General features: G+C 45.4%; 4 protein-coding genes across 6 annotated transcripts; 1 reads left to right on the top strand and 3 right to left on the bottom strand.

The window, feature by feature from the left end:
• Nucleotides 1-5,997: 5,997 nt before the first annotated feature.
• Nucleotides 5,998-13,700, bottom strand: LOC309336769 (uncharacterized protein). The gene is made up of 4 exons (XM_081853068.1): nt 13,553-13,700; nt 11,110-12,054; nt 9,208-9,337; nt 5,998-6,938 (listed from the first exon to the last, which is right to left on the bottom strand). Exons 2-4 carry the CDS (start codon nt 11,881-11,883, stop codon nt 6,055-6,057), a joined length of 1,788 nt encoding a protein of 595 aa, XP_081709194.1. The 5' UTR covers nt 11,884-12,054; nt 13,553-13,700; the 3' UTR covers nt 5,998-6,054.
• Nucleotides 13,701-14,660: 960 nt separating this feature from the next.
• LOC309336538 (E3 SUMO-protein ligase ZBED1-like) lies at nt 14,661-28,608 on the top strand. 3 transcript variants are annotated; one of them, XM_081852460.1, is made up of 6 exons: nt 14,661-14,877; nt 15,190-15,273; nt 18,130-18,222; nt 19,738-19,972; nt 24,860-25,318; nt 26,600-28,608. In XM_081852460.1, the coding sequence occupies exons 1-6, from the start codon at nt 14,799-14,801 to the stop codon at nt 28,503-28,505; spliced, it is 2,856 nt and encodes a 951-aa protein (XP_081708586.1). In that variant the 5' UTR covers nt 14,661-14,798; the 3' UTR covers nt 28,506-28,608. The 3 variants fall into 3 exon arrangements, with proteins under 3 accessions (XP_081708586.1, XP_081708588.1, XP_081708587.1); XM_081852462.1 differs by lacking the exon at nt 14,661-14,877 and adding an exon at nt 15,652-15,778 and having other exon boundaries at nt 15,129-15,273; nt 18,133-18,222; nt 26,600-28,607; XM_081852461.1 differs by lacking the exon at nt 14,661-14,877 and adding an exon at nt 15,652-15,778 and having other exon boundaries at nt 26,600-28,607.
• A 99-nt stretch (nt 28,609-28,707) lies between these two features.
• LOC309336834 (uncharacterized protein) lies at nt 28,708-36,652 on the bottom strand. The gene is made up of 5 exons (XM_081853230.1): nt 35,613-36,652; nt 34,662-34,788; nt 33,293-33,387; nt 31,325-31,442; nt 28,708-30,904 (listed from the first exon to the last, which is right to left on the bottom strand). The coding sequence occupies exons 1-5, from the start codon at nt 36,027-36,029 to the stop codon at nt 30,033-30,035; spliced, it is 1,629 nt and encodes a 542-aa protein (XP_081709356.1). The 5' UTR covers nt 36,030-36,652; the 3' UTR covers nt 28,708-30,032.
• A 5,238-nt stretch (nt 36,653-41,890) lies between these two features.
• LOC309336903 (zinc finger protein with KRAB and SCAN domains 8-like) lies at nt 41,891-52,081 on the bottom strand. Its single transcript, XM_081853397.1, has 6 exons — nt 51,980-52,081; nt 49,166-49,663; nt 48,149-48,269; nt 46,026-46,108; nt 43,996-44,122; nt 41,891-42,651 (listed from the first exon to the last, which is right to left on the bottom strand). The coding sequence occupies exons 2-6, from the start codon at nt 49,580-49,582 to the stop codon at nt 41,912-41,914; spliced, it is 1,488 nt and encodes a 495-aa protein (XP_081709523.1). The 5' UTR covers nt 49,583-49,663; nt 51,980-52,081; the 3' UTR covers nt 41,891-41,911.
• Nucleotides 52,082-57,508: the final 5,427 nt, after the last annotated feature.

Raw genomic sequence — 57,508 nt, 5'->3', positions numbered from 1 at the left:
CAAGACTGACCTCGATGGACCGGGCAGAAGGCCCCATCTGCATGGTGGCAGCCCAGTTATGGAGCTCCTTCCCTAGATATGAATGCCTGGTGAGACTTGGCTATTATTATTAATCGATATTACTACACAGTGTAAAGTCTTCCTATATTCCTAATAAAGTGTGGTGCCTTCCAATGGCTGAAAATAAAAACACTGGAGGGCTTTAACTGGGGATTAGATACAATTCCTGGAGGATAAGACTCGGGTGGTGCTGTGGGTTAAACCACAGGGTCTAAGGCTTGCTGATCAGAAGGTTGGTGGTTTGAATCCCCGCGACGGGGTGAGCTCCCATTTCTCGGTCCCTGCTCCTGCCAACCTAGCAGTTCAAAAGCACGTCAAAGTGCAAGTAGATAAATAGGTACTGCCCCGGCAGGAAAGTAAACGGCGTTTCCATGCGCTGCTCTGGTTCGCCAGAAGCAGCTTAGTCATGCTGGCCACATGACCCGGAAGCTGTACGCCAGCTCCCTCAGCCAATAAAGCGAGATGAGCACCACAACCCCAGAGTCGTCCACGACTGGACCTAATGGTCAGGGGTCCCTTTACCTTTACCTTAAGACTTTGGATGCTTATATGCTCTGCCTCTGTGGTTGGAAGCGGTAATCCTCCTGAATAGCTGTTGCTGGAGACTCCAGGAGGGGCTCTTATTTCCAGGTCCTGCTTAGGGGTTTCCCACACACATAATGTTTAAAAAATGTTTTTGGTTTCACCTGCAGGTAAAAGGAGAGAGATCAAGATGGAGATTTCCCACCAAGGGAAGCTGTGCCTGAGGGAATATCCCTAAGGAACATTCCTTTGTTAGCTGAGATTGCAGAGCAAAAGCGTGAGTCCAAAGGACACCAGGGAGAAAATGAACGCAGCCATCACCCAGAAGTCCAGTTCCCTTTAGTGAAAGCCCAGTGCACTTTGGAGCAGAAAAGCCCAAAGGAGGAACGGCCAGCACAGTTTGCGTCTGGGGAGGCTGAATGCCGAAGAACATCCTCCATGTGTGGGGAGAGCTTCCAGCGAGGATCCGCCCTGACTGAACAGCAGAAGATGCACATGGGAGAGGAAGCGTACGAATGGTGATTTGGGGTTATGTGGAAACCTATACAACCCAGGGAGGGGGTCAGATTCTTCCACCACCTCTTCACCTCCAAACTATTTGTACTGAGACAAAAAACAATGCATGAGCCTTGCAGTGTGCTGTTGATTCTGTAAAATGGTTCGCTTTATTTTTTATATATTTATTGGTTGGTTTTTTTTCAGTAAAAAGACAACAAAAAAGAACAAAAAACAATACATAGCACTGTAAACACCCTTATATACATATTTTCCAAAATGAAAACTAATAAGAAAAAAAAATAAAAGTTATAAGAAAACAGATAGAAGGAAAAGAAGAAAAAAGAAAATATTACCAAATTCTTGCTTCAAACACTACAGTATATTATCTTAGTTAAAATATTATAAGAGACTTCCATCGCATATACCGCACGCCTCTTAGTTATCTTGCTCGCATTTACATCTGTTCTTCAGTCATTTCCCTTCCTTAAATTCTTTCATAATCGATCAAATCTTTATGTTCTCTGTATTCTTCACAAGGTTAGTCTAGACACGACCAAACTTTCGTATTTGAGCCCTGCTTGTATAATCCCTTAAACATTTCCATTGTTTCTGAATTTTGATTTTTGCCTTATTAAATCCGTCAATTTTGCTAACTCCAGGTACTCACAAAGTTTACTTATCCATTCCCCCTTTGTCGGGATATAATTTCCTTTCCTTTCCTTGGCTACCAACATTCTTGCTGCCGTTGTTGCGGACAGAAATATGTTAATTTTGTCATTGGGAATGTCCTTATTCAAAACTCCTAATAGATATGCTTCTGCCCTTTTGGTATACGATACTTTTATCCATTTTTTAAATCTCTTCGTGAATCAAACCCCAATTTTTTAAAATCTCTGGACATGCCCACCATGGTTCACTTTCATTGCAACGCTACGGCTGTTTGCTCGGAACTGTGAGGACTAGACAATGACAAACCTAGACAGCATCTTAAAAAGCAGAGACATCACCTTGCCAACAAAGGTCCGTATAGTTAAAGCCATGGTTTTCCCAGCAGTGATGTATGGAAGTGAGAGCTGGACCATCAAGAAGGCTGATCGCCGAAGAATTGATGCTTTTGAATTATGGTGCTGGAGGAGACTCTTGAGAGTCCCATGGACTGCAAGAAGATCAAACCTCTCAATTCTGAAGGAGATCAGCCCTCTTCGTGACCCCATGGACCACAGCACGCCAGGCTCTCCTGTCTTCCACTGCCTCCCGCAGTTTGGTCAGACTCATGTTTGTAGCTTCGAGAACACTGTCCAACCATCTGGTCCTCTGTCGTCCCCTTCTTGTGCCCTCCATCTTTCCCAGCATCAGGGTCTTTTCCTCAAAAGAATTGATGTTTTTGAGTTATGGTGCTGGAGGAGACTCTTGAGTGTCCCATGGACTGCAAGAAGATCAAACCTCTCAATTCTGAAGGAAATCAGCCCTGAGTGCTCACTGGAAGGACAGATCCTGAAGCTGAGGCTCCAATACTTTGGCCACCTCATGAGAAGAGAAGACTCCCTGGGAAAGACCCTGATGTTGGGAAAGATGGAGGGCGCAAGGAGAAGGGGACGACAGAGGACGAGATGGTGGGACAGTGTTCTCGAAGCTACAAACATGAGTCTGACCAAACTGCGAGAGGCAGTGCAAGACAGGAGGGCCTGGCGTGCTCTGGTCCAGGGGGTCACGAAGAGTCGGACACGACTAAACGACTAAACAAAAAAAATGAGGACTAGAATCTTGCTTTATTTTTAGAGGAAGAGGCAGTAGCTTAGTGGGAGAACACATTTTGCATGTGGAATATCCTAGGTTCAAATCCTGTTGTCTCGCAGGTGGGCTGGGAAAGACACCCTCTCTGAGGTCCTAGAAAGCTGTTGCCTTGGGCTAAACAAACATTGGTTCCAGACTTGCCCTCCAAAACAGGAGAAAACAAGTTTGTTCCATCCTTCACATGACCACGATGGGCAGCTTGCAGAATAACTAAAAACGTAATAAAAACATCAAGCCTTAAGAACCTCCCTATACAGACCTGCGGGGACGCGGGTGGCGCTATGGGTAAAACCTCAGCGCCTAGGACTTGCTGATCGTAAGGTTGGCGGTTCGAATCCCCGCGGCGGGGTGCGCTCCCGCTGCTCGGTCCCAGCGCCTGCCAATCTAGCAGTTCGAAAGCACCCCTGGGTGCAAGTAGATAAATAGGGATCGCTTACTAGTGGGAAGGTAAATAGCGTTTCCGTGTGCTGCGCTGGCTCGCCAGATGCAGCTTATCACGCTGGCCACGTGACCCGGAAGTGTCTCCGGACAGCGCTGGCTCCTGGTCTATAGAGTGAGACGAGAACACAACCCTAGAGTCTGGCAAGACTGGCCCGTACGGGCAGGGGTACCTTTACCTTCATACAGACCTGCCTTCAGGTGTCTTCTAAAAGTTGTGTAATTCTTTTATCTCCTTGACATCTGAAGGAAGGGCGTTCCACAGGGAGGGCGCCACTGCCGAGAAGGCCCTCCGCTTGGTTTTTGCAATTTATTTTTCGAAATTTGAAATTGGCTACCTTGCCTCTTCTCGGTCTCCTCTTTTCAAGGCTAAACCTACCCAGCTCCTTTGACTGTTCCTCATAAGGTTTAGATTCCAGACCTTTAATCATCTTGGTTGTCATCCTTCGGGGGTTAAGATAAAATTAGGATAGAGGATCTTGTGGATTTCCACACACACACACTACTTTTTCTTCTCTTCTTTTTCTACTTCTTTATTTCCTTCTTTTCCTTATTCTTGCTTCTTCCCTAGTTCTTTTCATTAGTTTGGCCTCCATTGTGTTTTACGCTGAAAACCCTTTATAGAAAACGATATGAAAAAACGAAGACACGGGAAAAATTTTTTTTACAAATAAAGCTGTATTCGATGTATGAAAGGATATATGGTTTTTGACATGGCTGAGAATCACATAGCCAGGGATGGAGAACTTTAAAGTGTTAAGATCAGAAGTTAGGAAGTTTCAGGAAACACCTGCCAAAGTCGGAGCGTCTCCCCCATGCGGAGAGGTTTCAACATTTGGGGATTTTTTTTTATTTAGAGGGAAATATGAGAAAGAGGCAACGAGGCAGAATTTTATGAAATTATGCGCGGTCCATCTTATGGGCTGCTTGTCACATTTATTTTATTTTGAGGAGGGGAAACTAATGCGTGGCAAGGAGAAAGAAACGCAAGCCGTGGGGAACACTGATAACGTGCTTCTCGCGCTCCCATAACGCCAGTCATCCAATAGAGCCCAACGTTGGACCAAAGAAAAGTATTTCACAGTTAAAATGTGGAACTCACTGCCACAGGAAGCACCGACAACCACTGATTCAAAAAAAGACAAATTTCTTCTTGGATTAACAGGTTTGGAATTGCCCAAGAAAGATGTTAAACTATTTTTGTATGCCACAACTGCGGCTCGTATTTTGTTAGCTAAAAAGTGGAAAACTCAAGAATTACCAACAGTAGAAGAATGGCAGATGAAGATGATGGATTTTTTGAAGCTAGCCGATCTATCCAGAAGAGTCCGTGACCAGAAGGAGGAGGAACACCACGAAGAATGGAAGAAATTTAATGATTATTTAGCTAAATTTGTTAAGCTAAACTAACTGGAAATAGCTTCCAGATACTTAATGGGCTCAGGATTGTATTTATGTTAACTGATAAAATAATGTTTAATACAAGAAGGAGAAGATTTAAAGATGTTAATGTTAATTTAAAGGATATTAAAATTGGGATTTGGAAAACCGTTATAAGGATATGAAATGAAATTCAACTAAGGGGAAACGAGGAAGTCGTTTTATAAAGTTAATAACTATTATTTTCAATAAGGTTATGATTTATGTTTGTTATGTTTTGTTTGTTTTGTGTTTTTATTTGTCAGTAATATTGTAAAAACCAATAAAAAATTGGGGGGGAATAAAAAAAGACAAATTCGTGGAGGAGAGGGCTATCGAGTGATGTTGATGATAATTTTTTTTATTTGTACCCCACCCATCTGTCTGAAGGCAGCAATTACCGTATTTTCTGCTCCATAAGACACACCTAGTTTTTAGAGGAGGAAAACAAGGGGGGGAGGGAATTCTGAACGAAACAGTGCATGTATGATTTCTGTGGTTCATGCTGTGGCCACAGACATGTGATTTGACAGTGAGTTTGGAGTAGCCTAATGCCAGAATCCTGAGGATCCATGTGGATCCATGCTTTGTAACCACGTTTTTGCGCCATTGCGGCCCCAGGCAACAGTGGGTGCGTGATTTTTTTGGTGCAGGCTGTAGCCATGGACATGCTATGTGATCTGATGGTGAATCTGGGGTGACCCAATGTAAAAATCCTGAGGATCCATGGGCTTTTACCTCCCCCTTGACAGGCAGCCTCCGCTAGCATCCCTTTTCTCTCCTCCGATCCCACCAATCAGCTGTTTCCTTTAAATACTCCCTTCCTTCTTGTTTGCCTTAGTGTCGTTTCCTTAGCTGGAGCAGTTTTTTGCTCCTCCTCTTCTTCTAATTTCTCTCCTCATTTCTTTAGTCTTCCTGTCTCCTCTCCTTGCAAGTTTGCTGTCTTTACCTCCCCCTCCCAGGCAGCCTCCTTTATTGCTAGCGTCCCTTATCCCCCTCCCCAATCGCTTGCTGATCAGTGGCTTTGTTTCAACACCCACTTCCCTCTTTCAAAACAAACAAACAAACAAACAAACAAACAAACAAACAAACAAAGCACAATCTGCTTTTCTCCCCTGGGCAATTCGGCTCCAGGGACCACATATTCGCTCCATAAAACGCACAGACATTTCCCCTTACTTTTTAGGAGGAAAAAAGTGTGTCTTATGGAGTGAAAAATACGGTGTCTCCAATGCCTTCGAAACATGATTTGCGGACAGCAAAAAGCAAAGAACAAACACTGTTTATGTACATTAACTTAGGAGAGGGAAAACCCCCACGAAATTAGACTGCCGAAGGTTCAAGATGGATTCTCTGATGTCTGATAAGATGCTTGCTCCGGTAGAAGCTCTCTTCGCACTTGGAGCATTTGAAGGGTTTCTTCCCAATGTGGCTTCTCTGATGTCTAAAGAGGGTGGACTTGTCGCAAAAGCGTTTGCCGCACTGGGAGCATTCAAAGGGCTTCTCCCCAGTGTGGTTTCTCTGGTGTGTGGTAAGGTGCTGGCTCTGGTTGAAGCTCTTCCCGCACTCGGAGCACGTGAACGGTTTCTCTCCCGTGTGGTTCCGCTGGTGGGTGATCAGATGCTGCCTCTGGCTGAAGCTCTTCCCGCACTCGGAACAGGCGTACGGCTTCTCTCCCGTGTGGGTCCTCCGGTGCCTGATCAGGCCGGATTTGTGGCAGAAGTTTTTCCCACAGTCCGAGCATTTATAGGGCTTCTCCCCCGTGTGGATTCTCTTGTGTGAAATAAGGTTTGTGCTCCGGTTGAACCTCTTCCCGCAGTTCAGGCAAACGTAGGGCTTCTCTCCCGTGTGGGTTCGCTGGTGGCTGTTGAGGTCCGAGCGCCTGCGGAATATCTTCCCGCAGACCGAGCAATCGTGCGGTTTCTCCCCCGTGTGGATTCCATGGAGATTCGATTCGTCTCGGAAAAGCTTCTCGCTCACCGCACTTCTGACACGCTTCTTCCTTTTGAGGGCGCACTGCTGGGCTGACATTTCGCAGACGTCGCCGTCGTCCAGGCAAGGGAGAAATTTGTCTCTCCACATCTCATGGCTCCGAAGCTTCTCTGACTTTCCTTGACTCCCATCTTTTTCCTCCAGCTCCTGACCCATCACTCTTCCTTGTGGGACCCAGAATAGTTCTCCCCCAGTAGGACACTGGTCCCTGTCACCTGCTGAAATAACGAAAGGAGATTGTTAGGAATGAACTGGAGCAACTAACCCTGGCTCCCAGTAGGTTTCTGAGCAGAATTCAAAGTGTTGGTGCTGACCTTTAAAGCCCTAAATGGCCTCAGCCCAGTATACCTGAAGGAGCGTCTCCACCCCCATTGTTCTGCCCGGACACTGAGGTCCAGCTCTGAGGGCCTTCTGGCGGTTCCCTCACTGCGAGAAGTGAGGTTACAGGGGACCTGGCAGAGGGCCTTCTCGGTGGTGGCACCCAACCTGTGGAATGCCCTCCCACCAGATGTCAAAGAGAACAACAACTACCAGACTTTTAGAAGACATCTGAAGGCAGCCCTGTTTAGGGAAGCTTTTAATGTTTAACAGACCACTGTATTTTAATATTGTGTTGGAAGCCACCCAGAGGGGCTGGGGAAACCCAGCCAGATGGGCGGGGTATAAATAATAAATTGTTGTTGTTGTTGTTATATCAACCTGCTTCATTGGAGATTTTTTGAAGGCCATCTGTCATGGATGCTTTAGCTGAGATTCCTGCATTGTGGGGGTTTGGGCCAGATGACCCTCAAAATCCCTTCCAATGCTACAATTGTATGATCCCATGAGTTAGGGATGCAACAAGCTAAACTGTAGAAACAACCTTTCATTTGCAAATCATGTTCTTTCACCCAGACTCGGGGTGGTGGTGGTTAGAGCAGGTGTGAAACAGGATGGTGTTTGCATCAGAATGCCCCACTTAAAATGAAGGAAGGAGGGAAAACACTTTGTTTTAGTGGCACCTTCCATCTGATGTTATGCCTTCCATCTGATGTTATCGTGACATCAGGTGATTGACAGGGGCTGTCCCTGCCCACCTGTTAAATTTTATCTTCAAAGCCAATCAGCTTTGTGGAGCCAAAAAGCTATCTCCAACCCAGTGATTCTATAAACTTTTAGCAATTGATTCTGCTTTGGTCCAAGAGACATGGCAGCTTTTCTACTACTTTATTTTGGAAAGTCGTAAATTTCAGCTGAGCGTTCGCCATCTTATTGAAAAGCCTGCGACACCTGCAGAGTTCAATCTATACAGTTTGCTCAACTCCTGAAACGTTTCTGGGAAATAAGTCTTTTTTCTGTTTAACTCTCAAAGTGCCAGAGTTTTCTATTTTTTTTTTAAAAAATGCCAGGAATGAGGACATGTCTCAGCACTTACACGAAGAAAAATGCTTTCCTCGGTTCAGGACAGAAGGGAAGGAGAGTGTCTAATCCTGACCACCAATGAAGTAATAATAGTAGTAGTACAATGGTACCTCGGGTTACATACGTCTCAGGTTACAGACGCTTCAGGTTACAGACTCCGCTAACCCAGAAATAGTACCTCAGGTTAAGAACTTTGCTTCAGGATGAGAACAGAAATCGTGTGGCGGCGGAGCAGCAACAGCAGGAGGCCCCATTAGCTAAAGTGGTACCTCAGGTTAAGAACTGTTTCAGGTTAAGAACGGACCTCCAGAACGAGTTAAGTTCTTAACCCGAGGTACCACTGTAGTAGTAATAGTAAATTTTCATTACTTATACCCCGCCCATCTGGCTGGGATTACCCAGCCACTCTGGGCGGCTCCCAACAGAATATTAAAGGTAAAGGTAAAGGTACCCCTGCCCGTACGGGCCAGTCTTGACAGACTCTGGGGTTGTGCGCCCATCTCAAGAGGCCAGGGGCCAGCGCTGTCCGGAGACACTTCCGGGTCACGTGGCCAGCATGACATCGCTGCTCTGGTGAGCCAGAGCCGCACACGGAAACGCCGTTTACCTTCCCGCTGGTAAGCGGTCCCTATTTATCTACTTGCACCCGGAGGTGCTTTCGAACTGCTAGGTTGGCAGGCGCTGGGACTGAGCAGCGGGAGCGCACCCCGCCGCAGGGATTCGAACCGCCGACCTTTCGATCGGCAAGTCCTAGGTGCTGAGGCTTTAACCCACAGCGCCACCTGCGTCCCAACAGAATATTAAAAACACGATAAAACATCAAACATTAAAAACTTCCCTAAAGCCAGTTTTCGGGGGCATTTCAATGTAGGAATGGCTAAGTCAATGCAAACAGGAACTGAACAGGAAGAGGAAACAAGTCTGTTGTGGATTGTGGATTTTTGAGGGGTTTCTCTACTGAGACCTTTCATGGGCGTCACAGAAGGTGCCGAGTGCCCCATGTTGGTGATTCATGCATCAGGGCATTATACCTACTTGAAACGACACAGTAATTCACAGGGGGAGGGGGGGTTGAGCCCTTACCCAGCAGCACGCTGGAGACCCCCTCATTTTCCCGCTTGAACTGCCCGCCGAGCTGCCTCTGGGTGGTTTCCGGCGATGCCTCCACATTTCCAGCAATGGTCACAGCAGCCTCTTGGAACGCCCCTGGCACCTGAAATACGCGTCAACGTTTTAGTCAAGACACAAAGCGGTCCAAGCAATATTTCAGTGAGGAATGGGATCAGACCAGAGATAAGGTCTAAGTCTGATGGATGGGTGGAACCATCGCAGCAATGTCCAGTGTTCCATTTCTAGCCGTGTAAAAATATGAGAACTGTCTGCACTCTCAGCATCCGGAACAAACTACAATTCCCAGAATTCTTTGCATGGGGGGGGAATCAAGGCTGTTTACGTGCTTTAGCTGTCGTGTGGATGTCCGCTGGGGCAGCAGAGGACAAGGAAAAGAAGAGAATTACTGTATAGAACAAGTACAAATACCTGCTGGATAATAACAGCAGCGAGAACATTGATGGCTCAAAAATGGAAACAAGAAGAAGTACCGACTTTGGAAGAATGGAGAACAAAATTAACAGACTATGCAGAACTGGATAAACTAACTGGAAAAATTAGATTCCAAAGGGACCACAAGTTTTTAGAGGACTGGGGAAAATTTAGAGAATATTTGAAAACTGTATGTGAGGAATACACAACGCTAGTGTGTTTTAAAGAAGCTTTGTGAAAAAATAAGGAATATTGCAAGAATGTAAATGAGGACAGAAATATTGTATTTAAAGGCAATACCAAAATTAAGGAATGTGAAGATAGAATTAAGGAATGTGAAGATAGAAATTTAACTACGAATGATTGTCAGAGAAGTTGAGGGAGGTCCAATAAGTTAAAATATGTGATGTGGAAATTTGTATGATTGGAGATTTTATGGAAAATTAATATATATATATATTTTTTAAAAAAAATACCTGCTGGATATGTAAAGAAAAAGCAGGTACCTTTTACCATATGTGGTGGACGTGGTGTAACTTTCTGGGAGGTGATATATAATGAAATGAAAGAAATGTTTAAAATAACGTTTGTCAAAAAACCAGAAGCTTTTTTTTATTAGGAATTATAGGTACTGAGATACCAAAGGACCAGAAAAAGACTTTTTATGTACGCGACAACTGCCGCACAGATGTTATTAGCCCAGCGATGGAAGGATGAAACAATCCTGACCAGGGAAGAATGCAAACCAGGTTGATGGATTATGCTGAAATGGCAAAATTAACGGGGAAGCTCAGGAACCAAGAGGACAAGAACTTTAACTAAGAATGGGAAAATTTATATCTTACTTAGGAGACCATTGTAAGCAGATGAAAACATCAGCAGGATTTTAACCACACTTGTAAAGTAATACAAACTATGGACAATTTAGATGGATAAAAAATGTGGATAACAGACTGATATGCAATTGTAAATATTGATATTAGGACCCCATGGAGGGGATGGGGGGGGGAGTCCTGAGATTCAGAGTAATCTCTTTACATGGCTTTTTTATAATTGACTTTGTTTTAAGTTTTTAATTTCTAAAATCAAACAATTATTATAAAAAAAACAAAAAGGAAAAGAGGAGAATTAGGATAGCTATCTTCTAATAAAGGTTGTCACAAGGAATATAGAGCGAGCTTGTGTTCTCCTGCTCTGGAAGGTAGGACTCGAACACATGGCTTCAAGTTACAAGAAAGGAGATTTCAGCTAAACATCCGGAAGAACTGATGGACAATGAAAGGCATGGCCTGAGAAGGCTCCTGAGGGCCAGAGAGAGGCCTGCATTTGGCCCCTGTGCCTGAGGCTCCCCACCCTTGGTCTCCACCCTTTTTAAGGTGTGACACTCAAGACATTTGCGCCACAACCGCCTCAGCGGAAAATCCCAGGATGAGACACTCTCACCTGTCCTCCCGCTTTCTCCGCCTCCTGGTGCCTCAGGAGGAATTCCTCTGCCAGGGCCACCGCCTGGACGCAGCTCTCCGAGCCTCGCTCCTTCACCCAGCTCCCCATTTCCGAGGGCAGGACAGCCAGGAACTGCTCTAGGATCACCAGGTCCAGGATCTGCTCCTTCGTGCTCCTCTCTGGCTTCAGCCACTGCGCACACAGTTCCCGGAGCCGCCCGTAGACCGCCCGAGGACTCCGGGCATCCCAGTAGCAGAGCTGCCTGAAAAGCCGACGCTGGGCCTCTGCGCTGGCGGACTCCTCCATCTTTATCGCTTGTCCGACATCGCCAGTGGCGCCCGCCCTCCCATCAGCCTGCTGGGCTGCTCTGTTAAAAGGAAGGACCCCATCCTGGCTCTGTTCTTGAGTCCCCTGGCTGACGGACAGGACGTTCTTGCCTTCACCCCACGGCACGGCTTCTGGCAGCTGTGGGTCGCCCTCGCCAGAGTGAGGGGTCTGCACCGCCTTCAGGAATTCCTGCCACTGGGCTTCCCAGCGGAGCGACGACAGACCCTCACCTGGTTCCTGCTTAACGCGCTGCAGCTCTTCCCAGCGTTTGGGGACCCCGCTGGCGGCTGACTGGGAGTCTGGAGAGCTGTCTCCTGCCTCTGTTGCCTCTTTGAGGCCTTGAAGCACCTCTGGCTCCATCTTCATCTCTGGGTCCTTGCTTTCATCCGGCTCGGCCTGCAGCTGGAGGGTCAGGGCAGGGGACCTATCTGCTTGCTCCACCGCCATCCCGCCTCCCAGGCTTAGCCCGAGGCCTCTTGCCCCTGTCCCGCAACGCCGCTGGGAACCAGAGCTGCTGTGTCGACGCAAAAGGGGGTTCAGAAGGGGTCCTTCAGAGATGCCTCATTCCCGGCTCGCAGAAAGGTCATTCAGAAGCAGGTGGATGACAAACCACTTACCCTGAAGAGAAAGAGAGAAACTGCCGTGAGACAACAAAAGAGGTTTAAATACACTCTCAAGGCAATTTTTTAAAAAACTAACATAGTGGTACCTCTGGTTACGTACTTAATTCGTTCCGGAGGTCCGTTCTTAACCTGAAACTGCTCTTAACCTGAAGAACTTTAGCTAATGGGGTCTGCCGCTGCCAGCATGTGATTTCTGTTCTCATCCTGAAGCAAAGTTCTTAACCCAAGGTACTATTTCTGGGTTAGCGGAGTCTGTAACCTGAAGTGTCTGTAACCTGAAGCGTATGTAACCCTGTACAACCTCTATATCTGGAATCCGTTCTGGAAGTACATTTGACTTCCAAAAAGTTTGGAAACCAAGGCACGGCTTCCAATTGGCTGCAGGAAGCTCCTGCAGCCAATCGGAAGCCACAGAACCCACACTGAATGCTTGGGTTCCAAAGAACGTTCGCAAACCGGAACACTCACTTCTGAGTTTGCGGCGTTCGGGAGCCAAAGGCGTCCGACGTCCGAGGTGCGACTGTATAAGCACTGATAACTGGGAAACACTGGCCTGTGAGCACTCCAATTGGAGAACAGCCTTTACCAAAGGTGTGGATCCAGAATGGCCTCCACAGCCACTTACGGACTCACTGTTAAAACTGGGTTCGTGAAAGATAATCTTACTCGGCTATGAGGGATCGCCTCAGAAGAAGACAACAAATGGCCTTGAGTAAGGATGTGCAGATGCTTGCACAGAACTGAGTGATTCTGAGGAATGACTTTCTCTTTGGGGTACACAGAATTAAAGGCTGGCAACATTTCACTGGAGAGCCAGGGTGGCGTAATGGTTAGAATGCTGGACTAGGAACTGGGAGAGCAGGGTTTGAATCCCCGCTCAGTCATGAAGCTCGCTGGGTGATCTTGGGCCAGTCACTGTCTCCGTTCTCCACCAGCAATCTGTATCCTCTCCATCAGCAGGTTGGTTGCAGGTTTGATCCCTGTAAGGGACAATGGCATATTCTTGCATTCCAAGTGTCCCTATTTTCCAGGGACACCCCTGATTTAGAGAAGCCGTTGCAGTTTCTGGATTTGATCCCGGAATGTCCTACTTTTTCTTAGGACGTCCCTATTTTCATTGGAGGGTATGGAGCTATCCGACCTCTGAGCCATCTGAAGGCGATCCTGTATAGGGGAGGTTTTTTGTTTTTTTTTTTAAATGTTTTTATGTTTTTATGTATGTTGGAAACTGTCCAGAGTAGCTGGGGCAACCCAGTCAGATGTGTGGGGTATAAATAGTAAAATTATCATTATGGAATGATTTTCATAGGAGAAATGTTGGAGGGTTATGGGGGGGGGGACTAGATGATGCTCAGGGCCCCTTCCAATTCTAGGATTCTATAGTTCTTTTGAACCTGCCCCCTCTCCCAAGAAAGACCCTGCCCCTCCTCTCCCCCCCCCACCAAACCCACTTTTAAATGCACTTTTCACGCGCTCTAGCAACAGCCACTGACCTGCCTGCAGCTTCTGGCAAACAGCATTCACAAGCCGATTTTGCAGAAGCATTTCGTGGAGGGTGGGGGAAACGCAAGGCAGGAAGTTGCTCCCACTATTGACACCCCCCTGTCCCCCCATTTCCTGCCTCTCTAAGAACCCAGCCTTTCAAACCCCCGCCGCCGCTTGGCTCTCTAAGGGTTACAGGGAGCGACACGCGCTTCCTAGAGAGCCAGAGGGGGGGGGAGGCGAGCGGCGCGTTCCTTCCTGGTTCAATCAGCGAATGGAGGGAGGGAAGGAGCAGCTGAGGTCAAAGCGGGAGAGGTTTCTATTCAAGGCGATTGGTCTACCTCTTCCACAGGTTGCACAGCGACTGCAGAGGCATAAAATAAGCCTTCCTGATTAGTATCTAATTTATATAAACTATATATAGGTTTGTATGTATATGTATAATTATAGATAGATAGATAGATAGATACACAATATTTTGTATATATACAAATACATACAATTTTTAAAATATAAATTCCATATATACAAATATATACAATTTTTAAATATAAATTCCACTCATTTTACAAGCTCTCCATCCACGAAACTCCCCCAACATTTGCATGCATTTGCTGGTTGCCTGCGCAATGTGGCTTCATATATAGCCATGATCCAGCCTTCCTTTTTCGGCCGGAGGGAGAGATTATTCCAAAGCAGATGCGGGGAAGGGTTAAAAATATGGACCCTTCGAATCCCTCCTGCTTTATTTAAGGCTTCTCCTCCCACTCCTGCCTCTTTCCACTCCCGCTTGCCCCGCACATGGACGACCCTTAGCCGCTGCCGTTGGGAACCCGGAAGTGTCTAGGCCCACCCAGTGACTCTTCCCCCCTCCCCCTCCCCAATTACCCCCCAAATCCTCCCAAATTGTTGCTGGGGAGGCGCTGAGGGCGAGTCTTAGGAGGGTGAGGCAGCAGCTCAGGCCTCCTGGGGGGCGAGGAAGGGGTGAAAGGGACCCCCCTCTTCTCCCACCCCCAACCTCCTTCTCACCAGCCCAGCTGGGGGAAATCCCTCCCACCACCATGCAAACAATTTCCCCCCTCCACTGTTTTAGATGGGCAGGGTGCAGAATTATTATTATTAATCCATCCATCAATTAAGTAATTCCACAGGAGTAGTTGTGCTCAGCTCCTCCTACTGCTGGATCATTTGTGGTTTCCCCACATATTGCCTGGCTTAGGGCAGACCCTCCCTATGCATTGAAACACCCTTGAAGCAATGCACCTTTTTGAAGGCCCCCACTTCTCTGCAAGGATCCCTGGGGGAACTGTAGTTTTCCAAGCAGGAACCCTGCAAGGTCCTCTGGGCTGTGAGCTTCGTGGGCGGCAAGGAATTTATTTTATTTTATTACCTTTACACATTGTGGTGGAACTAAAGTGGGGGGAAAGGTGGGAAACAGTGGCGTAGCGTGGGGGGTGCAGGGGGGGCCGGCCGCACTGGGCGCAACATCTGGGGGTTAGGGTTAGGGGGTGCAAATCCACGGGTTAGGGGGCGCAAATTACTTGCCTTGCCCCGGGTGCTGACAACCCACGCTACGCCACTGGTGGGAAAGGATAAAGATCTTCCAACCCTACTTGTCTCTCTCACACCCCACAACCCGTCCTCACAGGTTGTGGAAGAAGCTCTGTGACCCCTTCCAGGCAGCCTCCTCTTGGTGAAAATAGAAGAAATGGCTGCTCTGCAGCCAGCTCAGGTAGGTGAGGTATTCTATTTACGATTTATGCTGTGTTCGTGATGTTCTATTATGTTACTTTTATCTTTAGCTTGTACGATGCTTTGGGATTCATTGGAATGAAAAGTTTGGGTTCCCCTTTGGTTATGGGGTCTATCTTTGCTTTTTCAACATCCAAAGCGCACTTTAAGTAGGCCACCAGCTTTGGCTCTTGTACAATATTTCCAGAATTTATTTACCTGCACTGTGGGTGAAGCAGGCAGATTGACACCCATTTCTTTAGGATTATTTGTGAGGAGTGAAGAGTGGCTGGGGAAACTCAGCCAGATGGGCAGGGCATAATAACAATAATTATTACTATTATTATTATTATTATTATTATTAATTATTATTTTTCAGGGTCTGGTGTCCTTTGAGGAGGTGGCCATACATTTCACGAAGGAGGAGTGGGAACTCTTGGACCCGCAGCAGAAGGCTCTGTACAAGGAAATCATGCTGGAAAATTATACGAATGTGACCTCCCTGGGTAGGGACCTCTCTACCCTTTGGTTTGTAAGACACTGAACAGATGAGATTTCTCACTCTTCATTGCTGGACTCACCAAATTTATTTTGGAGAATAGCACACCTGCCGTAACTGGTCATCGTTGCATGGGTTTTCAAGCAAGGCAAAAAGTTATCTTAAAAATAGAATTGAAGATATAAATACAAACAGGTACAGTCGTTCCTCGAAAGTCGAACAGAATCTGTTCCGGAAGTCCGTCCGACTTCCGAAACGTTCGAAAACCAAAGCGCGGCTTCCGATTGGCTCCTGCAGCTAATCGGAAGCCGTGGAAGCCCGTTGGACATTCAGCTTCCAAAATAATGTTCGAAAACCGGAACACTCACTTCCGGTTTTCGATCGTTCGGGAGCCAGAACGTTTGACTCCCCAGGCGTTCAGGAGCCGAGGTGCGACTCTATAGTGTTGGAGTCTCAACAGCAGGGATCATTCGGTATGGCCATTCTGGGATAATGATGTTGTTGTTAAAGTTTACTAGCGAGAGAGGTATGCAACTAGGCAGGATGGTCTGATATTTGCTGAGACAGCATGTGCTCTGAAGTTATATGTTGATTCTGCAGGGGTTTCCAGCCCCCAAATACCCCAGTAATAATATCATTAAGTTTGCAGATGATACAACGGTGGTTGGTTTAATCACGGCTGGAGAGGGGGGCGGCGGCCTATAGGAAGGAAGTTGAGCAGTTAGGGGAGTGGCGCAGGAAAAACAAATTACTCCCAAACTTAATGAAAACAAAAGAGATTATTGTGGACTTTAGGAAATGTAAATTGAATATTCAGCCACTCATTATTGAGGGGAAGTGTGTGGAACAGGTCTCGGTGTTTCAATTTTTTGGAATGGAGTTGAGAGATGACCTAACCTGGGGAGAAAACAGTAAAGACCTGATGAAGAGAGCACAGCAGAGGTTCTATTTTCTGAGAAGTCTCTGGAAAAACAATCTCTCAAAGGACCTGTTGATGGCATTTTACCATTGTACAGTTGAGAGTATATTAACTTAGGGTCTGTGTGTGTGGTTTGGGAGCTGCATGGTCAGGGGAAAAACAAGGCTGTCCAGGGTTGTAAAGACTGCGGAGAGAATAATTGGGTGCCCTCTTCCCACCTTGGATCAAATCTATGCTTCCAGGTGCCATAAGAAAGCTGCAGAGATAACGCAGGACAGTGCACACCCCAGAAATGATCTCTTTCAGCTTCTGCCTTCTGGAAGAAGGTACAGGGTTATAAAGACTAGGACTAAGCCACCTGAGAAACAGTTTCTATCCAAATGCAATTTTGGTTTTAAATGCAGTGTAAGGTAGTCTCTATGGGAGTACAGTGGTGCCCCGCAAGACAAACGCCTCGCAAGACGGAAAACCCGCTAGACGAAAGGGTTTTCCGTTTTGGAGGCGCTTTACAAAACGAATTTCCCTATGGGCTTGCTTCGTAAGACGAAAATGTCTTGCAAGTTCCTGCGGGTTTTTTACGCTCCCCCCTTTTCCTAAGCCGCTAAGCCTCTTATCAGCTGATCCGCTGATAAGCCGCTTAACAGCTGATCGCTAAAAGCCGCTAAACCGCTAATAGCGCTAATCCGCTAAGCTGTCAATGGATTTGCTTCGCAAGACGAAAAAACCGCTATACGAAGAGCCTCACGGAACGGATTAATTTCGTCTTGCGAGGCACCACTGTATATTGTATCTAATTATGGGGTATCAGAGTTTTAAGGGGGCTAACCAGACTGGGATAGCAGGCTTGTTGGTTTTTGAATGTCTGATGTAGATTTTTTTCAATTTCGTCTTTCTGTATGGGACAATGACAATAAAGATTATCATATCGTATCATATCATATTTATAATCATAAGAGTTGGAAAGGACCCTGAGGGTCATCTAGCTCAACGCTCTGGTCCATCGTCCCTAAATAAAGCTCAACACCTCTGGTACATCTTCCCTAAAAAGATGACAATGGGCAATGACAATAGGGAGATCAATGCTATTTTTATTATACCAGGAGTCTCCTGAGAGGTGGACATGTCTGATCTAGGCTGTATCGTTCTCTTCATATCCATACTGCCTTATGGCGAGTCAGACCAATTGGTATATCTAGCTCAGTGTTCAGCCGGGGATTAAACCTGGGAGCTTCTGCACGTGAGGCCAATGCTCCCACACTGAGCAATGGCCCTTCCCCAAAAATCTGAACTGGGCAATAGGCATGTGGGCACCCAAGTACGGGGGGAGGGGTGAGAGACCTCCTCCTCTTGCCAAGAACAGGGTGTGGGAGACGAAAACGGGGATGTTTCAGAAGGAAATGTGTTTGTAATTAGGCCTGCTTTTCCTTTCTCCCAAGAAGGAGGAGGAGACTCTCTCCTGCCCAGGCTGGACCTCATCCGCTGGCTCGAAGAGCTGGTTATACCGCCCTGCATGGAAGGATGCTCAGCAGCAGGTAATTGCGAATGTGCTCCTCCTTGCCTGGGAATTGGAGGTTTTGGGCAGTGGTGTCTGGTGCCCGTTGAGACGGGCAGGGCAGCATGGAGGGGGACCCAGCGGTGAGCAAAGCGAGAGCCAGTGATGGGCAGAGCCACTCCCTTGCTGTTTGTAAGGGAGAAGGCAGGCAGGCTGAGGTTTGTGGGGCAGTGACCCTTTCGCCCTAATGGACCAGCTGCCCATGGTTGTCTGGTGCACAGTAATCTTGTGGACTTCCAAAAATATTTTGGCAAAACCCCTTGCCCAGAGGCGCTTCTGTAGACCTTGTACTCTTGGGGCAGGAGAACAAGTCTTCAGGTACACCAGGGAGTCGAAGAAAATGAGCACCTCTCACAATGACAGGGTGGAAGGAGGAAGGGAGAAGTGAATTATTATTATTATTATTATTATTATTATTATTATTATTATTATTATTTTATTTATACCCCGCCCTCCCTGGTCAAGACCGGGCTCAGGGCGGCTAACACTGAATATAAATATAGTAAAAACATAAAAAACAAAACAAAACAAAAAACAAGAGAACAGTTGATTAAAATGTAAGTTGGAATACAGCTTAAAATGCAGCCTCGTTTTAGTGGTAGCCTATAGATCAAAGCCATAAGGGGAGAAAACGTCAAATATTCACCGGGGCCAACTATCCATGCCAGTCCTACAGGGACCAGCAAAAAGAGCCGAGGGAAAATTTATATACAAATCCCATATAAGGGGTACCATCAAAAAAATAAATGAGAGGGGTTAGACAGAATCCAGCCCAAAGGCCTGGCGGGAAAGCTCCGTCTTGCAGGCCCTGTGGAAAGATGTCAAATCCCGCAGGGCCCTGATCTCCTGCGGTAGGGCGTTCCACCAGGCCAGGGCTAGAGCTGAAAAGGCCTTGGCCCTGGTTGAGGCCAATCCAACCTCCTTGGGGCTTGGGACTTCCAAAGTGTTGTTATTTATGGAACTTAAGGTCCTCCGCAGGGCATACCAGGAGAGGCGGTCCCGTAGGTACGAGGGTCCTGTGGCCCTCCAGTCATAGCTGGCCAAATGATCAACAATGATGTGAGCTGGGAATAACATCTGGAGGGACATCGTTCCTCACACCTGAGTTAAGGTCCATAGACAGGTGATTTTTGAACTGGTTCCCTGACAATAGTGTGTTTGCTTTTTGTGGACTTCTGCCACCCTCAGCTCTCTTCCTTTCCGGACGTTTGGTTTGTTCTTGCAGAAAATGACAGAATTTTTGGTCCCAGTGGGTGACAGAGCCACCAATTCCCAACAGTTCCTGCAAACCTATATTCCACCCTTGAATAGCTAACTTAAAACAACACCTTAGTAAATATTAGCCCGGTTTATTTAATGTATGGCAGGTTCTGCCTCCCCACTGAATGTTTGCATGGGTAATGTCTTTGCTATCTTTTACACAGCTGTGAATTTGGTTGGTTCCTTCTCCTTAGAGACTCAGTTCCTCACATGCTTCCTTTCTTTTTGATTCCAGGAAGTAAAGATCCAGAGATTAAAAGTGAAGTAGATTCCTACTGCCCCTTGCGTCCCCTGAACATCTGGTTTGGAGAGATGGGTGAAGCCCTGGAACCGATTTGTGAGGTGAAGAGAGAGGAGAAACCTTCCATTGTGCAGGCGGAAAACCTTCCGCCAACAGAACAGCTTTGTTCGGTACAGCCCAAAATGTCAGCAAAAAGAGCCAAGCATCCCAAGCTGGAAGTAAGTTATAAGTTGACTGAAAAGTGTCATTTGCAACAAAAACTTTATTGTATGGATAATACACATAGGGGAGAAGCCGTATAGCATATTATAGGAGGAGCCTTCGTGAAAAAATGGGCTCTTGTTGTTCAAGAAAGCATCCACAGAGAGGAGAAACTATTTTAATGTTTGGACTGTGAAGGTTATAGCGCAAATCTTATTGCACATTGAAGAGAAGAACCCGTTTGAAGAGACGGGTGGAGACTTTAAGCTTCATTCACCAGCAGGGGAAAAGAAGACATAAATATCTGGAGTATAGAAACAGTTTCAGTAAGAACATAAAGGTAAAGGTAAAGGGACTCCTAACCATTAGGTCCAGTCGTGACCGACTCTGGGGTTGCGGCGCTCATCTCGCTTTACTGGCTGAGGGAGCCGGCATACAGCTTCCGGGTCATGTGGCCAGCGTGACTAAGCCGCTTCTGGCGAACCAGAGCAGCGCACGGAAACGCCGTTTACCTTCCCACCGGAGTGGTACCTATTTATTTACTTGCACTTTGATGTGCTTTTGAATTGCTAGGTTGGCAGGAGCAAGGACCGAGCAACGGGAGCTCACCCCATCGCGGGGATTCGAACCGCCAACCTTCTAATCGGCAAGTCCTAAGCTCTGTGGTTTAACCCACAGTGCCACCCGCGTCCCAATAATAAGAACATAGTTCACGGCAAAAAATGGTCTTGGGGTATGAACTCACTTGGATATTTAGTATCAGCCTGCATTGGGAGGGTGTGAGGGTGCTGTCGTTAAAAATTCCTTCATCCCAGCCAGAAGACCTAATTTATGTGCTGTGAAGGTGATGAGGACAAAATCCAGGGGTGCGGTACTTAAATCGTTTCCCAACCTCACTAGGGTCTAGCCCTGTAGGTTCAGTATTGCTCAGGTTCAAGCAAGGGAACACAGCCAGGTAAACTGAAGCAAAACAGTAGCTGGTTAGCAAGCCTAATCTATTTATCAACCAGAGCCAGGGCTTTTTCGGCCGTGGCCCCGATCTGGTGGAACACTCTGTCACATGAGACTAGGGCCCTGCGGGACTTGACATCTTTCCGCAGGGCCTGCAAGACAGAGCTGTTCCACCAGGCCTTTGGCCAGGGCACAGCCTGACTCCCTCCCTCGGCAATCTTCGCGGAGCTCTGGCCCAATGGTTGCCAGTGGCTTGATTTGAATTAATTTTATAATGAATGATTTTAGAGTGTTGTTTGTGTTGTACTTTTGTACTGTTTTATTGTTGTTAGCCGCCCTGAGCCCGGCTTCAGCTGGGGAGGGCAGGATATAAATAAAATTTATTATTATTGTTGTTGTTGTAAAATGGTTTCCACAAAAAAAGAAGAAAAAGCCCAGAACAAAGGGTTGCATGAGTTTTTAAAATTTCCCCCCGTTTCCCATTTCACATAGCGTCAATGTAGTAAAATAATTTATCTTGCCACTCATTTTTTGTTGGTATTGTTTCTTTTTTCCGATTTTTGGCAATTGGGTGTTCTCGCAGGTATGGCTGTTGTCGAGTCCTTACAGCGTGGCACACGAGCTCAGGAGGCCAACGCTTCTGATATGTTGAAAGGCATCGGGGGCCCTGGCCAGGGCAGTGTCAGAGACTGGGCAGAAAAAGAATGGTGGAGGGATTTGAGGGAGGTCACTGCTCAGAGGCAGATGAGGGGGAAAGCTGGGAAATAATGCGAGAGGAAGAGGAGGAAGAAGCAGCAATAGGGGAGCGACAGCTGACGGACTCGGTGTCTTTAGAAAGCATTCCAGACCTCCCCTCTCCCAGAACATGGCGGGCCTTGAAAGTAGGAGAGCAAAGACCTCAAAGGCAGAGGGCACATGCAGTGTTATAATTCTTGCTCCGTGCTTGCAGTCATGGGATTGGTTTTATCACATGACAGTGTATGTTTTCATTCCGCATAGTGGGAAGTGATGGAGACAGGATGTTTTGTGCTACTGTATTCCGTGATGTAGGACTATTGTCCTTTGTCTTTCTCTTTGTTGTCTGATGAGGAAGAGGAAGGAGCTGAGTCAGATTGCTCTGAGTGTATTCTATGTAAATAAAGTACAGTGGTACCTCGGGTTACAAATGCTTCAGGTTACAGATTCTGCTAACCCAGAAATAGTACCTCGGGTTAAGAACTTTGCTTCAGGATGAGAACAGAAATCGTGTGGGGCGGCACAGTGGCAGTGGGAGGCCCCATTAGCTAAAGTGGTACCTCAGGTTAAGAACAGTTTCAGGTTAAGAACGGACCTCCAGAACGAATTAAGTTCTTAACCCGAGGTACCACTGTACCTTGAATATGTATATTGTATAAGCCGAGGTACTATTTCTGGGTTAGCGGAGTCTGTAACCTGAAATGTAACCCGAGGTACCACTGTACAGTGGTACCTCGGGTTACATACACTTCAGGTTACAGACTCTGCTAACCTAGAATTATTACCTCAGGTTGAGAACTTTGCTTTAGGATGAGAACAGAAATCGTGCTCCGGCGGCGTGGCAGCAGCGGGAGGCCCCATTAGCTAAAGTGGTGCTTCAGGTTAAGAACAGTTTCAGGTTAAGAACAGACCTCCGGAATGAATTAAGTTCTTATCCCGAGATACCACTGTAGTTTAGCCAAAATACTGAGTTTGTTACGCAAACTGCTAACACTCTGCTATTCCTAAGCGTGCTGACGCTTCTTGGTATCAGTCGCTGTGATGTTTGGGCTGGTGAAAGCTTTTGAAGCTCCCGAAGGACCGACCAGGAGGGAGGGAACATGCCATTCGGGCATGTGTCTCTATCAGGGTCCTACACACAAGTAGGACAATCCTGGCAATCAGCACCCGTAGTGATGATGCATGAAGGGAGAGGGGGAGGGGGAGTGGCTCATTCGGAGCAATGCTGTTATTCCGAGAGACCACATTTCCAAGCCTCTCTCTGTGAATATTGAATAAAAACAGATGGCAAGGACTTTTCCTTGTCTTGTCCGTTCCCAGCAACCTGCCGTTCAGGTTGGTTCCTCTGCTGCCTGACGTGCCGTGTGGTTGGATTCATGGATTTCATTTCACTTTCATGTACAGTGGTGCCTCGCAAGACGAAAATAATTCGTTCCGCGAGTCTCTTCGTCTAGCGGTTTTTTCGTCTTGCGAAGCACGGCCATTAGCGTATTAGCGCTATTAGCGGCTTAGAAAAAGGGGGGGGGGAGGGAAAAAACTTGCAAGAACTCGCAAGATGAAAACAAGCCCATAGGGAAATTCGTCTTGCGAAGCAGCTCAAAAACGGAAAACTCTTTCATCTAGCGAGTTTTTCGTCTTGCGAGGCATTCGTCTTGCGGGGCACCACTGCAAACAACTTATATATTGCTTAAATGCAGCTCACTCTCTCCTGATTGGTTTCTGGGTCCGTCCGTCACAACAAGCTTTTGAGCACCGGACTTCAGCGCTGGGGCTTCATGGGACAAAATACCCATTGGCAGGTCTGAATCCAAACTGCATCCGCAGACAAAGCTGGGGTCCGCTGTCGGTGTCCATTATTGGTGTCGACACGCCTTCAAACGGGCTTGCTGTCAGCGCCAAACGACTGGTCAGGGCTGACAGCGAGCTGCCTTCTTTTTAAGGTTTCGTCCAATATTTGCAGAGTGTTGAAATAAAAATAAATTAAAAATTGCCTAGTACAGTGGTGCCTCGCAAGACGAAAATAATCCGTTCCGCGAGTCTCTTCGTCTAGCGGTTTTTTCGTCTTGCGAAGCAACCCTATTAGCGGCTATTAAAGGCTTAGCGGCTAAGAGGCTATTAGCAGCTTAGCGGCTTAGAAAAAGGGGGGGAGCGAAAAAAATCGCAAGACTTGCAAGACGTTTTCGTCTTGCGAAGCAAGCCCATAGGGAAATTTGTCTTGCGAAGCGCATCGAAAAACGGAAAACCCTTCCGTCTAGCGGGTTTTTCGTCTTGCGAGGCATTCATCTTGCGGGGCACCACTGTAGCACCTTATAGACCAACTACCATATTTTTCGCTCTATAGGATGCAATTTTCCCCTCCAAAAATGAAGGGGAAATGTGTGTGCTTCCTATGGAGCGAATGCAGGCTTTCACTGAAGCCTGGAGAGCGAGAGGGGTTGGTGTGCACCAACTCCTCTCGCTCTCCAGGCTTCAGGCAGCTATCCGCAAGCCTTCGGAGTGCTCCAAAGGCTTGCGGGCAGCAACCTGCAGCCTGAAGCCCAGCGAGCGCTGCGCCAACTCCCACTGTGCTTGCCGGGCTTCAGGCAGCCACCCACAAGCCTTCTGAGCGTGGCGGGAGTTCCCGCTGTGCTCGGGAGGCTTGCGGATAGCTGCCTGTTCTGGGGGCTGGGGTCAGGGGAAGCTCGGGCTTCCCAGCCCCGCAAGCTCCGGGAGCGGCAGCGAGGTTGCACGCAATCTTGCCGCCGCTCCTAGACCTGGGGGGGATTATTATTATTTTCTTTATTCCCCCCCCTAAAAACTAGGTGCGCCCTATGGTCCAGTGCGCCCTATGGAGCGAAAAATATGGTAAGTTTGTTCCGGTATAAGTTTTTGTGTGCATGCACACGATAGCTTATACCAGAACAAACTTGGTTGGTCTATAATAGTGGTGTTCAAACGTTTTTCAAAGAGGGCCGGATTTGATGAAGCGAAGGGCCGTGGGGGCCAACCAAAGCTGCCACAGGGGCTGGATTAAACCAGCCAGCCGGCCGAATTAGGCCCCTGAAATCGACTTCGGACATGCCTGGTCTATAAGGTGCTGCTGGACAATTTTTATTTTTTAAAAAATTATTTTTATTTCGACTGCATCAGACAAACACAGCTACCTACCTGAATTTGCAGAGTGTGATCAGCTTGAGAAAGGACAGTCTGGTATGATAATTCCTCTCTAAATTGTTTTTCAGACCTGTAGCAGATCTTCCTGCAACTGTGTGAAGGTGAACAGCGTGGAATCGCTGCTGCAAAATCCCTTTCCTCAGCGCAGTTTGGCTGAGCAACGCTGCATTAAAGAGCTCGGTCCCGACTGCCCCGACCTGTGCATTGTGCAAACCGTGCTGGAGAAAGGCAAGCCGGTCACCCGGAGGTTTAGCAGGGCCTGGTACGACCGGAAGGAGTGGCTTTGCGGAAGTACCTCGAAAAACGCGTTTCTGTGCTTTCCCTGCTTACTGTTTGGTGGCGCCGCCACCTGGGCACGGACTGGAGTGGCAGACATGAAACAGATCTCCATAAAGACGAAGGTTCACGAGGAATCTGCAAAGCACAGGGAGAATTGCCTGAAGCTAGCTGAGTTGGGCAGAGTCAGTGGTACCGAGCCAACGGACACTGGCTGTGACACTCACACCAGGAAGCATAGCCAGGAAGTGGAGAACAGGTATGTACTTTCAAAAATTGTTGTTGTTGCTGTTGTTCTGTCATTTAGTCGTGTCCGACTCTTCGTGACCCCATGGACCAGAGCACGCCAGGCACTTCTGTCTTCCACTGCCTCCCGCAGTTTGGTCAAACTCATGCTGGTAGCTTCGAGAACACTGTCCAACCATCTTGTCCTCTGTCGTCCCCTTCTCCTTGTGCCCTCCAGCTTTCCCAACATCAGGGTCTTTTCCAGGGAGTCTTTTCTTCTCATGAGGTGGCCAAAGTATTGGAGCCTCAGCTTCAGGATCTGTCCTTCCAGTGAGCACTCAGGGCTGATCTTCTTAAGAATGGATACGTTTGATCTTCTTGCAGTCCATGGGACTCTCAAGAGTCTCCTCCAGCACCATAATTAAAAAGCATCCATTCTTTGGCGATCAGCCTTCTTTATGGTCCAGCTCTCACTTCCATACATCACTACTGGGAAAACTATGGCTTTAACTATACGGACCTTTGTTGGCAAGGTGATGTCTCCGCTTTTTAAAAATATTGTTTTTTTCAAAAATAATCTATTGCATAAATGCACTCTTGAGATGCTTGTTGGCCTTCATGTTGCTTCATAGTAAAAAACCCACAACCAACTACCCACCTAGCTCTGGCGTTCGAAAGTCTTCTCTTTCCCTCCAAGTGTATCTCCCCCACCCTTGTTCCTCTCCCCATTTTCTTCTCCAGTCCCACTCCTTTTCAGTTATATTGCCAGTCTTTATGGAACAGAATTCAGGGTATTCCATATCCAACTTTTTTTTTTTAAAAAAAAAATTCCCTATACAGGATTGCCTTCAGATGGCTCGGGGGTCGGATAACTCCACACCCTCCAACATTTCTCCAATGAAAATGGAGACACCCTAAGGAAAAGCGGGAAATTCCAGGATAAAATCAGAAACCGGGACAGAAAAATAGGCCACAGAGCTTTCTCTGGCAAACTAGAAGCATGTTCAACAATCCCTCTCCCTACCCTAGAACTCTTCTCAATTCTTCCCTCGCCCCCTTGATTTCTCACATATTTGTTATCATTGATAACAAATTAATATATTAACATTAATATATCGACACCAATGTATTTACATTAATATATTAACATCAATATATCAGTATTCATATAATGACGTTGGTATTGGTATGTTGTCCTGAAATCTGCAAAGGTGTAGCTGAAGCACGCTGTCATCGATTACATTTTCGTAAATTAAATGCATTGGCTTTAGAGTTTTATTTTCGTTGAAAATGTTCCCCTTCTATTTGTCTCCAGCCCGCCTTATCCCCGTGCTCTGGAATGTCCCGAATACCACCATTTGGTAGACAAGAGAAAAACAAAGAGTCCTTTCTGGGTGCATTTTGGATTGCCTGCCGACGAGAGCGGCCATGCGGTGTCCGACGGGGTCGCGATTTGCAGAATATGTTCGCACTCGGTGTCCGCAAAAGGCGGAAACACCTCCAACCTCGGCAAACACCTCCAGCTCAAACATCCTCAGGAATTTAGGGAGCTGCCTTCTTCGTCCAGAGACGTTTCCGTCCCTTCGTGTAAAAATGCCGCGAAGCCGGCGGCTGGGACGGCATTAGCGAGTGCGGCAGTAACTGTTGCGGAAAGTCCTAGAGAACAGCAAAACACTGCGTCGGATTCTGAGCCGCTCGATCCTAAGAGCTCGAGATCTTGTACTCAGGCGATCACAGAATATCTGGCTACGTGCCTGGAGCCTTACAACACAGTGGACCACCCCAAATTTATCCAGATGGTGAACACTCTAAAACCGAAATATCCATTGCCCAGTAGAAATTACTTCGCTACCGCAGGAGTTCCAAAGCTGTACAAGGACACGGTGGAGAAAATGAAGAGAGAAATATTCCAGCTAACTACGACTGAACTGGCCGTTACAACTGACTGCTGGACGTCCGTAGCTGGCGCTCCGTTTGTGGCAGTGACGGTCCATTTCATTTCGGACGAGTGGAAGTTGACCGACGCTTGCTTGGCCTGTAGACATTTTTGGAAGGAGCCCAGCGCAGCCGTTCTTTGCGAAATGCTCAGAGACGCCTTAACGGAGTGGGGCATCGACGTGAAGAACGTATTTTACAGCACGACGGATAACGGCGCCAATATTCTCAAAGCGGTCTGGCAGCTGGGCTTGGAGCACATTTCCTGCTTCGCTCACAATATAAACGATGGGGTGAACCGAGCTCTGAACCTGACGCAGCTGCGAAGGGCGGTCAGGAGGCTGAAAAGGCTACAAAACAGTATTTGTCGTAGCTGGAAAATGAGGCGAGACCTCACCAGAGCTCAGGAAGTGCTCGAGATGGACAAGGTGGGTTTGCCAAGCGCTTGTCCCACCAGGTGGTGGAGTCTGCTCAAGCTGTGCCAAAGGTTTCTCAAAAACCAGCTCTCGCTGTGCAAGGTACTTATGGATTATCCGTCTAAAAGACATTTGATGTTGGAAGGGGACGACGTCTCGGCCGTCCAAGACTTTGTGTCTGCAGCTACCGTGTTAGAGGACCTCACCACGACTCTAAGCGGAAGCAGTTACGTCACGGCCTCGTCTGTTCTGCCTCTTTATAGGCAAATTAAGAAAAGTCTCCAACCCCAGGAGAGAGACAGTGTGCTGCTGAAGGACATTAAACGTGAGATTTTGGGCGCGCTGTCGGAAAAGTACGACAGCGCCCCCACCGCAACCACTTTAGGCCTGGCCTCGTTGTGCGACCCAAGGTTTCGCCTGCGTTTTTTGGAGGCTCCTGAGGCTGTCAGGCAGGAGGCCGTAAAGATGATGACGGACTTGCAAGGGAGTCTGTATGCTGCTTCGATGGAGCCCAATACTCACCCTGCTCCACCCAGAAAAAGGACGTTGGCAAAAATCTTCGGTTTAGAGGCAGAAGAGGCGCTGGCAGATGATGCATCGAAAGCAGAAAAAGAGCTAAATGAGTATATATCTATGCCGCGAGTGAGCTTCGATGAATGCCCTCTGACGTGGTGGAAGGCAAACGAAGCTTCCTTTCCAATGTTGAAGGTGCTTGCAAAGAGGTTTTTGGCTATCCCAGGAACAAGTGTGCCATCTGAAAGTGTGTTCAGCACGGCTGGCAGTGTTCTACAAAGACAAATGGCGTCTCTTTTGCCAGAGAACGCCGAAATGCAAATTTTCCTTGCAAAAAATATAAATTTCATCGAGTAATATTTTTTTGCTCCATAAAATGTTGTCCATTCTTTCTGGTTTATAAAAGAAATGCAAATTTCCCTTGCAAAATTTTTTTGTATATTTTATTTTATTTTATTTATTTATTTATTTTTGGTTCTATGAATTTTTTTCCATTCTTTCTGGTTTGGCCTGGTTTATAAAAGAAATGCAAATAAAAATATAAATTTTGTCTGACCATCTTTTGTTCTGTAAAAAATTATCCATTCCATTCTTTCAATTTTGCCCTGATTTAGAAAAGTAAAGTAACAATCAAGTAACTGGTGTTGTAGGATGTATGTACATTCAACTAAAACTCAGTAGTGAATTATATTTGAATATATAAAAGCGTGACACTGAATTGGCTTTTTTTCTTTTTTAGTAATGTAATTAAAGTTTTAGAGAACATTCTCTCACCTTACGGTCATATGACAGTCCACACACTCCGAACATTAGTTTTCCACCTGTGTGAATTTTTGAAAACAACTTAGATATATACAACTCAGATATATACAAAATATACAAAAGAACAATAAATACAATAATATGAAGGGTGAGGTGCAAAACAGAAACCAGCTCACAGATTCTGAACACAATGCGTACTTGTTGTTCATTAACATTCCAACTTTTTAATTTTCATCACAGATGATGCTAAATAATATTAGGGGGTGGAAATTAACCTAGGATACCCCACCCACAGAAGGCCATGTATATTTCACAGAATCATAGAGTCGGAAGGGGCTCTGTGGGTCATCTAGTCCAACCCCTTGCATAGCAGGACTCTCAACACATAGTTGAGAGTCCAACTTGAAACCATACCAGACCCAGGTTAGCTTTGCAAATGTGCTAGCGGTTTTATTGCTGCACCACGAAGAGGGGATAACCAGCTTTTTAAGAAGCTATATGTGGAACAAAGCAGAACGTTACATAAAATGAATCTTTGGAGCATGGATTGCAAAGTGCACACATTTGTTAACTTCTCTGTTAGTGTGAGTCCCCAGATTTGGCATCGGATGTCTTCTGATCTCCCACAATGGTTTGATGATGATGATAATTTATTTATACCCCGCCCTCCCCAGCCAAGACCAGGCTCAGGGCGGCTAACAACTGATATAAAAACAAATTGATTGGAATACAACTTAAAAAACAAGATTAAAATACAACATTAAAACATTAGAATGCAGCCTCATTTCAATGGAAACTCAAATCAAAAACTTCACCAAGGCCAACTATCCAGATTGGGCCAGAAAAAAGCCAGGGAAGTCCCCAAATAGGAGTTCCAACACAGAAGGAGAAAGGAAAAAGGAAAGAGGGGAAGGGAATCAAATTGATTTCAAGCCAAAAGCCAGGCGGAACAACTCTGTCTTACAGGCCATCTTAGATGGGCAGCTGCCATGATCCGCCTCCCCCCAAAAAGATTATTGTATACACCCCCAACCCCATTCAAAAAATTTTTGGGGGGAGTGCCATTTGTGGGTCATTGAAAATGTTTGGGAAACGATCAGAATACACATTTCCAAAAACCAGTTACCTTTGTACAAGTCCACCACATGTGGGAGTAAGTGCCTTTCTACCTCTGTGAATTCTCTGGTGGCGAGTTAGGCTAGAACTAAGGTAGAAGCCCTTTTCACACTCCAAACACTGATAAGGTTTCTCCCCGGTATGAATTCTCTGATGGGAAATAAGGTACGGCCTGTGTCGGAAGCTCTTCCCACATTCAGTGCATTGATATGGTTTCTCTCCTGTGTGAATTCTTCCATGAGAAGCGAGGTTCCTTTTCCGAGTGAAGCTCTTCCCACACTCCGAGCACTGATACGGTTTCTCTCCCGTGTGAGTTCTCTGATGAGAAGTAAGGCGAGAACTGTGAAGGAAGCTCTTCCCACATTCCAAACATTTATAGGGTTCCTCCCCTGTGTGGATTATCTGATGGGAAGTAAGGTATGAAACATGACAGAACTTCTTTCCACAAGCCCAGGACTTATATAGTTCCTCCCCTGCCTGAATACTCTGATGAGAAGTGAGACTTCTCTTCCTCGTGAAACTCTTCCCACATTCCAAGCATTTATACGGCTTCTCCCCTGTGTGGATTCTCTGATGGGAAGTAAGGTAAGAACTGCGAAGGAAGTCTTTTCCACATTCCAGGCATTTGTATGGTTTCTCTCCTGTGTGGATTCTTTGATGATGGATGAGAGTGATCTTCTGTTTGAAGCACTTTCCGCATTCCAAGCACTGATACGGATTTTCCCCGGTGTGAATTCTTTGATGGCGGATGAGGGTTATTTTCTGCCTGAAGCTCTTTCCGCATTCCAAGCACTGATACGAATTTTCCCCGGTGCGAATTCTTTGATAGGGAATAACGGCAGGACTCTGGCGGAAGTTCTTTCTGTGGCGATTAGAGCCTGAGGAAGAAATGGGGAGTCTCAAATCACTGAACAAGTTCAATCAATGCTTCTGATAAAGGAGAAACTGAAAAGACTTGTTTTATTATTAAATTTATTTATTTAGTACAGTGGTACCTCGGGATATGAATGGGATCCCTGTTCACATCCTGAAGTAAACACAACACGCATCTGCAGGTCGCGATTCACTGTTTCCACACATGCGCGTGATGTCATTTTGACCGCCTGAACATGCGCGAGCGGTGAAACCCAGAAGTAATGTGTTCCGTTACTTCCGGGTCGCCACGGAGTGCAATCCGAAAGTGCTTAACTTGAAGCAGCTTCAACCCGAGGTATGACTGTAAATTTAAATACCGCTTGTAAGATCTCAAGGCAGTTCACAGAACAAAATACAGTATAAAAACAAGCAAAGCCCTTTACCGAGAGAGGCAATGATCTCTTCCATGACTTCTCTATGCAGCACTTTCTGGTGGGGATCCAGCACAGCCCACTCCTCATTTGAGAAATACACAGCAACGTCTTCGAAGGACACCGGACTCTAAAAGTGAAAGAACAGTTTCCTCTTTATCGTAAACATTACCTACCAGCAAAATCCGGATGGCTAGTGTTGTAAACAAAACCTGCCCTTTTCCTTTATGGGGGGGGGGGGTATCCAAGAGCCCATCTGGATTCCTTTCGTAGGTTCCCTATTGGTAGGAGAAAATAACAGAGGCCAACCAGAGAATATTGAGAAGCAAAGCAGCTAGTAAGCTTGATCTTTATTGATCTGTTGCAACAGGGTGCTCCCCTCACACGCAGGAAAGGAGGAGGACCTAGAACCCAGGTGTGTCTGCCCTTACATAGACATTTTAAATTCCCTACCCTGGAGAGCAAGACCACCCCTCTATACATCATACATACATCACAGAAGGGGTGGTCTACAGCAGAAATTTGAATCTTCTTTTTCCTGTTTGCTTTTCCTGATAGCCTGTCACCCATGATAGTCTGTCACCCATTAAAATGCTGATTACTCAATTCCTGAGACAATGGGAATGTAGCCTTTCCCACTGGTTGGGTCTGCGTTGCTCCTGAGAGGGGAGGAAGGAGTCAAGAGACACCGAGGTTTGGTTCAGAGAAAGAGTCTTTATTCCTGCTGTCAGGAGCAGCAGAAGGCACTGCGTAAATCGGTTCACAGCAAGCACAAAGAAAGAGGAATTGCATACAGTATATATCCCCTCCAAGCCCCCTCTCCCTATGAATCCAGCCCATGTGTTTATACATGTAAGTTTACATCCTTGAGCATGAACAGAGATTCCTGTTCCTGTACTCCTTATCTTGGCTGGCGCCATCCCCGGGCCCGTGGGCTGACAGGGTCTGTGCAAGGCCTGTGCGTCAGCGTGGTCAAGACAGCTTACAACCGGTAAGATAAGACCATCCTGTCTCCACACGGAACTGACAAGGCCATCCATTAAGCCTTCATGGGTTAATAAAGGAGAAGACTCTGTTTATGCAGCTGGTTTGTGTTATACAGTGGTGCCCCGCAAGACGAACGCCTCACAAGACGGAAAACCCGCTAGACGAAAGGGTTTTCCGTTTTGGAGGCGCTTTACAAAACGAATTTCCCTATGGGCTTGCTTCGTAAGACGAAAATGTCTTGCAAGTTCCTGCGGGTTTTTTACGCTTTCCCCCCCTTTTCCTAAGCCGCTAAGCCTCTTATCAGCTGATCCGCTGATAAGCCGCTTAACAGCTGATCGCTAAAAGCCGCTAGACGGCTAATAGCGCTAATCTGCTAAGCTGTCAATGGGCTTGCTTCGCAAGACGAAAAAACCGCTAGATGAAGAGAATCGCGGAACGGATTCTTTTCGTCTTGCGAGGCACCACTGTACAGCTCAAGCTAATGGATTTTAGCTAATGATCGAAGAAGAAAGAATTAGGGAATTTTGGGGCTGGGGCCCGGTTCGGGTGACTGCACACTGCACAGTCAGGTTTGGGTAACTGTTCCTTCAGGAAGGCTCTCTGACCCCCCTCCCTCCTTGCAGGGAAAACATTTGGTCAGTTTGGGAATCAAAAATGGTTTCAGGTCGGTCTTCCTGTGCTGACCTATGTACGTGCTTGGTTGGTACATTTATTATATATCTAAGGGCTTAAAATTCTTATCACGCTAGTCAAGGAAAGGAGGCTGGGATGGCTGCATCTTCCTGGGGTTGGACTAGATGAGCCTCAGGTCCCCTTCCAACTCTACAATTCTATGATGCTATTATTATCCTGTAGAACGTAAACTGTATTGAGTGGCTTCCCCAGTCTTCCTAGTGGGCAGCTTTGGCAGGAAGGAGGAATTCTTTGCACCCAAGGAGGTGAGGAAGGGAAAGACAGCCCCTAGACTCTCTTCCCAGCGGTCCGTCTCCGTACCTGGCCAGGTGTCACAACAGCTGTTTCCCCTCCAGCACCAAGAAGAGATGGCTGAGTAGATATTGCCGGCATCATTCCATTCCACAAGAAGATCCCTAAGATCAGGACAAAAAATCCATTGATTTTGTAGTAAGGTTTAAGGCTTACTTGGAAATGATACATAATGAAATGAAAAGAATGTTTCATAGAATCATAGAATCCTAGAGTTGGAAGAGACCACAAGGGCCATCGAGTCCAACCCCCTGCCAAGCAGGAAACACCATCAGAGCACTCCTGACATATGGTTGTCAAGCCTCTGCTTAAAGACCTCCAAAGGAGACTCCACCACACTCCTGGGCAGCAAATTCCACTGTCAAACAGCTCTTACTGTCAGGAAGTTCTTCCTAATGTTTAGGTGGAATCTTCTTTCTTGTAGTTTGGATCCATTGCTCCGTGTCCGCTTCTCTGGAGCAGCAGAAAACAACCTTTCTCCCTCCTCTATGTTTAAAATAACAGAAAACCAGAAGCTTTTCTCTTGGGAATTATAGGGACAGAACTACCTAAACTGTGTTGAATTTTCTTCATGTATGTGGCTACAGAGGCAATAATTTTGTTGTTGTTGTTTAGTCGTTCAGTCGTGACCCCCTGGACCAGAGCACGCCAGGCACTCCTGTCTTCCACTGCCTCCCGCAGTTTGGTCAGATTCATGTTTGTAGCTTCGAGAACAATAATTTTACTTGCGCCCAAATGGAAAGAAGCAGAAGTCCCAGCAAAGGAAGAATGGATACATAAGCGTAAGGAATATGCAGAAATGGAGAAACTTACAGAAAGAATAAGACATCCAGATAACAAACTTTTTATTTTTAAAAAATGGCATTGGTTTATTGAATATTTGCAGATAGATTGTAAAGAGATAAAAACATTGGCAGGATTATTGTAATAAGAGTATATATTTAAAGAAGATGAATAAATGAGCGCATTAAGTTAATTAGGATATGCAGAAGATATTAAAAAATAAATTTAAGGAACTGCAGAAAGAGGGGGAAGGAAATCAAGTTTTGAAATTTAAATGATTGTAAAATCAGTGAAATGTATAAATCTGAAAAGTATAAATAATAATAATAATAATTTTTTTTAAACCCATCGGTCAGTAGCAAAAAAGTTTCTCGGAGGTTTAGTGACACAAATCTTAAGTACACCTTGACGTTACAAAATGTCTCACATAACATTTATAGTGTGGACATTATTGTGCATTTTATATTTCAGTTCTATTAAAAATAAACCTATTGTTTAATTGGACGAATGTGTCCTGCCTCCCAAAGATTGAGCAGAACCTAAAAGAATCCCATTAATTCCTTGCATAAACAATAAAGAGGAGGTTAATCTTTACCCAGCAAGGAGGCCCCGCTGTCGTCCTCCTGGGCTGTCCCCCGTCTCAGCGAATGCTCTCCAGCGTCCAAGAGAGTCTTCTCTGCCTCATGGAAATTGTTGGTCCCTTCTGACAACATACCATTTACCTGAAACAGCAAGGAAGATCAAAAGAGGGATTGGGGTTAAGAAACAGAAAAGGGATTTGGACAAACTCACAAAGCAAGTTTATCAACATGCTCTCTATTGATCGCTTTATTTATACAGTGGTACCTCGGGTTAAGAACTTAATTCGTTCTGGAGGTCCGTTTTTAACCTGAACCTGTTCTTAACCCGAGGTACCACTTTAGCCAATGGGGCCTTCCGCTGCGCCGCACGATTTCTGTCCTCATCCTGAAGCAAAGTTCTTCAGCCGAGGTACTATTTCTGGGTTAGCAGAGTCTGTAACCTGAAGCATCTGTAACCTGAAGCGTCTGTAACCCGAGGTACCACTGTAGTGGCCACTTTATTTATAGTGGGGATAACTGACCACTATAGTGTGTGTGTGTGTGTAGGGAGAATTATTATTTGGAAAAAACAAAAACAAAATGAGTTGGGCATTTAATAAAATCAATTAAGCATATGAAATACACTCAGAGTCGAGTGTGAATTTCATGCTCTTTATTCAGCTCATAGTAGCTATGAATGAAACTTTCCGCAAAACATCTAGCTATATATACATTATTTACAGAATGGGCCCCACATGATTGGTTGCAGGCCAATCAGGTTGCTGATTCACTTCATCCAGAAGCCTGATTGGCTGCTCCTGCAGGCCAATCTTGTCGCTGATTCACTTCCACCTGGAGCTGGATTGGGTGGCTCCTGCGGACCAATCAGACTGCTGCATTCTGGATCCTATTGTTCTAGGATTCAGCTCAGTGCATAAAAGCCTATCTTCCCTGGAATTCTTAGCCCTAAAATTATTTTTTCTTACCTGCAGCTCTTCCTGCTTCTTCTCCTCTGCCCGGCTCAGGAGGAAACCTTCGGCCAGGGCCACTGCCTGGGAACTGGTCTCCGCCCCACATTCCCTCACCCAGTTCTCCATCTCCGGAGGGAGGACAGCCAGGAACTGCTCCAGGATCACCAGGTCCAGGATCTGAGATTTTGTGTGAAGTTCTGGCTTCAGCCACTCACGGCAGAGATGGTGGAGTCGGCTGCAAACCTCTCGGGGACCCTTGGCCTCTGTGTAGTGAAATTGCCTGAACTGCTGCTGCTGAACATTTGAGCTGAGGGTGTCGTCTTCCCTCAATATCTTCTCCATGGTTTCCCCCCAGAATTCCTCACTGCTCCCAGTCTTGGTGGTTTGGGGGCCCCTTCCTGCTTCAGGTTCAGCTGAATCTTCTTCCATCATTGATCTATGTTGCTGGAAGGCCCCCAAAGGATTATTGCTAATTTTCTCTCAGGGCAACTCCCAGAGGTGCTTCCAAGTCCTGCAAATCCGACACACAGTTCTGTTAGCAGATTATTACAGTGGTACCTCAGGTTAAGTACTTAATTCGTTCCGGAGGTCCGTTCTTAACCTGAAACTGTTCTTAACCCGAAGCACCACTTTAGCTAATGGGGCCTCCCGCTGCTGCCGCGCCGCCGGAAGACAATTTCTGTTCTCATCCTGCAGCAAAGTTCTTAACCTGAAGCACTATTTCAGGGTTAGCGGAGTCTGTAACCTGAAGCGTATGTAACCTTCAGGGTCGAAGGTTCGAGCCCCACGTTGGGCAAAAGAACCCTAGACTAGATGACTTCCAATTCTGCAAGTCTGTGATTCCACAGTGCGCATCAAAACGGCTTCCTTATTTATTGGAAGAGAAAGAAGCTTGGCTTTCTGGTGTGGGTATTGTAGGGAGGTGGCACCGAGGTGAATCAAATGCCAGGGGTGCCAACTAGAATAAAAGATTGTGGTGTGAGCAGGTGAGCCCCACCCCACTGGCCTTTGGTTTGGACTCAGTCGGACCCTTATGTTTCCCTCCCCTTATGGTCTTGATCTATCGGCTACTTTTAAAATGAGGCTGCATTTAAAATTGCATTTTAACCTGTATTTTGAATTGGTCCCCACCCCCCTTATGCTTTTACTGTGATTTTATTGGTGTCAGCTGCCCTGGCCAGAGAGGGCGGGGTATAAATAAAAATTATTATTATTATTATTATTAGACATAATTTGAATGGCAATGCCAGAAAAACATTCTGACAGCAAAAAGCTGTTTGACAGTGGAACGGTCTCCCTCAGAGCGGGGCAGACTTTCCTTCCTTGGAGGTTTTTCAAGCAGAGATTGGATGGCAACCTGTCATGGATGCTTTAGCTGAGTTATTCCTGTATTGCAGGGGGTTGGACTAGATGACCCCTGGGTCCCTTTCCTTTTTTTAAAAAAAAAAAACTTTTATTATTGTAGTCACATAATATACATTCTTTACAACAATCAACTCCAAAATAAACAGACAACTCCAAAATAAAATCATATGTAAAAAACCATAAGTCTCATGTTTTCATTTACAGAGGTACCTCAGGTTAAGAACTTAATTCGTTCCGGAGGTCCGTTCTTAACCTGAAACTGTTCTTAACCTGAAGCATCACTTTAGCTAATGGGGCCTCCCGCTGCCACCACGCCACCGGAGCACGATTTTTGTTCTCATCCTGACGCAAAGTTCTTAACCCGAGGTACTATTTCTGAGTTAGCGGAGTCTGTAACCTGAAGCGTCTGTAACCTGAGGTACCACTGTACACTGATCTCCTCTCCGATACGTTTACTTGATATTTCTTGCTGCTATCTGATTTCCTTATACAGTGGTACCTCAGGTTAAGTACTTAATTCGTTCTGGAGGTCTGTTCTTAACCTGAAACTGTTCTTAACCTGAAGCACCACTTTAGCTAATGGGGCCTCCCGCTGCCGCCGCCGCGCGCTTTCTGTCCTCACCCTGAAGCAAAGTTCTTAACCTGAAGCACTGTTTCTGGGTTAGCGGAATCTGTAACCTGAAGCGTATGTAACACTGTAGAATCTTTATTAAAATTTACGGTAAATCTCTTAAATCTTGAGCAATTTCTCTTAAATCTCTTAAATCTTGAGCAACCAATCTTTAGCAATTTCAATTAACCCCTTCACCTCCTTGCCCCACAGCCCAGTACTTCCCTCCACCAATGCGATCTTCTTTATCTACTATTATTTTTGTGACTGTTGCGTTGTTCCCCCTGGGTCCCTTTCCATGCCTACAATTCTATGAAATATTTTATTGGGGGAGCTCCTCTCCTCCCCCCCCCAATAAACCAAGGACTCCCCCCTTCTCCCCCTCCATTCAGCGCCTGCCTGGTGCTGGGGGTCTGCCCATCTCCCCACCCAGGGGGTCTCCTCTCCTGCCCCCCTTCTCCCTATGCCCCCTCCTCCCTGGGGCTCCCCTGCACCCACATGCGCCGGGGCCAGAGGTGGGTCTGCGGGAGCTCACCAGGAAAAAGCCGCGGGAAGGACCAGGCATGCGCACTGGGGGGGGGGCTGGGCAGGAGGGAAGAGCGCTGGCTCTGGAGGACCTCGCCCCCCCCCGCACCTCCCTTCCTCGCCACATTCGCGTCCTCTCTAGGAAAGGAAGGCCGCCTCGTTTTAACTCTACAGAAGCCGTGGCGCAGGGATTAATTAGCATAGAGGGGGAGAGATCTAGAAATAATAAAACAAACACACATTAATATCATATCATATCATATCATATCATATCATATCATATCATATCATATCATATCATATATCATAATTGTGTGTGTGTGTGTATCCCTCTAGAAATAATAAAACAAACAGACATAGAGTGATACACACACAATATTATATTATATTATATTATATTAATGATATTATATTATATATTATATATTATATATTATATATTATATATATTATATATTATTATATATTATTCTATTCTATTCTAAATAATAACACCCTCCCACCAGATGTCAAAGAGAAAAATAACTACCAAACTTTTAGAAGACATCTGAAGGCAGCCCTGCTTAGGGAAGCTTTTAATGTTTAATAGGTTATTGTATTTTAGTGTTTTGTTGGAAGCCGCCCAGAGTGGCTGGGGAAACCCAGCCAGATGGGCGGGATATAAATAATAAATTGTTGTTGTTGTTGTTGTTGTTGTCTTTCTTCTCTTTTTTCTTCATTCCTTTGCATTCCCCTCTTTACTTTTCTTTCTTTCTTTCTTTCTTTTCGATGTCATTTTTTAAAAATATAATTTTATTATATTGTGAAAACATTAATAAAAATTCCTGTGGGGGGGGGGGGAGAAGCCCTGGCACAGTGGAGCAGCAGAGTTCAGCCCTCGTGGTTATAGTAGTAGTCATAATAACAGTAATTTATTATTTATATGCCGCCCATCTGTAGTCACTGGTAGCACCTGCATCAACTTATTGAATACCTGAAGGAGCGTCTCCACCCCCATTGTTCTGCCTGGACACTGAGGTCCAGCTCCGAGGGCCTTCTGGCGGTTCCCTCCCTGAGAGAAGTGAGGTTACAAGGAACCAGGGAAAGGGCCTTCTCAGTAGTGGCACCCGCCCTGTGGAACGCCCTCCCATCAGATGTCAAGGAGATAAACAACTATCTGACTTTTAGAAGACGTCTGAAGGCAGCCCTGTTTAGGGAAGTTTTTAATGTTTGATGTCTTATTGTGCTTTTAATATCCTGTTGCGAGCCACCCAGAGGGCCTGGGGAAACCCAGCCAGATGGGTGGGGTATAAATAAATTGTTGTTGTTGTTCCTTACTGCTTCTAGTGCAGGGTTTCCCCAAACTTGGGTCTCCTCTAGCTGTTTGGACTACAACTCCCATCGTCCCTAACTAGAGGGACCAGCGGTCAGGGATGATGGGAACTGTAGTCTGGAAACAACTGGAGACCCAAGTTTGGGAAATGACCTCAACTCTGTGCTGTCAATGGGGCCTCCTGCTGCTGCTGCGCCGCCGGAGCAAAATTTCTGTTCTCATCCTGAAGCAAAGTTCTTAACCTGAAGCACTATTCCTGGGTTAGCGGAATCTGTAACCTGAAGCGTATGTAACCTGAAGCATATGTAACCCAAGGTACCACTGTATATATCTAGTAGTACCTCGGGTTACAGACGCTTCAGGTTACGGACTCCGCTAACCTAGAAATAGTACCTCGGGTTAAGAACTTTGCTTCAGAACAAGAACAAAAATCGTGCGGCGGCAGCGGGCGGCCCCATTAGCTAAAGTGGTACCTCAGGTTAAGAACAGTTTCAAGTTAAGAACGGACCTCCAGAACGAATTAAGTTCTTAACCCGAGGAACCACTGTATATATATATATAATTGTCCAGTGGCACCTTAGAGACCAGCTAAGTTTATTCTTGGTATAAGCTTTCGTGTGCATGCACACTTCTTCAGATATTTAGTATTTGAAGAAGTGTGCCTGCACACAATTTTTTTACCTTTCAAATCGGTTGGCAAAGGGAAATGGGTTAAGAGATCAAACAGGTCTTGAGAAAACCAATTGCTAATATACGCAGGCATAATGTACACCGTTTATTTTATTTTTTACTTGCTTATCTAAAGCATTTTTTTTTACCCTACTCTCAAACAGTCCTTGCACTCAGGCTAACAATCTAAAAGACACAACACAAAAAGAAAAAGGATCACGAGGGAGGAGGAGAAAAGGACCTTCAAGCATAATTGCAGTCTCCTTGTAATGATCAGTGCCAAAAGCTGAGCCAATAGGAAGCCTCTTCTCTCCAGTCTAGCCTGATGTGAGATTGATGATTTGGGGCATCATGACAAGGCAGCAAATGTACGGTCATGTAGTTTTATTTTTCTGGCACTTATGGGATCTTGTTCCTGAGGGGCCAGAATAACTTCCTTAGCTTTGAATATTCCACACTTTGACTTATGGAGCGGGCCCCCATTTCCTATTCTGCCTCAAGCAAAAAAATAAAATAAAATTCCCCTGCTGGCTCTACTGAGGTCGGCTGTCGGTCTTATAAAGGTAAAGGTACCCGTGACCATTAGGTCCAGTCACGGACAACTCTGGGGACGCAGAGAAGAGGAGGAACTTCCCAATGGCACCTCGGCTGCTGCGGAAGACGGAAGCAGGAGGATGTAGAGAAGCCGACTGCTCTCCTCTCCTTGGGGAGGGGTGTGGATTGTTGCTTGCAAGCTGATGCCTGAATAAAAGAACTATAAAATATACCGTATTTTTTGCTCTAAGAGACTCACTTTTTCCCTCCTAAAAAGTAAGGGGAAATGTGTGTGCGTCTTATGGAGCGAATGCAGGCTGCGCAGCTATCGCAGAAGCCAGAACAACAAGAGGGATTGCTGCTTTTGCTGCGCAGCGATCCCTCTTGCTGTTCTGGCTTCTGAGATTCAGAATATTTTTTTTCTTGCTTTCCTCCTCCAAAAACTAGGTGCGTCTTGGGGTCTGGTGCGTCTTATAGAGCGAAAAATACGGTAAACTGCTTGTTAATTCTTATCTGTGAAGTTACCAGAGCGGGAGGCGGACTCTCCACGCATGACAGTGTGTGTGTGTGTGTGTGCGTGTGTGTGTGTGTGTGTGTGTGTGAGAGAGAGAGAGAGAGAGAGAGAATTAACATGTAAGTGTTTAGTGTGTGCTTAAGATCTATCTTGCACACTCGGCAAATCCACACACCCTTTCCTTCCTCTGCCTGTTTCTGCACTTTCCCTCCTTTCCCTCCCCTCGAGACAAACTCACCTGAGCAAACAGCATTTCTGCTTAGGAGCTACTCATATCCCACCTCAGAAGGTGACCTTAAATTCCCAAAAAGGCTTTGGGGGGACATTGTGCAGGGACTAGTGGAAGCCTAGCAGGAGCTGTCCCCTGTCACGATTTATACCACATTATGGGCCACCAACCTATAGACCATAATTTCTCTCTATGTTACTAAAGCAAGTGGAAATCAAATTTTTAAAAACAGTTAGGTTTCTTTGTTGTCAGCACATCAATATGACTCCTTGCCTGGCGTTCATTTCTACAGTGAGTGATAGAATCTCGTTCTACAGTTTTTCCTGAGTGCGGAAGAGTAAGGTGTATCTTCTGAATAAAGGATTAGTCTCTTCCCTGCGTAGATTCTTTGATGACGTTGAAGGTGTGCAGTAATGCTGAGGTGATGTTGATATGGATTCTGCTTGGTGAATTATTTGACAAGATCATTGGGTTTTGGGTTGTTGTTTTTGTAAATAACTTTTTATTGCATCTCCAATGGTGACAGATTACAAATGATTTTCCACTCTCTAATCAATTACACAGTTTCCCCAGGGTGTGAATTCTTTTGATGAGAAGCTAATGTTTTCTTTTCACCAAAGCTTTTTCCACACTCTGAGCACCGATAAGGTTTCTCCCCTGTGTGGATTCTCTGATGAGAAGTGAGGTATCTGCTGAGACGGAAGCACTTCCCACACTCCAAACATTTATATGGCGTCTCCCCTGTGTGAATTGTTTGGTGAGAGGTCAGGTGACTCTTCTGAGTGAAGCGTTTCTCGCACTCGGGGCACTGATACGGTTTCTCCCCTGTGTGAAGTGTTTGGTGGGACGTAAGGTGGGAAATACTGATGAAGCTCTTTCCGCACTCTAAGCATTGATACGGCGTCTCTCCCTTGTGAAATTTTTGATGATTCGTGAGAGTTATATTGTGCCTGAAGCTCTTTCCGCACTCCAAGCACTGAAATAATTTCTGTCCTGTGTGAATGGTTTGATGTGAAGTGAGATATCTCTTCTGCCTGAAGGTCTTTCCACATTCCAAGCACTGGTATGGTTTCTCCCCTGTGTGGATTCTCTGATGAGGGATGAGGTTCACCTTCCGAGTGAAGCACTTTCCACACTCCAAGCATTTGTATGGTTTCTCCCCTGTGTGAATTCTTTGATGATTAGTGAGAACCCACTTGTGAGTGAAGCTCTTTCCACATTCCTGGCACTGGTATGGTTTGTCATTTGTAGGTGTCCTTTGAGGTGTGGTGGAATCATGCTGAAAACCCTTTCCACCTGGAAACAGGAAAGAGACTGAGATAGAAATGGAGCCCCAAATCACATAGTAAATATTCCAATGCTTGAAACATCTGAGGCAAGGTAGGACGGCAATTTACAAAACAGAATGTCATTTCTGATGTTGTTTTGCAACTATGGATATATATCTATCTATATATCCTATCTAACAAAATCTCCATTTTGCAATATTTTTCAAAAATAATTCAATTAGGCTTTTCATTTATATGGAAAAGTGGAATTACAGAACTATAGAAAAACTAATGTATAAAGTTTGAATTTTAGCATTTATACATGCCAGCAGTGGGGCGAGATGGGGCATGAGGTTCTATAGCACAAGAAATGTCCTATCTGTTAATTTATGCTGATTTTTATGGGTTGTTGTTGTTGTTGTTGTTGTTTTACAATTTTTAGAATAAATAAATAAATAACATTTTGGAGATTACCTTTAAGTCCTTTAAGGACTTCAAAACAGATTTTATATTGATTTATGTATCTATATTTATATAGTGCAGTACAGTGGTACCTCGGGTTAAGAACTTAATTCGTTCTGGAGATCTGTTCTTAACCTGAAACTGTTTTTAACCTGAAGCACCACTTTAGCTAATGGGGCTTCCAGCAGCCACTTCATCCTGAAGCAAAGTTCTTAACCAGAGGTACTATTTCTGGGTTAGCGGAGTCTGTAACCTGAAGCGTCTGTAACCTGAAGCTCTGTAACCCAAGGTACCACTGTATCATTACAAAAGATATATCAAAGCGGTTTGCAGAAATGAAAACAAAGCCATAACAATAAAACCATAAAAAAGTTAAAAGGATCAATAGTCTGGGATGGCAGGAGGTGAAATCCAGCAACATCTGAATTTTTATTTATTTACGGTTGTACCTTGATTTTCAAACAGCTTAGTTAACGATCAACTTTGAACTTTGCCTCGGAAGCCGAATGCCCGGAGCAACTTCCGCAGCTTCCGATTGGCTGCAGGACGCCCCTACTGCCAATCGGAAGCCGCGCCTTGGTTTCCAAACGTTTCGGAAGTTGAATGGACTTCCGGAACGCATTCTGTTCGAAAATCAAGGTATGACTGTAGTTACTTATTAAAATTTGAATAGTACCCTTTACCCAAAGCTCTTCAGGAGTTCCATAATATTAAACGTAGCTGTCAACTTTTCCCTTTTCTTGCGAGGAATCCTATCGGAATAACGGAATTTCCCTTAAAAAGAGGGAAACGTTGACAGCTATGATATTAAAATACAAAATAAGAACACAAAATAGATAATAAAAGCCAAGCCAAACCCTGGATGGCTTCAGGATCACCCCAGAAACACAAGAGAAACACGGAGCCTCACCAAGGGAGATGACGACCTTACAGTTTTCCTCCATGACTTCCTTGTGTAGCCCTCTCTGGTCAGGATCCAGCAGAGCCCATTCCTCCTCGGTGAAATGCACAGCCACATCCTGGAACGACACGGGACCCTAAAAGAGAAAGATCTACATGTTCCTCTTGAAAGGGAACATAAACATGATCTGGGACATGGGTGGCACTGTGGTCTAAACCACAGAGCCCAGGGCTTGCCGATCAGAAGGTCGGTGGTTCGAATCCCTGCGACGGGGTGAGCTCCCGTTGCTCGGTCCCAGCTGCTGCCAACCTAGCAGTTTGGAAGCACCTTAAAGTGCAAGTAGATAAATAGCCAGAAGGTAAGCGGGTGTTTCCGTGCGCTGTTCTGGTTTGCCAGAAGCGGCTTAGTCATTCTGGCCACATGACCTGGAAGCTGTACGTTGGTTCCCTCAGCCAGTAAAGTGAGATGAGCGCCACAACCCCAGAGTTGGTCACGACTGGACCTAATGGTCAGGGGTCCCTTTACCTTTAAACATGATCTACCAGCAAAATCCAGAAGGCTAGACAAAGGAAAGGTGGCCGGGTCTTATTGTCCAGGATTTTAAACCAGGATAAAATCTGACAACATTTGGAATATGAGTTCATACAGGAAGCCGCAAGCTATTAATATCAATGTATGCCCGTGGACTGCCTCACCAGAGTGGTGCATGTTCTGGTTATCTCCCGCTTGGACTACTGCAATGCCCTCTACGTGGGGCTACTTTTGAAGGTGACCCGGAAACTACAACTAATCCAGAATGCTGCAGCCAGACTGGTGACTGGGAGCGGCCACCAAGACCATATAACACCGGTCCTGAAAGATCTTCATTGGCTTCCAGTACGTTTCTGAGCACAATTCAAAGTGTTGGTGCTGACCTTTAAAGCCCTAAACGGCCTCGGTCCAGTATATCTGAAGGAGCGTCTCCACCCCCATCGTTCTGCCCGGACACTGAGGTCCAGCTCTGAGGGCTTCTGGTGGTTCCCTCCCTGCGAGAAGCCAAGTTACAGGGAAGCAGGCAGAGGGCCTTCTCGGTAATGGCACCCGCCCTGTGGAACGTCCTCCCATCAGATGTCAAAGAGAAGAACAACTACCAGACTTTTAAGAAGTCAGCCCTGTTTAGGGAAGCTTTTAATGTTTAATAGACTATTGTATTTTAATATTCTGTTGGGAGCCGCCCAGAGTGGCTGGGGAAACCCAGCCTGATGGGCGGGGTTTAAATAATAAATTAGTAGTAGTAGCAGTAGTATTAGGATGATGCTTCTGGCCCAGAGATGGAAAGAAGGAGAAGTACCGCCCAGAGAAGACTGGGCGATGGAATATGCAGAAATGGCAAAACGTGACGGGAAAGATCACCAACCAGGAAGACCAAGTATTTTCAGAAGACTGGAATAACCTTTTTAATATATTCGAAAGACCACTGTAGGCCGTTGAAATCCTTGGCAGGAATGCAATGACACTTGTAAAGTAAAATGAACTTTGGTTACTATCATTATATCGCAGATAGATAACGGTAAATGATGCAGGAATTCTTTTATTTTTTATTTTTAAGAAATGGAACCCATGGTGGGAGGGAAGGAGGTCTGAAGGTTAGAAAGAACCTCTTTTTATTTTTCCCTCAGCATGGCTATGTTTATTGTGTACAACTTTATGTAAAACTAATAAAAAATTATTTTAAAAAAGCAAGAAAAGAGGATAATAATTTATTATGATTACAGCATCAATTTATATAAGAATGTATGGGAGTATATTACATTAGGCTTTTGCACTTTGTTTATTTTAACTCATTTTTTTCTCTTTCTTATGCACATCGTGGTTCTTTTCGCCCCTTAACCCCCCCCCATCACTTTATTTCTAAAAATTAAATAAGGATTAAACCTTAACGATGGGGACCCACAGCCTTCGTCAAAGGAAGAATCAAAGGGAAGGAGAGAGATTCGGTCAGGCCCAGGGAGGTGGCAGCGGGCAGAGGGACTGTCCCCCCAGCCCTTCTTTTCCCCTACCTGATCTGTTGCCATGGCAACTGCTTCCCCTCTGCCAGAAGGAAGATGCAGCCGAGATGGTCCTTCTAGCATCATTCCATCACCTGCGAGAGACAAGGAGGGGGAAAGAGACATCAGCACGCATTTGCCTCAGAGGCCAAGAGCCACATGTTGAAAATACACACTGAGGTAAGTTTACAGATTGTCTCACCCGTTTTATACACTCTGAATGTTTAGGTCCCCCCCTTTTTTTATTCATCTCCACTCCTCGTAGGCCATTACTTACAAATCAAGCGTTTTCCTCCATGTGGAATAATAATAATAATAATAATAATAATAATAATAATAATAATAATATTTTTTTATTTGTACCCCGCCCTCCCCCGCCGGTATTAGCCGGGCTCAGGGCAGCTAATACCAGTAAAATTACAATAAAAACATAATGGGAGGGGGAACCAATTTAAAATACAGGTTAAAAATACAATTTAAAATGCAGTCTCATTTTAATAGTAGCCCATAGATCAAAACCAGAAGGCGAGGAAAACATAAGGGTCAGACTGAGTCCAAACCAAAGGCCAGGTGGAACAGCTCTGTCTTGCAGGCCCTGTCTTGCAGGTCCAGTCGTGGCCGACTCTGGGGTTGCGGTGCTCATCTTGCTCTATAGGCCAAGGGAGCTGGCATACAGCTTCCGGGTCATGTGGCCAGCATGACTAAGCCGCTTCTGGCAAACCAGAGCAGCACACGGAAACGCCGTTTACCTTCCCACCAGAGCGGTACATATTTATCTACTTGCACTTTGACGTGCTTTCGAGCTGCTAGGTTGGCAGGAGCAGGGACCGAGCAACGGGAGCTCACCCCATCGCGGGGATTCGAACCGCCGACCTTCTGATCGGCAAGCCCTAGGCTCTGTGGTTTAACCCACAGCACCACCCGGAGAGGGGGCATCAAATTTTGTCTCCATTCCCTGTGTCGTGCCAAAGTATTCTTGCAGCCCACTTAGTCTGAGAGGTTGGGCTGCCCTGTCTTTATTGCATCCACTATGTGGTGTCGTGGTTAAGAGCGGTAGACTCGTAATCTGGGGAACCGGGTTCGCGTCTCCGCTCCTCCACATGCAGCTGCTGGGTGACCTTGGGCCAGTCACACTTCTCTGAAGTCTCTCAGCCCCACTCACCTCACAGAGTGTTTGTCGTGGGGGAGGAAGGGAAAGGAGAATGTTACGGCATGTAATGCCTTACGAGAGAATATTATGAAAATGATATACAGGTGGTACATGACACCAGTCAAGCTTGCAAAAATATATCATTTGCCCGATAATAAGTGCTGGAAATGTAAAGAAAATGAAGGTACATTCTTTCACCTTTGGTGGACGTGCCCAAAGTTTAAGGCTTTCTGGGAGATGATCTATAATGAATTGAAAAAGGTATTTAAATATACCTTCTTGAAGAAACCAGAGGCCTTCCTCCTGGGCATGGTCGGCCAATTGGTGCCAAAGAAGGATAGAACTTTCTTTATGTATGCCACAACAGCAGCAAGAATACTTATTGCAAAGTATTGGAAGACACAAGATCTACCCACCCTGGAAGAATGGCAGATGAAAGTAATGGACTATATGGAATTGGCGGAAATGACTGGCAGAATCCGAGACCAGGGAGAAGAGTTGGTGGAAGAAGATTGGAAGAAATTTAAAGATTATTTACAGAAACACTGTAAAATTATTGAATGTTAAAATGATGTTGGAATGAAACGAAGCGGTTTTAGTAATAAGGTTAAATAGGAATATGTAAAAATGGATTGATATTAGATGAAAATATAAAGTTATAATATGTGAAGATAAAGAACTAAGATAAAACAAAGAGGGTAAGGATTTGCTGAATTAACTATCTGAACTGGAATACAAAAAAGGGAGGTGTGAGGAAGTCCTGAAAATAAGTAAATGAATTGTAAGATATAGAAAGAGGGATTTATTTTTAACTGTTTTTATTTTTTCTGTAATTTGTATTTTTTGTTTTTATCATTTTTGTAACCTTTTTCTTATTGAAATTTTAATAAATATTATTTATAAAAAAAGGAGAATGTTAGCCGCTTTGAGACTCCTTTGGGTAGCGATAAATCCTAACTTCTCCTCCTCCCTCGTTAAACCTTACCTGGTATGGCGGCACCTTGTTCCCCTTCCTGCACGACCATCCATCTCTGGGGCCTCCCTCTGGCATCCAAAGGAGTCTTCTCTGCCTCAGGGAAACCAGCGGCCCCTTCTGCAAACAGGCCCTTTGCCAGAAACAGGGGATGGGGAGCAGGATTAGAAAAGGAATATCAGAGGAAAAGGCTTGAGACGCTTTCGGAAAAGGTTGGGAAATGACGGGAAGCAGGGGTTTTCATGTGTGAATTATTATTCTTATTACTGACATTATTAACATCCCAAATAGCAGGGTATTACAGAGCTGTCATACATCCTGGTTTCCCCGGATACATCCTGGAACTGGGCTGCAAAATGACGTCCGGGCGGATTTTTGCTAAACTGGCAAAATGTCCAGGGAAATCCGGACCGGGTATGGCAAGCACGGCGATTTTTTTATACAGTGGAATCTCGGTTTCCAAACGTAATCCGTTCCAGAAGACCGTTCGACTTCTGAAACGTTCGAAAACTGAAAAGCTGAAGCCTCAATACATTAGGGAAACTCAAAATGGAAGCCGCGTAGCACGTTCGGCTTCCGAAAATCATTTGAAAACCGGAGCAATTACTTCCAGGTTTTTGACGTTCAGGAACTGAAACATACGACTACGGAGGAGTTCGAAGACCAAGGTTCCACTGTATTAAAAAATGCTTTAAAAATCCAAGACAAGCCCCAAAACAACTCTCACCAAAGGAAAAAAAAGCTCAACAACCTTTTGTATATATCATGCAAACAATCACTAAGTAGTGGTGGTACACCAATATTTATCAAGACACCAATATTTCCTGAGCTGGCCTGGATAGCAAATACTGAGCATCAAAGTCCAAAGCCTAGGAAATAAAATTCCACCAGATGACACAGAAACATTCTGGAGTCTCCACGCCCAAGGAAACTCGCAATCTATGTGTGATTTCTTTCCCGGCAAAAGCAATTATGGGGTACTCTCCCTCACACTCCTGCCCCCTAAAAATTAGGATATAAAGCTCTCACCTGCTGCTTTTCTTGCTTCTTGTCCTCTGCCTGGCTCAGGAGGAAACCTTCAGCCAGGGCCACCGCCTGATAGCTGGTCTCCGCTCCACATTCCCTAACCCAGTTCTCCATCTCCGGAGGGAGGACAGCCAGGAACTGCTCCAGGATCACCAGGTCCAGGATCTGATTTTTCGTGTGTCGCTCTGGCTTCAGCCACTGACGGCAAAGGCGGTGGAGCCGGTTGCAAACCTCTCGGGGCCCTTTGGCCTCCTGGTAGCAGAAATGCCTGAACTGCTGGCGCTGTACATCTGAGCTGAGGGCATCCTCCTCGCCCAGGATCTCCTGCATGGTTCTTTCCAAAAATTCTCCACTGTTCCCAATGTTGAAGTCATCGAACACTCTTCTTCTTGTAGGCCCAGCTAAGTCTTGCTTGTCCATCACTGATCTGGGCTCCAAAGAAGATTCCGAATCTTCCTTCTTCTTCAAAAACTGTGCTGACCAGAGGTGTTACACCAATTCCTGCAAAGCAAACACATTGTCTTGTTAGAGAATTATTGCATTGTCTTATTTGTTTATTTATATTTTTTTCAAATATATACATTTTATTAGTTTTACAATCTACCGTATTTTTTGCCCTATAGGTCGCACCTTTTCCCCTCCAAAAATGAAGGGGAAATCTGTGTGCGTCCTATGGGGCGAATGCAGGCTTTCACTGAAGCCTGGAGAGCGAGAGGGGCGGTGCGCACCGACCGCTCTCGCTCTCCAGGCTTCAGGAGAGCCCCGTCGCCAGCCCCACAAACTCGGCGGACAGTGGGAGAGGCGCAGCGCGCTTTTCCCGCTGTCCCCCGACTTGGTTAGAAGGCTGGCGGGGGGGAGAAGCCTGCTCCTCCCCCTCGCCAGCCCCGCAAACTCGGGGGACAGCGAGAGAGGCGCAGCGCGCCTTTCCCACTGTCCCCCGACTTCGTTAGGGGTTGGACTAGATGACCCCCGGATCCCTTCCAACTCTAGGATTCTAGAATTTGTATGCTCTGCCGACTGAGCTATCTCATGGTCTATAAACCATAGCCACACAAGTGTGTTCTATTCAAAGTGTTGGTGCTGACCTTTAAAGCCCTAAACGGCCTCGGTCCAGTATACCTGAAGGAGCGTCTCCACCCCCATCGTTCTGCCGGGACACTGAGGTCCAGCGCTGAGGGCCTTCTGGCGATTCCCTCCCTCCGAGAAGTGAGGTTACAGGGAACCAGGCAAAGGGCCTTCTCGGTGGTGGCACCCGCCCTGTGGAACGCCCTCCCAGCAGATGTCAAAGAAAAAATCAACTGCAAAATTCTTAACCTGAGGCACTATTTCTGGGTTAGCGGAGTCTGTAACCTGAAGCGTATGTAACCTGAAGCATATGTAACCTGAGGTGCCACTGTACCAGACTTTTAGAAGACATCTGAAGGCAGCCCTATTTAGGGAAGCTTTTAATATTTAATAGACTATTGTATTTTAACATTCTGTTGGAAGCTGCCCAGAGTGGCTGGGGAAACCCAGCCAGGTGGGCGGGGTATAAGTAATATATTATTATTATTATTATTATTATTATTATTATTATTATTATTTCAGTTGGCGCCCCTTGTCTTCAATCCACGGGGGGTTCCAGCTTCCAGTCGCTCTTTGCATTCAGCAGCAAAAGGTCTCCCACCCAGCCCCGTCTTCCACGCATCAGGGGTTGCACATCTGAGCCGCATGTCACTGGGACCCTTTTAAACGCCGATTCGCGCTGCGTATCTGCTCCAAATTCCCTCCACCCGCATAAGAAAGAAAGAAAGAAATAAAGAAAGGAAGGAAGGAAGGAAGGAAGGAAGGAAGGAAGGAAGTTCAGAAGATTCTTGGGAATCTTGTTTTTTATATAATATGTTGTGGTGTGAGTGTAAATTTTAACAAGGAAAATCAAATAAATAAATCTGTAGGATGGAAGGAAGGAAGGAAGGACGTTCAGAAGATTCTTGGGAATCTTGTTTTTTATATAATATGTTGTGGTGTGAGTGTAAATTTTAACATGGAAAATCAAATAAATCTGTAGGATGGATGGATGGAAGGAAGGAAGGAAGGAAGGAAGGAAGGAAGGAAGGAAGTTCAGAAGATTCTTGGGAATCTTGCTTTTTATATAATATGTTGTGGTGTGAGTGTAAATTTTAACATGGAAAATCAAATAAATAAATCTGTAGGATGGAAGGAAGGAAGGAAGGAAGTACGATCAGAAGATTCTTGGGAATCTTGTTTTTTATATAATATGTTGTGGTGTGAGTGTAAATTTTAACATGGAAAATCAAATAAATAAATCTGTAGGATGGAAGGAAGGAGGGAAGGAAGGAAGGATGGGGTGAAATGATAAATGGGATGGGGGTCTCTCCTGCTGCTCTTGGGGCCCCACGATCCCCCAATAGGTTAACAATCCACCTCCCCTTTCTTTGTATGGCATTCACTGGGTGGCGTAATAATAATATTATTTTTTTAAAATTTATATCCTGCCCTCCTCAGCCAAAGCCGGGCTCAGGGCGGCTAACAACAGTCAAAAATAACATCAAATCATAATCAGTGAATTGAAATACATTCTAGAATCAATTCATTCCAAAATGAATGCAAAATCAAATGAATGGCAACCATTGGGCTAGAGTAGGAACCTGGGTATCCCCCCCCCAAGGGGGGTTCCCAGCCCCCCACCCCACCCCAGCTGTCATTTCCCTGCCTGTCCCCCCCCCCGACCATGCACCCTCCCCCGCAGCCCTGGGGATCCCCTTCACCCAAATGCACAAACAATGTGCATGCCCCCCCCGCCCCGCCCCCGCTCACCAGATCCCAGAAGGGACCACCCAGGCAGCGCTTGCAAGAGACAGATGAACCGGGCAGGAAAGCAGAGGGGAGGAGGCGCCCTCCCCACACCCCCCCCGCCCCACCCCCTTCCTCCCATTGCCTTCCCGTCTAGGCATCCTGCTCCGCTCACTTTAACCCTTAGAAGGTTAAAACAAAATAAAAAAATTCCTTCCAGTAGCACCTTAAAGACCAACTAAGTTAGTTCTTGGTATGAGCTTTCATGTGCATGCACACTTCTTCAGATACACATATCTGAAGAAGTGTGCATGCACATGAAAGCTCATACCAAGAACTAACTTAGTTGGTCTTTAAGGTGCTACTGGAAGGTACACATATCTGAAGAAGTGTGCATGCACATGAAAGCTCATACCAAGAACTTAGTTGGTCTTTAAGGTGCTACTGGAAGGTACACATATCTGAAGAAGTGTGCATGCACATGAAAGCTCATACCAAGAACAAACTTAGTTGGTCTTTAAGGTGCTACTGGAAGGTACACATATCTGAAGAAGTGTGCATGCACATGAAAGCTCATACCAAGAACTAACTTAGTTGGTCTTTAAGGTGCTACTGGAAGGAATTTTTTTATTTTGTTTTGACTATGGCAGACCAACACGGCTACCTATCTGTAACTGAACCTTAGAAGGTTATAATAATAATAATTTATTATTTATGCCCCTCCCATCTGGCTGAGTTTCCCCAGCCACTTTGGGTGGCTACCCATCAAGTGTTAAAAATAGTACAGCATTAAATATTAAAAATATTAAAAACATCCCTGAACATATCTGAAGAAGTGTGCATGCACATGAAAGCTCATACCTAGAACAAACTTAGTTGGTCTTTAAGGTGCTACTGGAAGGAATTTTTTTATTTTGTTTTGACTATGGCAGACCAACACGGCTACCTATCTGTAACTGAACCTTAGAAGGTTATAATAATAATAATTTATTATTTATGCCCCTCCCATCTGGCTGAGTTTCCCCAGCCACTTTGGGTGGCTACCAATCAAGTGTTAAAAATAGTACAGCATTAAATATTAAAAATATTAAAAACATCCCTGAACATATCTGAAGAAGTGTGCATGCACATGAAAGCTCATACCAAGAACTAACTTAGTTGGTCTTTAAGGTGCTACTGGAAGGAATTTTTTTATTTTGTTTTGACTATGGCAGACCAACACGGCTACCTATCTGTAACTGAACCTTAGAAGGTTATAATAATAATAATTTATTATTTATGCCCCTCCCATCTGGCTGAGTTTCCCCAGCCACTTTGGGTGGCTACCCATCAAGTGTTAAAAATAGTACAGCATTAAATATTAAAAATATTAAAAACATCCCTGAACAGGGCTGCCTTCAGATGTCTTTTAAAGATAGGCTAGCTGCTTCTTTCCTTCACATCTGAAGGGAGGGTGCTCCACTAAGGAGAAGGCCCTCTGTTGGTTAGGCGCAGGAGGAATCGTAGAGGGGGAAGAGACCCCCGGGGGTCATCCAGCCCAACCCTGCTCGGACATTAGAACGCCAGATTGTTTTTTTTTTATATAAATATTTTATAAAGTTTTAAAAAGAGAACAAACATGAGAAAAAACAAAAACAAATACACAGAAACACAAAATTATACAATACATTAAAAAAGAAGAAACAATTTAAAAAACAGTTTAAAAAACAAAACCCTCTTTAAAAAGTTTAAAAAGACAAAAAAGAAAAAAGAGCACAAAAAAATCCCTCTTTTTAATCCGCAACTTTAGTTAACTTATTTTCTTGACTTCCTCTCATCTCCCTTTTTTGTATCCCTGTTAAAACTTATATCAGCAAATTCTTGTCCAACTTATTTGTCTAATCATCCGTCCAATCTTATTTTAAACCTCATCGCTGGAACCCTTTCTGTTCATTTCAGTACCATTAACATTCAATAATTTTACAATATTTCTGTAGATAAATTTTAAATTTCTTCCAATCTTCTTCCACCAACTCTTCTCCCTGGTCTCGGATTCTGCCAGTCATCTCCGCCATCTCCATGTATTCCATTACTTGCATCTGCCAATCTTCCAGAGTGGGTACATCTTGTTTCTTCCAATGCTTTGCTATAAGTATTCTTGCTGCTGCAGTGGCATACATAAAGAAAGTTCTATCCTTCTTTAGCACCAATTGGCCAACTATGCCCAGGAGGAAGGCCTCTGGTTTCTTAGGAAAAGTGTACTTAAGTACCTTTTTTAGTTCATTATAGATCATCTCCCAAAATGCCTTGATCCTTGGGCACGTCCACCAAAGGTGAAAGAATGTACCTTCAATTTCTTTACACTTCCCACATTTATTATCGGGCAAATGATAGATTTTTGCAAGCTTGACTGGGGTCATGTACCACCTATACATCATTTTCATAATATTCTCTCTTAAGGCATTACATGCCGTATATTTAATCCCGGTGGTCCACAACTTCTCCCAGTCAGCAAAGATAATATTATATCCTACATCTTGTGCCCATTTTATCATTGCAGATTTTACCGTCTCTTCCTCAGTATTCCATTTCAACAGCAAATGATACATTCTTGATAATATCTTAGCATTTAGAACGCCAGATTGATGGACAGGATATAATGGTTAGAAAGGACTGACATAACCCGAAACCAGGAAGAAGGGACGTTGGATAAAACTAGAATGAGAATTTCTTTTTATATATCTTTTTATTTTTGGAATTAGTGTAATACTAATGAAATATAAGAATGTGCTGGAAAGGAATTAATTGGCTTTAGCAGAAAGGTTTGGTAAAACAAGAATATGTAAGATTGGATTGATATTAGATGAAAATTCGAAAATATAATATGTGAGGATAAATAATTAAGGGTAAATTAAGAGAGTATGAATTTGCTGAACAAATTTTCAAATGAAATACAAAAACGGAAGGTGTGAGGAAGTCATGAGAATAAGTTAATGAGTAAGATATCAGAAAGAGGGATTTTTGGTTTTCTTTTTTCTTTTTTTATGATAATTCTGGTTTTTGTATTTTGATCCTTGTGTTTTTTCTTTTTGTTTACTGTTTTGTAACTCTTTTTCTTGTTAAAAATTAATAAATATCATTTTAAAAAAAGAATCTTTTGCCCAGCGCGGGACTCGAACGCAAGACCCTCCTGCTCTAGCGACTGAGCTATCTCTCTCCCCCCCCCCCCCCGCCCTTCCCAAAACAGTGCCTGAGCCTCCCAGGTGCACGTTTCTTCAGGTTTCATCCAGTGTCTCTGGATCATCCGTGCAAAAAATATAAATAAAGAGGGGGGGTGCCAAAGAGGTTTGGGGGCCGAGCCTTGCGCATGATGCTCCTGCCCCGCACCACATGACCAGAAGTGTGGGCTCCCCGCCTCTTCCCCCACCCTCTACAATCAGCTGCCTGTGGGAGCCTATCTGCTCTGCTCATAGTGAAATGGGTTTGACAGTGAGGAGACACAAGGGAGCAAACAGTTATTGTGGGGAAAGACCGGGGTTTTGCTTTGTATAAAGTGTTGCAAGAATTTATATATAGGTTGGGGGGGTTGCCCCTCCAGCAGATATCATGCACATGCAGCCCGCTACCGAACTCAGCACAATTGCTTTTGTGACTTTTGTGATTTGTCCCCACAAAACACTTCATCACAGTTTCTTCCTATCTATTCAAAGGGCCTTTGCTGCACGATACCAAATGTAAGAATTCACTGATAGATGTACCTATGTACTGGCTCACTGGGAAAACTTCAGAATTTCATATAGACATGTGAGCTCAGCTACTCAGCAGCCCCTCTGCCTGAGTGATAATTCCTGGCATCCTGATACCTGAGTGCCAGACAGGTAGCCATTCCAGAAATAACAAACCCAGATGAAGACAAAAGGGTGTGATTAAGTTGGCTGGCAAACAGGAAAATATAAATCTCTCTTGTTACACTTGATGGGTGTTTGGTGGAGGGCAAGGAGAACCATGGGGCAGGGTCCAGGATGCTCAGATTACTGCCACCAGACCTCGCCTTTCATGATGTAACCGTGATGTATGAGTGATGTAGTTTGGGGGAGTGTAACATGGGGATTAGCAGCTAATAAAAGTTTGGGGGCTCTTTCGTTTGGGGCTTCCATCTTGTTCCACCTTGTGGCAGGTGGGAGTCCTGTTGCGACAGTCTTCAATAAAGACCAAGCCTACTGGCTGCTGTTTTGCTCTGGTATTCCTGGCTGGTGTCCTTGATTTTTTGTCCAAGGGAGCCCTCAGATTTCTCCGCTAACAAAAGCAAGGTGTGTAAAAGATAGAGGAACCCTCCATGCTCCCATTGCAAAACATCTGAGGGCTTATGATAATAAGAATTTATAATAATAATAAGAATGCTCCAACTACCGCACAATTGCACTCATTTCACACGCTAGCAAGGTTATGCTTAAAATTCTACAAGGCAGGCTTAAGCAGTATGTGGACCGAGAACTCCCAGAAGTGCAAGCTGGATTTCGAAGGGGCAGAGGAACCAGAGACCAAATTGCAAACATGCGTTGGATTATGGAGAAAGCTAGAGAGTTCCAGAAAGACATCTACTTCTGCTTCATTGACTATGCAAAAGCCTTTGACTGTGTCGACCACAGCAAACTATGGCAAGTTCTTAAAGAAATGGGAGTGCCTGATCACCTCATCTGTCTCCTGAGAAATCTCTATGTGGGACAAGAAGCTACAGTTAGAACTGGATATGGAACAACTGATTGGTTCAAAATTGGGAAAGGAGTACGGCAAGGCTGCATATTGTCTCCCTGCTTATTTAACTTATATGCAGAATTCATCATGCGAAAGGCAGGGCTGGATGAATCCCAAACCGGAATTAAGATTGCCGGAAGAAATATCAACAACCTCAGATATGCAGATGACACAACCTTGATGGCAGAAAGTGAGGAGGAATTAAAGAACCTTTTAATGAGGGTGAAAGAGGAGAGCGCAAAATATGGTCTGAAGCTCAACATCAAAAAAACGAAGATCATGGCCACTGGTCCCATCACCTCCTGGCAAATAGAAGGGGAAGAAATGGAGGCAGTGAGAGATTTCACTTTCTTGGGCTCCATGATCACTGCAGATGGTGACAGCCTGCTCCTTGGGAGAAAGGCGACGGCAAACCTAGACAGTGTCTTAAAAAGCAGAGACATCACCTTGCCAACAAAGGTCCGTATAGTTAAAGCCATGGTTTTCCCAGTAGTGATGTATGGAAGTGAGAGCTGGACCATCAAGAAGGCTGATCGCCGAAGAATGGATGCTTTTGAATTATGGTGCTGGAGGAGACTCTTGAGAGTCCCATGGACTGCAAGAAGATCAAACGTATCCATTCTTAAGGAAATCAGCCCTGAGTGCTCACTGGAAGGACAGATCCTGAAGCTGAGGCTCCAATACTTTGGCCACCTCATGAGAAGAGAAGACTCCCTGGAAAAGACCCTGATGTTGGGAAAGATGGAGGGCACAAGGAGAAGGGGACGACAGAGGACAAGATGGTTGGACAGTGTTCTCGAAGCTACAAACATGAGTCTG

Source organism: Podarcis erhardii (assembly GCF_964252035.2).
Source record: "Podarcis erhardii genome assembly, chromosome: 2".
Classification (NCBI taxonomy): Eukaryota; Metazoa; Chordata; class Lepidosauria; order Squamata; family Lacertidae; genus Podarcis; species Podarcis erhardii.
Note: the sequence above shows the minus strand (reverse complement) of the source record. Positions and strands in the feature narration are given on the sequence as shown.

What these genes read in the sequence shown, in the direction of transcription:
- LOC309336834 (XM_081853230.1), bottom strand. Translation starts at nt 36,029, where the DNA reads ATGATGGAAGAAGATTCAGCTGAACCTGAAGCAGGAAGGGGCCCCCAA. An exon ending in AGAAGCAGGAAGAGCTGCAG is followed by an intron (nt 34,789 to 35,612) that starts GTAAGAAAAAAT and finishes TTGCTGTTTCAG; the next exon opens with GTAAATGGTATGTTGTCAGA. An exon ending in CAGCGGGGCCTCCTTGCTGG is followed by an intron (nt 33,388 to 34,661) that starts GTAAAGATTAAC and finishes TCCTGATCTTAG; the next exon opens with GGATCTTCTTGTGGAATGGA.
- LOC309336903 (XM_081853397.1), bottom strand. Translation starts at nt 49,582, where the DNA reads ATGGACAAGCAAGACTTAGCTGGGCCTACAAGAAGAAGAGTGTTCGAT. An exon ending in AGAAGCAAGAAAAGCAGCAG is followed by an intron (nt 48,270 to 49,165) that starts GTGAGAGCTTTA and finishes TTTCTGGCAAAG; the next exon opens with GGCCTGTTTGCAGAAGGGGC. An exon ending in TTGCCATGGCAACAGATCAG is followed by an intron (nt 44,123 to 46,025) that starts GTAGGGGAAAAG and finishes TTTCTCTTTTAG; the next exon opens with GGTCCCGTGTCGTTCCAGGA.
- LOC309336538 (XM_081852460.1), top strand. Translation starts at nt 14,799, where the DNA reads ATGCACCTTTTTGAAGGCCCCCACTTCTCTGCAAGGATCCCTGGGGGA. An exon ending in CTGCTCTGCAGCCAGCTCAG is followed by an intron (nt 15,274 to 18,129) that starts GTAGGTGAGGTA and finishes TCTCCCAAGAAG; the next exon opens with GAGGAGGAGACTCTCTCCTG. An exon ending in AAGCTGGAAGTAAGTTATAA is followed by an intron (nt 19,973 to 24,859) that starts GTTGACTGAAAA and finishes TCAGACCTGTAG; the next exon opens with CAGATCTTCCTGCAACTGTG.
- LOC309336769 (XM_081853068.1), bottom strand. Translation starts at nt 11,883, where the DNA reads ATGGCGGTGGAGCAAGCAGATAGGTCCCCTGCCCTGACCCTCCAGCTG. An exon ending in CGGAGAAAGCGGGAGGACAG is followed by an intron (nt 9,338 to 11,109) that starts GTGAGAGTGTCT and finishes CGCGTATTTCAG; the next exon opens with GTGCCAGGGGCGTTCCAAGA. An exon ending in GGTCTCCAGCGTGCTGCTGG is followed by an intron (nt 6,939 to 9,207) that starts GTAAGGGCTCAA and finishes TTATTTCAGCAG; the next exon opens with GTGACAGGGACCAGTGTCCT.